Genomic DNA, 52,500 nt, shown 5'->3' on the forward strand with positions numbered 1-52,500 from the left:
AAATCCATGGTCATAGAGTACAGTACACATGCTCCGTAACACGAGGCATGAAAGCACCTGGCAATGGCAAACTCAGTGCGGCAGTTTCTACCTTGCTCAGGTGAAGATCTCCCTGCTGTGAAAAGGAGACTGGCTAACAATGCTAAGCCTCTCAGCTCACCTGCTGTCTTTAAGAGTGTATGTAGAAGTTCTGGGCCTAATTCTACTTTTTAAAAAAACTTTTTGGCTGTAGGCCCCTCAGATTATAAACACCTTTCAGACAGCTAGTGTCGGAATGTTTCTAGCTATCGCTAAGCTAGCAAGCTGTCTTCAGATTTACTTCTGTCAGCACACACACACACACACACACACACACACAGAAAGAAAAAAAGCAAATAGAGTGACTCAGATGTGCTCAGATCTAAATTCAAGCACACAATCATAATCCAAGATTTTCTGAAGAAATGCCAGGAACAGTCATTACTGTAGTTCAGAAGCACCCATTACCAGTGGACAGGGTATTGAACCGCGACAGTAGACATTCTCTGCATGTTCAAGCACATAAAACATAGAATATTTCTCTCTCTCTCTCTTTCTCTCTCACACACATACACACTCACACATTTCCACCCGGCTCCTTTTGGCACACACCTGTACAACGTGGTATCCCTCTCTGACTGGCAGTTGAGGGAGAACTTCCCGTCCATCCCCCCGCCACTGATGCCGCGGCCAGTGAGCATGGTGGCACAGCCCAGCGCCTACAGACAGACGGACGGACAGACGCGGGCCGGTGTGAAGCTGCCCAGCTGTGGCTTTCTTTTGGGAATCAGGCCACACTCTGTCTCTTTCCAACATTCAGAGTGTCTGGAAAGAAGGACAGACAAGAAACCTTCTGAGAACATGCACAGAGAAAAAAAGATCAGAGCATGTTTTCTACAAGCGACAAAAAAGGAACTCCAAGCACGAAATCGGAGGGTTGAAACAGCAGGGTGGAGAAATGCTGAAGAGAGAGCCGGCATTACCTCCTTTAATCGTTACTCTCTGTGGTTGCGGTCAGAGGCATTTCCAGAGGTGGAAGCCATCATCATATGAAAGTTATCATCTCTAGATGTCACCATCAAATCAAAGGCCTTTCCCCAACAACTGGGCTTTGTGAAGGCATTATTCCTCGCTCCCTCTCTCTCTCTTTCTCTCTCTCTCTCTCTCTCTCTCTCTCTCTCGTTGGAATAAAGGATAGAGTCAGATTTTGTGATGATGCCCTTTGGATAAAAATGGTCTAATGCTCCTGCAGCAGATTAACCTCAGACCCCGGATGAAGGAATGAAGGATGGAGGAATATTTCATCCCTCTGACAGAAGGGCTCCCTCCAGCACTTTAAAAAAGGAGGGCCAACGGGAAGTAGAGAAGGAACGACCGGGTTGGAGCTGGATACTGAAACATAACGACAGAAATCTCATTGGAAAAAATGTGTCCGAAAGTGTATCTCCATTAGGAAATAACAATACACATAGCTGGATTACATAGTTAACGTGCCAAACTATAATCTGTTGCAGTTATGGAACACCAATAATTATCAGATTATGAGTATTTTTAATATGGGAAAACAAAGTCACATTCTACCCTACAAAACAGGAAAAGCATGATAAGCAAGCCGACGTTTTCAAGAAGCACACCTCACTCAGCAGGAATAGTAAACAACAGCAAGTGATAGGAACTGCAGGGATTACAGGGAACAGGCTGCCTGCTAGACTGTGTAATCCCTTAGATAACATTATTGATTTTAAAATGCAATCACTGATGAAACATCTCAAAAGAAAGCTCTTTATCTTACACATCCTGATCAGCTTTCATTTAGCCTATGATGGGCTAAATATATTCACGCACAGTTAACATAACTGGTCACCACATATAATCACTATCATCATCTTCATCATCATGTTTTACTAACATAAAATTATTAATGTAACATAAAAAGTTGAAAGGACTGTGAACAGTGAAAGAGGAACAAGTGAGCGCGAGTGTGTGTGTGTGTGTGTGTGTGTGTGTGTGTGTGTGTGTGTGTGTGTGTGTATGAGAGAGAGAGAAAGAGCGATGAAATAAATAGTTGGATTCATAGTGAGGGACTGTCAGAGGGGAGAGGAAAGCCTCCAGCCAAAGCCAGTAATTGACTTTAGAGTAATGGTGAAGTTTATTGGCAGTGGGAAACAGTACGAGACACTTTGTGTGTGTGGGGGTGTGTCTGTAGTGCTTTAGAGAGATGCAAATGTAAGTTTATATGCAATCAATTTTGCTGTAGGCACCTTCTGGGCTGGACAAGGTGTGTGTGTGTGTGTGTGTGTGTTAGTATGTGGACTTTTTTATTCACAGGTGTGCATTCAGGCATTTAAATTGTATTGGATGGATGACACCCCCCACCCCCCAAGACTGACTGAAAGCCTCTTACAGCCTCTCCCTCTGGCACTGCAGTCTGCCAGCGGAAGTGGGATGGGAACAGCAGTGTGTGTGTGTGTGTGTGTGTGTGAGAGAGAGAGTTGGAGGGGGATGGGGGGCAAAATGCCAGAGAGAGCTGTGTAGCGTATTCTCCCAGGACTCCGCCGGTGTATTTCTGCATTTGAACTCTGTAATCCCCCACACACTGCACTTGGTAACTCAGGCCGGTCAGGCCAGCGCATTGCCCAGCAGGCTGACCCCTGCCTCCATACAGCACCTCTGTATAGCACAGTGCCCAGCAGGCTGACCCCTGCCTCCATACAGCACCTCTGTATAGCACAGTGCCCAGCAGGCTGACCCCTGCCTCCATACAGCACCTCTGTATAGCACAGTGCCCAGCAGGCTGACCCCTGCCTCCATACAGCACCTCTGTATAGCACAGTGCCCAGCTGGCTTTACACACAACGCACGCCAGCTTCCTGCAGCTCTTACCTCCATATATCCCAGCCTGTGCAGTAATTTGCCTTAAGAAACCCCATACTGCACCAGTACCCATCGCAGTACTGCATACAGTACTGTATGATCACACTGTAATGTTCAAAAGCAGAGCATGCTGGATGCACAGATCATTAATAACTGCGGTTATTTCAGCAGAGTGTAATGTAACTGTGCAGTGGTGCTATATTTAGACGTGTGGAGTGGGTGCAGTCCTGATGTCTCTGTGGTTGCTATTGGCCAGTTACCCGGGGAGATAGGAGAGCGGGTTGCCACGGAGTCAGCAAGAGTCATTGATTCGCTTATACTGAATGAATGCGGGCAGACACACACACACGCTCACTCGCTCTTTCTCTCTCACATACACACACACACACACACACACACACACACACAAACAATGTGCAGATTGTGGTGACCGTGAAGGTCTGGCAGTATTCTTAGCTGCTGCACAGATTGGAGACTGAAGAGATGATGGGAGCTGAACTTACAAAGTTCTCTGACATCTGGCTCCAGCTGTCTCTCTGTCTTACATCCTCTCTCTTCTCTCTTTCTCTCAGTTTGTCTTTCAGTCGTTCTTTATCCACCCAATTGTCTGTCCTTCTGTCTGTGTAGATAATGAGGGACATCTATGACCTCTACGCGCTGTGCGTTTGTGTGTGTGTATTTATATATATATATATATATTTAAAAAACTTCAAAATATTCAGTGAATATGAGGCCTATTTATATATATGAGCACTCCAGAATGGTGCAGGTATTGAAGATGGCGTGTGTAAGTCTTTGTAAGCTCTGGCTCTGAACTCTGTAAGTCCTCACCAAGTTTTAGATGTGCTGAGGAATAAGGACCCAGAGCCCACGAGCCTAGCGACTCTAACAAACCTTAATTAAACAGCATGCCTCTGATGTCCTCAAAGAAGTTCAATAAGTGTTTAAATCAGCAGAATTTTGATAGCCTACAATAAAAAAAGCTTTTCAGCTAAAATGTCAACTTTGCATACCGTTACCGACTTAGAAAAAAGATCATATTTCCAGATAAAACAGAATGTGTTTTTGTTGTTCACTAAGGGTGCTTTTCCAAGATAACATATCTTCAATACTTAGTGCTCTAAAGCACTAGAACCTCTGTGCTCATAGTTGCGTCCATGGAGGTGTCCTGTCCCCACACAGTGTCCATTTCCCACGCAGTGTCCAGTCTGAGGAGTCATCTAGAGCCCTCCAGAGTAAAGCTATTCCACCTGTCATGTGGACGGGAAGCTAAAGCTCAGAGTGCCTGGAAGGGGCTCTGTACCGTTCATTCTCTTTCTGTGGATGAATTCACAGATTTTGTAGTTATTTCTTTGCTTTTTGTTTTTTGGCAAAAGGACACAGCCACTCACATGCAGTTCTCCCAGTATGTGGTAATGTGTGGCATGAAAAGCAAACAGACTGAACTTTGAAATCAACATCGACGTTTGGATTAATGGGGCTGACACGCATGAAGGAATGTTGTATTTTCCTGTGCACTTAAAATGGAGACCACGGACCTCTTTTCTTTCTCAGTCTATTGCTTTTAAGTAATTATCCAGGGAGGGTGAACTGAGGTCATGAGTCATCTGTGGCGTAAGCAAGCGGAGCTGTTTTGCCGTAGCGAAGATCACAGACCCTGTTTTCTTAAAAGCAGCAACCTTGACTTAAATGCTCTCTGGCAGCATTAGCTAAAGCAGTTACAGTGACTAGTCACTGTATAAAGACACAGAGGCGCACACACACACACACTCACACAAAAGATGCCACATATTACTGTCTTTGTGGGGTATTTCCATTATTGTACTGTATTATGTGTATTAGTGGCACTAATTAATCCTATGCCTATACCATAACTTAACCATAACCATCACTTTACTAACTAAAATAAAGTCTTTGGGCTCTTATAGTTGTTCAAATAAAAATGTTCGTGTTTTCCATTTTGTCAAGGAGACATTTGGTCCGCACAAAGACATGAGCATATGCTTAGATACACACACAGATATGCCCCCCCACACGTACTCACTCTATATATACAGTAATGCATAATCAATGGATGAGTGTCCTTGCGGTTTAAAGTCATCTGTGTCTGGCCATGCAGCAGCCAGCCCCTGTCTTCGCTGAGAGCGCTGTGCTGCACTGAACAGACTTTCAGCCTGCAGACACAGAAACAGTGTGTATCTGCCTCTTCGCCAGGCTAAGCAGGCGCTGTGTGCTGCACTGCACTGCCGTAACATGCTTTGCCTCTTTCTGATAACAGTGCTTTTTTTGCAGGCTTTTGGTCATTTTGCACCACAACTCCTCCTCCTTTTCTTCGTCACCATTTCTTTTCTTCCATCGGCATCGGAACAGCCACGCCGAGCTGAGATGGGCTTGAAGGTCGTAAGTGGGCTGTACTTGTGTTCCTCGGTGGCGCAGTCGTCTTCGGTGAGAGGGCGTTTACTCTGGGTGGGTGCGTGTGTGTGTGTCAGGGACGGAGGGAGCAGCAGGGTTTGAAGCTCCGTTTAAAGATTAATGAAAAAGATCAAATGGACAGCATTGTGGAAAGAGAAAGGCCACGTGCTGGTACACAGGGACACACCTAACCGTGGAAATCATTCTTTCTTTTGTACTGATGATCACACAGTACAAATGCAAGTGTGTAAACAAACACATTGCCACAAACATTCACACGCCAAACACAAACACGGACATACAGACAGACAGACAGAGAGACACACATACAAACACATTGTCTCCCTCGTACACTCTCAGGTGAGAGTAAAAGAGTTGTAATGCACTGTGACAGGACAGGGCCAGTGGACATAGCACGGCCGAGACATCGTGCTCCAGGACAGACTGTGATGGGGAATTTCTCTACTTTACTGCAACAATGCACTCAGTTTCAGCCATAAAACTACTGCCTTTAAATTACACCCTCTCCACACACACACACACACACACACACACACTTCCCTGTGTACTGTACTACTGCTTTCTTTGTCACGGTTTGTCTGAGTTTGTACCTGCTCTTCAGATAGACTATGCACACATATAGGACCTGTTGTTGGGGGGGCAGAACAAAGCTTGAGATCTTTCAGTAGACTAACACACAGTAATGAGCAATGTACAATTTGTTATAGTTTGTTCAGACATTCCGATCTCTGTTTGCATAGGCAGATCAATGCCATTTCAACTTCTTCCTCTGTAACTCCCATGAGAGGTACAATGGCTCTACGTTAGAATACAGCTACAGCCTGAAGCTCTTTGTTTCCAATCTAATTGCATCCCCAAGCACCTATCAAAGACACAAAGTATCTCTCTCTCTCTCTCTCTCTCTCTCTCTCTCTCTCTCTCTGTCAAGAGTTTTCTCTATCAAGAATGAAGTTACACAATGTGAGTTTTAGTGTTAAGAGAACATTAAAAGATAGTCTCTTAAAACAATTTCTGTGTTTGTGTAAAACAATTTCTGTGCTTGTATGAGACTTCTTACTATTTTTGCACTGGTACTATCTTAGGTGTTTCATTCGTATGTAGACGATCTAGCAGAGTATAACAAATTTTAAAAGTAAAATTAGACTAAATAAGCTTGAGACTGTTCTTGGCGGTCCAGTAGATGGCGATGTGCAGTACGCGGACTGGCGTCTCCTACACACACCACACCACACGGCTTGACGTGCCATACCAAACAAGATGGCGGCTTACGTGACACAGAACCGGGTCGAGATGTTTTCTCGTCCCAACGATAAGTTTCCAAATTGGGAAAGCCAAGAAGTCAGCACTGGGGTGAGTCAACAAGGGGCGATTTCAATGCACGGTAACAGACCGCGGAGAGAAATCGTTTTAGTCACCACTATAAGATTTTGAGATCGTTCTGGCTAGCTAGCTTAAGCTAACCTAGCATAGCTAAGCTAACAGCACTCCACGTCACCAACAATAGGAATAACGGGAGTTTCTTAGCTAGCGTTAGCTAAGCGACCTAACGTGCGGCCTTCCGGATTTTCTGCATTTTGTGTATTTTCCTATAGCTAGTTACAGATTTTACATTTCGAATAGGCACAACCTATATTGGCAAATTATAGATGGGATCTCCGCTCTGTTTATTTTTAGCGAATATCTAAGTTAGTTAGTTAGCTAGCTAGCTAACCTAGCGTTTCTGTTACACGTACTCATCCCTAGCAGTTACGAAATGTCTGCAGATTTTGCTAACTGTAGCGAACGTTACCTCTTTCGCTGGCTAATAACCGATATGACGGATTTTGTATATACGAGTTAAGATATCTATAATATGGATGAATTATGTGTGTATGTCAGACAAGCAAACAGCAAATTGCAAGCGTAGATGATATGCCAGGCTAAAGAAACTGGAAGGAAAAAAAAAAAGCTAGCTACCTTTGATAGTTTGGCTCATGTATGTAATTATAGTTCAGAAAGACGCACACCACTGTCTCGCACTTAACAGTGCTTCGTATACGCAGCATCCTCAGACAGTACAGCTAGTTACCCGTTAACTAGCTGTACTGTCTCACCAGCTAGTTACCTGTTAACATATCAGACTCTCAATCTTCGTGTCTCTTTACGTGTGAAGGTCTGGCAGGTGGTCACAGAGATCTTGAGGCTGAACGTTAACCAACACTGATAGAATAACATCACTATTTACTATATCTTCACAGACTACCATTATGGCAGTGGAGTTTGATGATGGGGTGGTGATTGGTGCGGACTCCCGTACAACAACAGGGTATGATGTGACTTGGGTGTACAAGTTGTTAGTGCAAGTGCACGTTGTTCATGTCATAGTTTCAGTTGTCTAAAGTAGAATCTTACTGTTTGAAAGCATGAATATCTAAAGCAGCTCATAGCTATTAATAACTGCTGTGGTTATTTCAGAGCCTACATCGCTAATAGGGTTACGGATAAGCTTACCCCTATTCATGACCGCATCTTCTGCTGCCGATCTGGATCTGCAGCTGATACTCAGGCCGTTGCTGATGCTGTCAGCTACCAGCTCGGCTTTCACAGGTAAGACTACATCTCCCAGGGTGCATCAGTACTTCTGGAATTCATATGTTCTGGCAAATTAAATACAAAGATGACAGTAGGTTGTTGCTTGGTGGATTGTTTAGGAGTGGAAGGTAGTGTGTGTTATGGCGTGCGGTTGAAAGGGGTGGCGCTGTCTAAGATGTGATGCTTGTTTTCAGCATAAGCATGCGTCTTTTCACAGCTAAGGCTTGAGTTTGTGTTAAGGCACACAGAATCAGAGAGAATCAGTGCAGATTCATACTCATCCCCATCAGTATTTAATCAAAATGTTCAAGAACATCATCCACAGTGATGGAGATCATGCTGGCCTTGGAGATTTTCTTGGTCCCAGTGATTTTTTTTATTTTATTTTTTTCTTCCTGGGGATACACAGGTGGCAGACCTCTGAAATATTACAGGCACAATCCTGGTGCTTGTTAAGGGCCTCTTTGAGAAGGCCAGGAGATGGCTAAAGTCTCCAAGCATCTGTTAGTTAGGCTTCGTGCCCTGCTTCAGAATAGTTCTCTGAACAGATGTCTTTAGAGCCTTTAGCAACATCCAGAGTTCCTTCCACTCGAAACATGTTTGATTGCTGCTCCTCTGTTTTGGAGGAGGTGGCTATTGCAGGGCTATCTAAGGTGCTTTGAAAGCCTTCAGTGGAAGCTACATGGAACACTGGCAACATGGGACAACAATCAAGTCTTGGTTGATCACATAATTCACCAAATAATTTCCACCTGTGTATACTGTGTAGACCCTCCTTGTACCTCAGGCATTTCCTGCCTCTGTTTTGGTCAGTGCAGCAACCCCACATCCCCTGAGTACTGTACCTCTAGTCTTGTTGCCTGGCTTGAAAGGGTGGATCACTTAGGAAAATGATTGCAACATGACAGTAACCATTCTGTCACTGTGTATTTGTTGTATTTAGTGTGTCTTAGCACACTAGGCAGAAGTGCCGAGTGTCATTTTACTCCTTATGAACTGTGCCTTAATGATCTAATGATCTAGAGGTTATCACCTAAGTTTTTCTTTGTAGGTGTGCGCTGTCTCTTCAGTTTAGCAGGACTACTGGTAGTGCAAGGACTTTCCACTTTCAGACTTGCCTGACTTGGTTGGGAGCAGTCTCTGGACACCATTCACTCATTCATTCACTCATTCATTCTCTACCCTGGAAAAACAGTAATAATCATATTAACAATAATAATAGTCCAGTGTGCATTTTAAATGCTAATGGAAAACTTTGAACATGGAAGGTGAAGGTCTTTCAAGCTGAAGGTGTAAAGCACTGGGCCTTTTTTATCCTCATCTGAACAAAAACATGCTTTACCTGACGCTACGGTTTCCCTCTGTTACTTTGTCTCCTTTAGTCACCTTCTTTTGTTGTGGTAGGGGAGCGAGACAAGCAAAGCTGACTCAACCACAGCTGGGCCTTTAATGGGATTGTCATTTTTACTATAACTGACAAAAATAGAGGAACTTTCCACTCACCACCTGTTTCAACACCCTTTAAGAATTGGGAACACATGGTCATGCAAAACTAAGACATCCTACCAACAATATGGCCATGGAGAATTTGGTCCAGAAAAGCACTAGCTACAGTACGAACTCTGCAGGTTTCTACTGGTATGGTGCACAACTTTTTGTTGCATTATATATCTAAAATATAAATTGCCTAGATGTATGGAATATAAATTAGCTATAGTTTAGATCTGAGAGTCTAAGCATTGCTAACATGGTAAGGCTAGTGTGCAGTATCTCTTATCTGCTTTTTATTCCAGTACTTTCAGTGTTCCTTGGTCTTGTTTTTTATCAGCTGATGATTGGTGTGGCAGCAAGTCTGCATGTGCTCTCTTGCAGTAGCCTGCTAGACGACAGGACAGGGCCACCTTTAACGGCAAGCAGTTGTGACCAATTTTAATTACCAGCTGGTTTGCCTGGTCTCTTTCTCTGCTCTTCAGACACTCTGCCATGTCGCCGCTGCCACAGTGATACACATGGTGATGACCAGGGGTCTTGTGCAGCTGTTTGAGGTTTTGACGTCATTTCCTCATCTCAGCAAGACCAATGTTATCCTTAATAACACCTTGCCCCTGTGGTTTTCTCATCAGTCAAGATCCTTTCTGCTTTTGATATGATCTAACAGATTGCTCCTCTCATTGGGAGGCATTGGGTGGTGTTAGAAATGTCCAAGAGGGGAAACAGGAGTTGCCCATTCGTTTGTGTGAGCTGTAGTGTTGGTCTGCATTTTTCTTTATGCTGTTCTGGTGGTGTTAGTAAGACTTGTGCTCTCTCAATTTGCAAATCACCTTTGAAGAGAATATACAACAGATAACAACCTTGTTTCGGGCAAGATCACAATATAGATTTTCAGACATTTCGATCAAAAATATTGACATTTATTAAATATAAAATGGCAAGGTTATGCACAAGGTCATTCATTTAGTGCATTTTTTCTATTGCTGTTCTAAAAATAGAACAGTTACAGACCTGTTCTTTTTAAACTTTGACAAGGGCATTTGTTAGTGGAATGGTATGCAACCTTTTGTCAACAAACACTTGTGTGTTTATATTGCCATGATTAATGGAGAATGGATGTTGAAAATCTGCCCATTCTAAATGGTTTGTTTCTGTTTTGTTTTAACCTTGCTTCATGCAGACGTTCTTGAAGTATTCTGTAGAAACCGTTCTGGTGCTTAGCCGACAGACTCGATGCTTTTGTGGATTTTTGACGGAGAGTGGCGGATTACAGTCTGGTGGCACTGGATGGGTGCGGCCTCAAAGCCCGTTGTTGTCAGGTCTCAATGTGCTTTTAATACAGAACAAAAATGTGAATGTTGCTGACTAGAAAGGAAAGCCACAGGCATCAATGTCATTTGCATAATGCTGAGGGTCACCTACTACCTTCTATTCAGTAATCAAGGTAAGAGGAAGAGCAGCAGATATTTCTCACACTTAAATCTGGGACAGACTCCAAGATGTTTTTTGTCCCCTTTAGGTAAACACAGAGATGTATTTACATGGAGGCATGATTAACTGTCTGTCTCCCAGGCTGGCCCTGTGTGCTGTCAGCAAGTGTTTGGAGAAGGGTGCTCCCCAGGGCCTGTCTGAACCATTACAAACCCACAGATTAACCTGTACACACTACTGCTGCTGTTCCATATTGGAATACCAACTTGACACTAGCTTGAACAGGACAGGGAGGGCTGTTGTGGGCAAGGAGGTACAAAAAAGGCCATCATGGGGACAGGGACAGAATTGGACAATTAACGCAGGCAGTAACTGTCTGACACCACACAACGGGTACAGTCCGTGCAACACAATTAATCAGAGGTTAATTGGGCAAAATAGCCCCTTGCAAATTCACCTGGTCCTCTGCATAGCAAACTTAAACAGGGCTGGTCAGGGTGAGTGGGTGCCGGGAGCTAAAGACTTTCCATACACAGGTGGGGTGGGACGGGGCGGGAAGCATCTGAAAGAGAACCAGTACAGTTAGGCAACATAGCAGGAAGGCTGGGGCAGAGAAGTGACCTCAAAGTATTCTACACGGCTTAGGATACTGTAGATTATCCTGATTTTTTTTTTTTTTCGTGCAACAATATAGAGGCAGTCTTAGTCATTTAAGGGAAGGTTGGTAGCATTTGGCAGAGAGTTGTAATAATGAACGTAGGGACAAGCACTCCGTGCCAAACGAATAATGAAGGCAGGCTATTTGTCAAGTGACTGGGAGGGGGGGGCTAGTGAGCAGGCGTTGGTCCAAAGTTCTCTCTAATAGCAGAGAAGGGAAGTGGTTACATAAGGCAAGCTGTTATGTCTAAGATGACAGAGGCCAGGAAGTTTGTAAATATGCATATGCAATATGGTTTGGGGCATGGAGGACGTCTGTTTAGGCAATCCACAAAGGAAGATCCTGTTGGCAAGTGGGTATGTTGGGGAGTAGAAAGGGTGGTTATACAGACTGGCCAGAGTAGGGCTGTGATGGTGAGGATTTTCTTCCCCATCCTGTGGTTTGGCAGTTGGTAAAAGGACTATTCTATTTCTACGTCAAAAATGATCAAAACATCTCAGTACACCTTACTTTGACTTAATATGCCATGCCATCTGTTATATGTTCTGAAGATGTAAAAAAAAAATTTTTTTCAGGTCATGGTATTTTTGTCCGCTTTCAGAACAGCACAGGGAATATTTTAATTCCTTAAAATGCGGGCTGAAGATCAGGGGTCTAGTTGCTGATCTAATCCATATTAAAATTAGTTTTTTAGAAGGTGGGCCATGTATGTTCTTAACCAATTTTTTGCGCTTAAATTAGAAAACACACCTCCAACCTCTCTCTCTCTCCCTCCCTCCCTCCCTCCCTCCCTCCCTCCTACAGTATCGAGTTGGATGAGCCCCCATTGGTGCAGACAGCTGCCAATCTGTTTAAACAGATGTGCTACAGGTACAGGGAGGAACTGATGGCTGGCATCATCGTAGCAGGCTGGGACAAGCGAAGGGGTGGACAGGTGATTTACAGTTGCTCTTTTGTTTTCTAGTTGTGATGTCTTTAGCCCAAATAAATTGACATTAATTGCAGATCAGCTTATTCTGCAATACTGTAAAACAGGTTTCAATTTTTTTTAATTGCTGTCAGTAATCCAGGCTGTTACAACTATACAGTACTCATTAAAATCAAATGTGGTTGTGTTTTTAAACCTAATGATTCTTTATCCCTTCTTCCCATTGAACCTGGTGTTCCCTGGTACTTGGCTTCAGGTATACACTGTCCCTATGGGTGGGATGTTGGTGAGACAGCCTGTCTCAGTGGGAGGCTCAGGAAGTTCGTACATCTACGGCTTCATCGACTCCAACTACAGGTCGGGGATGTCCAAGGAGGAGTGTCTGCGCTTCACAGCCGAGGGTGGGTATGGCTCAAAGTGTGAAGCACGGCATCACCTGACCTTTGCAGCTACAGGACCGAATGGAAGTGTTTTAGAATTTCTGCTTAGTGTAAATACAGACTAATATCTTGTGGGGTTTTTTCTGTATATTACATACAAGCCTTATTACTGTGAATTCTGCAAACACTCACCTGTTCTTCCTGTTTCTCTCCTCATCTCCTTAGCCTTGGCCCTGGCTATGGAACGGGATGGCTCCTCTGGGGGTGTGGCCAGACTGGCAGCCATCACAGAGGCTGGGCTTGAGCGCACTGTCATTCTGGGGAACCAGCTACCCACGTTCTTCAGCGCCTAGAAGCGCAGCCCTCCTCGCCCCAGCACTATCACTACACCCCAGCGTGCTGCTGCACTTATGTCAATATTCACCACACACGGGAAGGCACGTGTCATACAAAACCGTTACTGCCTAATACTACTCCAGTGGTTTCCCAGCGCTGGGTATTCCACTCTCTGCACATTTGTGTTTTAGCTGCTCCGACACACCCGAGTCAGTTCATGTTGGGCTTGATAATTAATGGTTGAGTCGACTCAGGTGTGTTAGGGCAGGTACCAGACTGCAATATGTAGTACATGAGGCTAGGAGCCACTGAACTAAATGTAGCTTTCTGATCTTCCTTTTGAATGCTATTTGTGTCACTGAATAAAAGGATTAGGTTGGCAGTGCAGTAGTCACATTCACTTCTCCCTCCCTCCAAGACTGACATGAGAGAGACTTAAGAACCTAAGACTAAGGACACACCAAACCGACGGTGAAGGACTAACATGAACAGCAAGTGACTGATGATTGCCCTCCATCAGCTCACCATTGCTCCTTATGACCTGTGTGTATTTATACTCGAACACATCAGACTGACTACAGCCGATGAACACACTTAGATTCTGCGCCTGCCCAAAAGAAAAAAAGGAAATAACTCAAGAAAACCTCTGCTTCCTGAAAGTGCAGGGTTCTTATTCAGACTACTGAGTTCTGAGTCACTCCCATGCTTCCATAAAAATGTATGTAGTAATGTCATCATGACTAATGTTACACCTGTCCTCTAGGTAGTTAGCACAACAAAACTACTTTATGTGTAGCAAAGTATGTTAGCCTAAAACAAGCCACAGTGTGAAAGTCTATGCTGTCTCTTTGAGTACACTCAGCCAATCACTAAACTCCCTGATGGCTGACTGCCAATGCCGATTCAGCATGCACTGAGTATGGGTGATGGTTGGTCCTGACACTGTCCGACAGCTGAAAGTCAGGCCAGCATGTCCATAGCCTAAGACTATAGGGCAAAGGCACAGATCGTTAACAGCAGAAAACACTACCAATTAGTCAGGCAAGATAATATAGTGTTTTAATTGCCAAATGTTTTTTTCAGTTGCATGTCACTGCCACAAGAGCACTTGCATGTGACTAAAACAGCCACAAGTAAAAAAAAAAAAAAAAAAAAGGTTTTTACAATAAAACAAAGTAAATAAAGGGGTTTGTCTTTTTAGACTTTACTCATTAGTGACGTTCCCAATCTAAATTGGTCAATCACTACACCTATAAAGGGGAGAGACAGTTCAAACCTGTCTCAAAGGAATAGGAATACAGTGATGGTTAGACAAAAAAAAAAAAAAGAAACAGGAGAAAATAAGGACTTAACAATGATCGCCCTTTGGGTGTCATGTCCACATGCATGTCGAAATGACAGCACCATGGGCGCAGGTGCTCAGGAGCTGGTAACTCTTTGGTATCACTTTCAATGCTCTTCAGCAGACACAAGGTAGAATTATCAATGATATGCAGCAGCTGTTTCCAAATATACACATTTGGAAAGAAACGATCTTCTAAAATTACCACAATGCGCATGATAGCGAGGCACCAACAATCCCATCTGCAGGCCCCTTCTCTCCCATGTACAAACAGGGCCAATTATACACAGTAAACGTAACGCATGTAAACACAATCAATATACAATACGTGACGACAACATGTATAAAAAGTTCAGAAGGATTCCAGGCATATGAAGTTGTCCTAAGGCACGGAGTACAGCTCGACAGACGGAGTTGAGGTAAAGACTCCCAAAATGTGCAGCCCGAAAACATGATTCTCAGGTGCCCAAATGGACAAAGCCACACGGGCGCTTTGCTGGTATAAAATCACAGTCTGAGTCATTGCACTAAAAGAGTTCCTGTGTAAAATATCCTCGCGAGAAACCAGAGTGCAAACTGCTTCAAGCTCACTGCGCTCTCAACACTCACACCTTGGTGCTAAGAGACTGCATTGGTGTGAAAAGCACGTGTAGAGTATGTGTGTGTGTTTCCCCAGGGTAATATGAGGTGCATTACATCAAACAATAATAGCTTCCAGCATATTTCAGATAATACTGGATGTGTTTGGGGATGGTTGAAGTGGCTACCATGAGCCTTTTTTGACCATCCTGACACATTCCAGTTTCCTACAAAGTGTCACCACTGCACAAGCAGTCAAAGTCAAAAACATCTAAACTTTCCAATTAACTTCATCAGACCCTCCATTCCACTTTCATTGCCATTGGTTGCCATCTCAGTCAAAAGAGCCAATCAGGTTTCCATAGGTGTGGTGTGCTCCTCTTGGGTGAGTGGGGTATTAGGGCTGGATCCTGAAGCCTTTTGGGTCTTCTCAGTGGGGCTGGGCTGACGGTGGGGGGGCAGATAATAACCTGGTTGTTGGCTATGCTGTTTGTGGAACCCCTGTTTGCCCTGCTGCTGGTTCAGGTGCTGGTTCTGTTGGCAGTGGTTGTCTTCTTGCCCTGAGCTTGAGTTTGGACTGCACCAAATATACCTTTCCCTCCCATGATTTTGCTCCACTTGGCCCATTCCGCCATCTTTCCAGTCAGCGTTCACGTTTGGCTCGTGCTGTACATACCCGTCAAATGGATTCCGTCCTCGGTTCCGTGATCGCTGCCGGTTACCACGGTTGCTGTGGCCTCTGTTGCCATGATTGCGGCGTTGCTGGTGGTGGCTGTTGGCCCATTGGCCCTTGTTCAAAGGTGGGGACTGAAAGGTGTGCACGGAGCCCCCGTCAAAGGAAGAAGAATCCTTCCCATCCTGCGTGTCCGCACCTTCCCTCTGATTGGCCGAAGGACCCCAGTGGAAGCCCCTGTGCTGGGGGTTGCCCTTAAAAGGGAATAGCAGCTTTCTCTCCAGGGGGGGCAGGAAGCGACCCGTCCCTGGAAGGAACAGGCCGTTGGAGTTACGCGTGGACGGCTGCGTGGAGAAGTTGTTCTGAAGGCGCCCTGTGCCAGCGCTGAATGGGTTTTGAGGGCGTCCCGCTGGAGGGGTGTAGGGGGTGCTGTCGGACTGGGAGCCCATGTCCCGGCGGCGCTTAGGGTCTTGGAACTTGTCAGGGTACTGCCACCTGTGGCGACCTCGACGATACCCAGAGTCGTCCTCACCATACCAACTACTTTGGCCCACCACATCTTCGCCTCTAGCTCCGCTCACGTCTGCCATGGAGTCGTCTTCATCTCCCTGAATAAGGCAATAGCAACCATGACGACACGCTTCCACGGCAGTAACACAGTCAGTATATACCTAAAATATATGCATATATATACAATATGTCACACACAGGCACGCACACATATGCAAGCTGTACCTGCAGTCCTACTGGAAACACTTTCTCCATCTTCGCCATGCGGCCTCTGAGTGCCCTGATCTCCTCATCCTTCATGTTGTTCTGGATCTTCACCTCCTGTAAAATGTCCGTCAGCTTGTCGATGTGCGCTTTCAGCTCACCCATATCCGCTCTCCCTCCCACCGTGACCTTCTCCCTCCCTCCTGCCGTAGGCGGGGCCTCTTTGTCGTCCGGCTCCGCCCTCCTTTCTCGGTCGCCCTCGTCGTCGCCGATGCCCACCGTGTTGCACACATCCCTGGCCACGCTGCGCCAGCTGTCCCGCTCCTGCGGGTCACGCAGCCCATACGTCCTGCACAGGTCCTTCATCCGCACGATGGCCAGAGCCTCAATCTCCTGCCGCGTGTGCCGGAAGTCTCCCAGTGCCACCTGGAGTAGACAAGAAGGAACGAGAATGGAAAGAGAAGAGTAAAAGATGAAGGAGCAAAAAAATGAAGGAAAAGATTTGGTGTTTAAATTGCCCTTGCAGCTGTTTTTGGTATCACAGTTTAAGATTCAACTCCATGCCACATCAGCTAACTTACAAGAACTCCAACTACTGTTAAGACAAGAAGTATCTGCTAAATGCCATATTCAGATCTGTTTTAGCTCCTCATTCACCCGACATAGATCACTGGGTATGGCAGAGGTCTCCATGGCCTGGCCAAAGTGTTTTGGAAGCTGGAACAAACAAAACACTTGAAACAGGTGGTGGGGTGGGGTGTTAGGAAGACAGGGCGGAGTGGTGGGGTGTTGGAATGAAGGGGCGGAGTGGTGGGGTGGGGTGAAGAGGTGGGGTGTTGGGATGATGGGGCAGAGTGGTGGGGTGAAGGGGTGGGGTGTTGGGATGATGGGGCGGGGCAGGGTTGGCCTACCTCGTAGCAGATCTCTTTGATGGCCTGTGTGCGGAGGTCGTCCAAGCTGGGGTGAGGTTTGGCTCCGAGGCCTGCAGGAAGACGCCGTCGCTGTGGGATCTGATAGACACGCAGAGGCTCCCGGCGCTTCCCGCTGCTCGGCAAACCGCACTTCTTCACTATAGACTGCACCTGAAACCCCCCCCCACACACACACACACAAACACAGGCATTTACACTCCTGTCTTTGTGATGTATTACAAATGACGTAAAAGGAATAAAATAAAAGTGTTTTCCCCTCAGAGGAACCAGTCAAATGTCCCTAAATATTGCATTTTCAGATGTTGTTATCTCACACTGTTACTCACGAGGACAGATCACTTTTGATCACTGTACATGCCTACAGAACGAAAAATCAATCAGACAGAAAAGAAAAGGTTAGATCCCATTAGGGGATGCAGGTGCAACAGTGAGAGGGAGGGGGCAGGAACAAGCAGGGAGTATGATTTTATTAGTAGTCCATCGCCTCTGACACATTTTCAGAAAGAAGTTTGTTTTTTTTTTGTTTTTTTAATACTGAGCTCCATGGATGTTGTAATATACCTACAGGCTAGAATAGAGAACCATCCCACTCCCACACCTGATAATGAAAACCCCAAACGCAGCCACTGACCCAGCGATCCATTTATCCTGTTACTAATGCCCCAATTTCAGCCAAGACTGGGTTAGGGCAAACGCCACACATTTATTCTAAATGTGCCAGGGTCTAGAAAAATGACAGAATAAATGAATGAAAGTGTTTTGCAATTTTCGAGCTTTACCTGGACAAAGGAAATCTGTGCATGTGTGTATATGTGTGTTTATGTTTTATAGCGCACACCTGGACAGAGAACCTTGACTAACCAAGTGGTGTGTGTGTGTGTGAGTGCGCGAGTGCAGTTCTAATGTTGTTGTAAAACTACACTGTGACCTCCAGCACGGAATGAGAAGAATGTGCCCAGTACTGACAGTCATGAATTAAGAGTAGCGCGGCTGTTAAAGCAAGGCCTCGGTCTGCTCTCCACACACGCGGGCAGCTGAAACAGAATCAGACTTCCTGCAGCGATGCTAATGTCCCTGCCTGGGTTTGGGAAGGATGGTTTCAGGATGGTTTCAGTGCCATCACCCATCGCTGGCTGCATTAGCGTGTGCTGGGCGGAGCGAGTGAACTCCACCGGGCCTTTACCCCGGGCCTCTGCTAACACACGGCCGGCGCCAGCTGAGTCAGCCATAGTTATTAAGGGGAGAAAAGCCAGCTGACTGACCGCCCATGACATAGAATACACACACGCACACAAACGATCTGAGTCAAGCATTGCATCACATAAGTGAAAACTCAAGGTGAAAAGGAACATTATGTAAGCACGCAGGCTTAGGCAAGGTATGTGAAGCACGGTCAACACTGGATGTTACAGCATTTGAACAAAAACAGAGAATTTGATCTCATATACCATAGATTTTTGTATACTTTTCCATGACTTGTCATATCACCCAACCGTAATTAAAGTGTAAAAGGTTTTATTGTGGGGGATCTATATAAATTACTGCTTGCTGAGTGAGTTTACACAAACCTGTCTGTATGTGTATATGAGTTTTTGTATGTATGCATGTGTATGTGTGTGTGTGTGTGTGTGTGAGAGAGAGAGACCTTGTTGGCTGGTAGTTTCTCTCGGAGGGAAGTGATGAGCCTCCAACTCTCCTCACAGGAACGTTTATCAGAGTCATCACCACTGTCAGAGTCTGCATACTGGAGTCAGACAGGGAGCGAGAGCGAGAGAGAGGGATGGCAGGAAAGTGGGGAGCAGAGGGAGGAGACATTGCACACACATCAGAGGTCAGAAGTGTTCCCACCATCAACATTATTCAAATCTGAGTCTACGCTATTAAAAGCATGAGTCACGCTACACTGAGACATGCGGACAGATAGTTGAGAAAGCTTGTAGGTGTGTGTGTGTGTGTGTGTGTGTGTGTGTGTGTGCGAGAAGTGACCTCATCTTTCTCCTCCTCACCAGTCTCTGCTGTTCCAGCAGCTGGTCAGCCTCTTCTTTCTCCTTGCGATACTGATTTTCCAAATCTTGCAGCCTGATACACAAAATGTGTGTTGGTATGAGAACGTGTCTGAGATTGTGTGTGTGTGACTGTGTGTGTACCCACGTCAGAATCAAAGTGCAGCTTTGACACTACGGTTACTGAAATTAATGTAATTTTGTACTGTTTATTCTTAATAAAGACCATAAGAAAAATTACGACACACACAACACACATGTACACAAGTACCAGATACACAAGCTCCTCTCATTCTCACCTTCTCTCCATCTCCTGTTTGATGTCGATGCCTTGCTTCTCAAGCAACTCTTTCTGTGCATAGCTCCAGTCCACCGGCTCCCCCTGCTGGTCCTGGGCTGCGTTGCGCTCCCTCTCCAGCCGCGCCTGCTCGGGGTGGTTAAAACGGAACACGTGGTTCTTCCCCATCACAATGCGGTTACCTGGAAAACACACAAACACGCACACACACAAACACAAAACACATAAGAAGGGCTGAAGGATTGTGTTTGCCAGTGTATGGGTTGAAAGAACGATGCTGGAGTTGATCTGTCTTCTTATACATGCAGTATTTTTGATATCTCTATATCATCTACCCAGGAGGAACCAGTTCAATCGCTGGTTTCCGATTAATAAAATGAGCTGAATAAAAAAACAACAACAAACAAACAAAAAAAATCACTAAACTTAAGTACAGGAATTCCCTGGACTCGACAGAACGAAAACTGCTTTGCATAAACATTCATATTTGCATAAATGATTATGCATAATGCAAAAACTTTGACTGTGCCACAGGAGAACAGTAAGGCCTACATGGAGTCAAGATGCTAACACAAACATCCCTGCTCATTACTCTTTCACAGCAAACACAGAACGTACGTGAGTAACATTCACATTCAGAAACCTCTCCTCCAGCACCCGGCTGACACTCGTACCCAGAGTGACTTACTGAGCACTACGTGAAAACAAGATGGATTTGAAGACACTCAAGCCTGTCACCATAACTATGCAGAAGCACACAGATAACAATAATGCAGCGTGGTGTTATGTTTCCCTAGACAAAATGTGTGTGTGTGTATGTGTGTGTCTGTGTGTGTGAGTGAGTGAGTGAGTGTGTGTGTGTGTGAGTGTGTGTGTGTGAGTGATGGTCTGGCACCTTGTTTGAGCACGACGCCTTCTGTGATCTGCTTCCCATTGACATACGTCTCTGCTCCGACTAGCGGCTCCAGAGTGACGACCACTGCATACAGAGATGATGAAGACTGCTGTCGTTTATTATCAGTACTAATAACACTATTGCTCCTAATGAGAAAGTCAGTTTTTCTCACCCTCTCCATTGTCCTCTACTTCACTACAGAAAACACAGTGCAGCTCCTTTATAAACTGACCACTTAGTCGAATATCTACATCCTCCTGTCCAACCCTGCAGCACACACACACACGTTTGAATACAGTTAGAAGGGAAAAGACATCTCGTAACATTCTTTCTCTCCCTCTCACACACACACACACACACACACACACACACAAGCGCACGCACACATGCACGCACACACACTCACACACTCACACAGGGTATTTCAGAACCAGGTGTCTGTACCTAGTTATTCCGTCTTTAATGTAATACAGTAGGCACTCAGACATTAGAGGGTCTTCATTCAAATTCACCAGATGGGGAGTCTGAAACACACACACACACACACACACTCTCAAATGTCAAAACACCAGTTTGTAAATGTAGAGTTAATAAATCTTCATTTACAGGCTAAAGACAGAGTCAGACTTTTTTGGGGGAGAACACTCCGACGGTGCCGCCATCTTCTCTTATAGACACCCCCATCTCTGCCAGCAGGGACTCTCTGATAACACACACGCATACAATGTTAAACAGTGTGTATGACTGCACACACACACACACACACACACACACACACACACACACAGTGTGTACGATGTATTCATTGGAGCTTATGTAAAAGTGTACGAGCCCGTGCGCGTGTGTCTCTCACCTCTCCTGCCGGATGGCTTCAGTCTTGTGCAGTTTTTCCTCCCACGTCTCATTCATCTCAGCAATGATCTTCTCAGTCTCCTGAAAGTGAGACAAAAGAGAGATATGAGTGAGAGAGAGAGATAGAGAGAGATAGAGAGAGACAGACAGATCAGAGCTGCTGATCGGAGCTTGAACCTTTAATTATTCAAGTTCAGTACAGGACCAATTAAAAACAAAAACATCTCTCATAATGCAGTGTTTGTGGATACATTTCCCACATTAACGAAAACAACACCCTGCAAGTTCACCAAAGACTGACAGCGTTTGGCCCATGGGCTCGGACTGATGAAGGAAATCTGCTTCAAGTTGACGAGCTCCACACGTATTGGTTTGGACTATATTCCCTCAGTGGCTACTCTAATTGCATATGAGGGCAATAGATGGCCCAGCTACAATGTGAAACACCCCCCTGCAGGCTCATCTATACCTTTACCCATAAACACGATTCCCTTTATTCTCACTAGCACTGCAATATTTTCTCATGTTTGAAAATACTGTTGTTTACATGATCATGCATCATGGTCTCGCTTTGGTCTCGCTCACGTAGTCTTCGACGTGGGTCCAGGGTGTGGCATTTGGAATGTGTGACTTTCAAACCTGTGTTTTGAAAGTCCAGATTTCATAAGTGATATGTACCTGCGCAGGGCATGTGTGCGTCTGTGTGTACGTGAGTATTTTCAGTATAATATGCTCTCCACTGCCTCTTTGTTGGTGGGTTGATGTGTGTATACAGTATGTATGTGTGTGTGTGTGTGTGTGTGTGTGTGTGTGTGTGTGTGTGTGTGTGTGTTATACCTTCAGTCTCTCCACTGCCTCCTCTTTGCTGATGGGGTTCTTTGGGCTGCTTGGACCCAAGTCTTCCATTGGAGTATCACTAACAATCTGGGGCTCAGGAAGAAGGGGATGCTGGGATACACCTGGACCTCCAAGCACAGACATGAGCACTTATATAAACACAGTGCAACTGTTTTCCTACAACTGTTAGTAATTATTGTTAGTTTTTATTACTAACGTTATTACTATGTTTATTATCAATATAATTGTATTTCAGTTGTTCATATAATTGTTACTACTCAGACTTGTTTTCACATCTCAATTGAGAATCACTAAAGTTAATATTGAATTGATTCTGATTGAATGTTGTGTGTGCATGATTGTATAAATGTTTAATAACCTATACTGTATAACCTGTGTGGCTGTGTGACAGTGTGAACAGTATACACTGTGTGTGTGTGTATACGAGTGTGTGCAGTATACACTGTATAAGTGTGTTTGAGTGTGCTTAGAAGTGCATAAAATGTGCACAGTACACACACACACACACACACACACACACACACAATGTACAATTTTAAATTACTTTGAATATACAGTGTACACTGTGTGTGCGTTTTACCTTTACCAGTGTACACTGTTGTGTGTGTGTACAGTTTACACACTGTGTGTTTGTTTTACCTGTAGCAATAATAAGCTCACTGAGGCCCTGTGAGAGCAGCAGTTCTTTGAGGCGTTTCACTTCCTCTTTCAGCTCTCGAACCAGTCGAGCATTGGGATCTTCATTAATGACGGCATTACAGCGAATCTGCTTTGCACGGTCTGCGTACCTGAAACACACGCACACACACCCACACCAGATGGGAAGTGAAAGATTCACACAACCAGCGATTTAGGTGTGTGTGTGTGTGTGTGTGTGTGTGTGTGTGTGTGTGTATGTGAGAGACAGAATGAAAGTGTTTCTACCTGAGTGTACTAAGCGTTTCCTCATAGTTGATGTCTGCTGGGCTCAGGGCAGCAATCATGGCTGTGCGTGAATTCCCACCTTAAACAGACCAACCAACCCAAACAGATAAAGATACAGAAACACACACACACACGCACACGCACACACCTCTTCCTCCCTCTCTGTCTTGTCACACACACACACACACACACACACTCTTACCCAGGTTCTCTCTCAGTAGCCAGGTCAGTACAGAGTCTCTGTAGGGAATGAAGTCAGACTTCCTTTTCTTGGTGCTTTGCTGGTGATCAAGACAGAAACACAGGCGAGTAAAACACATTAATAAACCAGCAAACAAACCAACAAACACCTGTTCATGCTAATAATCAGCAGCATTAGACAAATGTCTTCTTCATTTACTGGCACTAGTGTGTGTGTTTCTCTCACCATGTCTGCCAGTGCTGAGATGACTTTACCCAGTGTTGTCAAAGACTTGTTTATATTGGCACCTTCCTACAATTCGTACACCAGAAATGACTCAAAAAACGTAACGAACAAACACACATTGCTAGACAATAGAGTGCAATAATAAACAACCACTGAAAGATAATGTGATTTCAGTTCCAATCAGACAGCCATTACAACATTCCTTACCTTTAGCCTCATTCCCTTTGCTCCGGAAGAATCTGCTCTTTCACTTCCTGCCAGGTCAACCAGGCTGATCTTGCTCACCTGAAGAATATGGAGAGAGTCAAAACAGGGTCAATGACATCATCACTCATAGCATCATAACTATAATTAACTGTTCGGAGATCTGATTGGCCATTTGCATCCTAAACTAGTGCTATGGTTACAGCAGACGTTGTCCTGAAACAGTACTCCTGCTCTGAAAGGGTAGATAAGAGCGGAACTCTGGGTTTGGAATGAGAGAGCTAAATATTCATTCCTTTATGTCTTGGGACCAAGATGAGCAAACCATGACACTGAGGATTAGACAGGCTGTCCTCCCTGTGTTACAGACTCTATCAGCAATGAGGTTTAGACAGGCCGTCCTGCCTGTGCTATAGACTCTATGTCTCTCAAATTGTTAGCTGTGGGTAATTGTGTAATTCAACACCATGAACTCCATGAAACTTTACAGTAATGAATAAATAGGATTAATCCACTGTAAACAAGTTGATTATTGCTGCTTTGATAGGCACAGACGTGCATGTAGGCTATTATGAGGACACGCCCACACCCACACCCACACCCCTGCACCTTCTCTGTGTCCAGGTTAGTCATCTGGTCATGACGGTGCTGGGTGAAGAGGATGGTGAACACTGCATGAGAGCGACTGCTGGTCTCATTCATATTTGTAGCAGCTACTGTCCTGTGAAAGAGAGAACAGAGGGAGTGGGAAAAACCAACATGGAGGAGGGGAGAGAAAGACCATCAATACCTGGCTGTTTGAAATACACACCGAATAAACACACGTTTGTCTTCTGTATGTTCAGTAAATAAGGATCTGAAAACAGCCTATGGCTGTCCTGTCATGTTCATGCTATACTGTCAAATACAACTAGAACGTACAGCACATAAGACTCTGAATATGACCCAAGGGCATCTCTCTCTCTCTCTCTCTCTCTCTCTCTCTCTCTCTCTCTCTCTCTCTCTCTCTCTCTCTCTCTCTCTCTCACACACACACACACACACACACACACACAAAAAGCAAACACACAGGGTACACACATGTGCATACATAGCGTAAATAAGCAACCAAGAGTACCGAAACCCTTCTGAGTTACTTTAGGATTGGTGTTTATAGGGTGACCATTTATAATAACATACTGGGAACACAATTATTTCAACAATGTTATTTAACACCATGTTTTTTTAAGTTAAACGTTTATTTAAATACAGCTGCACAACAGAGTAAATGGCCCTATTTTAAATGTTAATGTTACAATAATCTTTACATTCCAGAGAGCATTTTAGAGGCAGCCCAACAACCTAAGACAGAGTGTTGCTGGACTATATTGGAACATACTGGTTTAGACAGATACCTGGCCTTGTTTCCACAGTCCATTAGATCGGCAATGTCGCTGTAGTCGGTGACAGCCATCTTGGACAGGTCTTCTACGTACGGGCCCATGATGGGGTGTTCTCGGACCCGCAGGGGCCCTCTGCACTTGGGATTCAGCAGATCCCTCACACGCTCACAGTAGATCTCCATGTATGAGACCTAAATGAAGAGAGGCATAGCAGCACTGACACACAGCTCTCACAACACTGACACACTCCCAGCACTGACACAGCTCTCACAACACTGACACACTCCCAGCACTGACACAGCTCTCACAACACTGACACACTCCCAGCACTGACACACAGCTCTCACAACGCTGACACACTCCCAGCACTGACAAACAGCTCTCACAACACTGACACACTCCCAGCACTGACACAGCGCACACACACTCCCAGCACTGACACAGCTCTCACAACACCGACGCACTCCCAGCGCTGACACACAGCTCTCACAACGCTGACGCACTCCCAGCACTGACACAGCTCTCACAACACTGACACACTCCCAGCACTGACACACAGCTCTCACAACACTGACGCACTCCCAGCACTGACACACAGCTCTCACAACACTGACACACTCCCAGCACTGACAGCTCTCACAACACTGACACACTCCCAGCACTGACACAGCTCTCACAACACTGACACACTCCCAGCACTGAAACACAGCTCTCACAACACTGACGCACTCCCAGCACTGACACACAGCTCTCACAACACTGACACACTCCCAGCACTGACAGCTCTCACAACACTGACACACTCTCAGCATAGACAGACAGCTCTCACAACGCTGACACACTCCCAGCACTGACACACAGCTCTCACAACACTGACACACTCCCAGCACTGACACACAGCTCTCACAACACTGACACACTCCCAGCACTGACACAGCTCTCACAACACTGACACACTCCCAGCACTGACACAGCTCTCACAACACTGACACACTCCCAGCACTGACACAGCTCTCACAACACTGACACACTCCCAGCACCAACACACAGCTCTCACAACACTGACACACTCCCAGCACTGACACACAGCCAGCACAACACTGACACACTCCCAGCACTGACACAGCTCTCACAACACTGACACTCCCAGCACTGACACAGCTCTCACAACACTGACACACTCCCAGCACCGACACACAGCTCTCACAACAGTGACACACTCCCAGCACCGACACACAGCTCTCACAACACTGACACACTCCCAGCACCGACACACAGCTCTCACAACACTGACACACTCCCAGCAGACACACAGCTCTCACAACACTGACGCACTCCCAGCACTGACACACAGCTCTCACAACACTGACACACTCCCAGCACAGACAGACAGCTCTCACAACGCTGACACACTCCCAGCACTGACACACAGCTCTCACAACACTGACACACTCCCAGCACTGACACAGCTCTCAACGCTGACACACTCCCAGCACTGACACACAGCTCTCACAACACTGACACACTTCCAGCACTGACACAGCTCTCACAACGCTGACACACTCCCAGCACTGACACAGCTCTCACAACACTGACACACTCCCAGCACTGACACACAGCTCTCACAACACTGACACACTCCCAGCACTGACACACAGCTCTCACAACGCTGACACACTCCCAGCACTGACACACAACTCTCACAACACCAACACACTCCCAGCACTGACACACAACTCTCAACACCAATACACTCCCAGCACTGAAACACAACTCTCACAACACCAACACGCTCACAGCACGGACACAGACTTTAGGCAGGCTGAATGTTGGTTTAGTCTGTGAGATTTATATACATTCTCTAATACTTCAAACGTTGTCATGAAGATGTGGGGTTTCAGAACAGGCAGTGATATCACTGTTATCACAGCTCAAAAATGCAAAAATGATTAGAGTGGCCTTTTAAAGACACGGATTTAATGTTTAAAAAGAAGCAAGCAAGGATGTGTTTTTGTAAACAACCTCAGTTTGCCATGCCGTGCCCCACCTGTTAGTTGGCCTGATGAAAACATGCCACTTAACAAGAACAGGTTACATGCTGTGAGCACCAACAATGACAGTGTGTTGACACTCTTTCAGAACGCAGACACAATAAAAACTTGTAACAACAGTAACCAAACACACACACACGGACACACACACAGCCTTACCTCCACAGAGAAGGACAGGTCGGGGTCAGTATTTTCTGCAGTTCGTCTGAACAAGTCTTCACAAAGCTAGGAGAATGTACGTACACACACACACACACACACACACACACACACACACACAAAAAACCCACACTCCATGAGCTCACGGCTAAAGGTCTTACACACAGTAATGTGCAGAACACTAACAGCTGAACCTCGCAGTGTAAACACAACCTCAACCCGAGCCCAGGTTTTTGCTTTGCGCTCGTTGCTGATTAATCATTAGAATAAATAATGAATAAATTGTTTAATTAAAGGAAAACAAACAAACAGAACAGCAGACCAGGGGGTATTCTTCAAGACAGATTTAACTTATTTCATTGGGACATTTTTTTCAACCACTAGAGAACTCAAGACAAAAAGCAGCACTGTGACACAGGAGTAAATCGAGGTAAGAGGCATTTTTAACCAGACACTCACACCTTCTGTTTTCCAGTCACGGGAGGAATTCTGATTTGGGAATCACACAGCAGGGTGTGTGCTTGTGCAGTCACTGCACTAAGTGAGTGTGTTTAATCTGGGCCTTGGAAGGGAGACAACTAGCAGAAGGGTGAATTTAAGAGGATTTAGACTATGTCAGTTTGGCAGCCTTGCAACATACAAAACTTCATTCCTTTTATGATGAATAAAACAGATAAGTGAGCCATTTGTAGTTATTGGCTATACTGGTCTGCATCCATAATATTTTGTATGTTTGAATACAAACATTCTTTTATTCAGACTATCGTATGTTATTGGTATTCCTCAGTCTAATAAAGTGTATTTATCATATTCAACTGAAGACTACTGCCTTTATCATTTTAATTGTGAAAGTGAAAATTGCGAAACCCTCTTTCCTTAGTTGTACATTATTCTGAATTATACTACATTACCTACAACCCCCACAGTAAGTACATTATCATTTCAATGTATTTCATTGGGACATTTTTTTCAACCACTAGAGAACTCGAGACAAAAATCAGCACTGTGACACAGGAGTAAATCGAGGTAATCCCCCTGGTGCTCACCGTCACATCTACAATGAACGGTGCAGTAATTGTCTTCATTACACCATAATGGTCAATTGTCTTCAAATATTCTGTTCCACCTTAAATCTCAATTTTCGTTTTCCACCTATATAAGATGGCATGTAAAATATAAATAACAAGCCAACTTCGGCTCCAGGATCTTTATTTTCACTGGAAGAAAAAAATACAAGCTGTGCTTCAAGTGTCTGGCATCTAAAAGCATGCTGTTTGCAGCGTTTTGGCTAAATGGTGCTACTGCTGCAGTTCCTTCTGACTTTTCCATAGAATTAAAAGCCTATGGACCGCCCATAACATGAACAGGAACTTCTGCTATGCTGTGTTTGAATGAGGGGAGCAGGGATTGGAAGATCTGGAATTTAAATGATTCAAACTGTTTATTTTACGTTATTAATGTAACATATGAAAACTTCAATTTAATTTACTTTTATTTGTTGGCTACATTTATTTCTAGAAAGCTTTTCAAGGGCTCCAAGCACACATGTAGCAAAAAAATTTGAATTTCCATATGCAACTTTCTATTATATTAGTCCAATATCATAATATATAATACAGCTGTTAACAGATTGTATATGGGCCTCCTGAGTGGCGCAGTGCTATAAGCGCTACCCCGTCATTGGCTGAGCACTGCTTTGATCTGTGAGCATAACTAGCCTTGCTCTATGTGCTCTATCTCCTAACACAGTGCCAACCCATTCTGGGGGTTCTGCTTGCCAGCACTCTTTCCCAAGTGTGTTGAACTGTCCAGTGGTGGTGGTGTGACGACTTACAATACAACACGACTTGGATGCCACCAACATTAGGGGCAAAAACTTGGGTAAGATCACCCACTCAAGAGTTCTCTTGGCTGGAAAAATTGCGACTTGTAAAAGCAACTTTCCACAACATTATTATTGCAGTATTGCAAATGCGGTTTACAAGCAATATGTGGCACAGCCCTGGGAGGCTTGTTTCTCTCAGCTATGTCACCTGTGGTATGATTCCCTGCTGGTTGGGCTCCTGCTTGCCCATCATGGTGTAGGACTTGCCGGCTCCGGTCTGGCCGTAAGCGAAGATGCACACGTTGTAGCCCTCGAAGGCATGCAGCAGCATCTCCTCTCCGATGTCCAGGTAGACCTGCCTCTGGGAGGTGAAGGATGGGTCCTCCTCCTAGGGTGCAGGAAGTGAGGTCATCATGCATGTTTAAAGCTGCTAACTGATCTAGCCCCGAAGGAGTCCACCTCCTCCCTTCACTCGCAACCTTCCTCCAATGCCCCCCCTCTCCAAACACTTGTCCACTTACGTGCTCAGTCTACCCGTCCACGTCTCCTGAATGGTTATTTCAGGCAAACAAATCTGAACTTTTTAGCTGCTCACTTCACAGCCTAGGTCAATCACAGAGACTAAAGGCAGCTCAGGTGAAGTGTTCTTTAACAAAATTTATTAATGATGTTACAGTTTCATCCAGCTTTAAAAGTTATTCCAGAAATACACTTGCATTCTTCATGGAATATTCTTCTAAGTGTTCTTTTTTCTCATGTTTGCCCTTTTCTACCAGTGTTGGTCCTCTAGCTAACGAATGCTATGCAGCTGGGATGGTGAGGGCGACACACGTCGCCAGCAGACACATCCTTTTGGCACAGGAGAGCGCCAACCACCGGCTCCTCCACCTTCCTGTTAGCATGCGAGAACACAGGACTGTATGTGTTCTGACAAGTTCAATAAAGCTCAAGTGGCTTTTACAGAATACGGAGTTGCAATCCAACTATGAGAGGGATTCACATTTTGAAACTTCTTTGAATTGTTGTTGCCAGATTTAAACTCCAATGGCAAATACTCGAGTGACATAATTTCCTTGTCAACTGACGTGTATGTGTGGCCTATATACAGTTTAATATGACATTGCAAGTGGAATTCATAATTTATAACGGGGGCAGGATCATACAAATCCTCGAAAGTGGCTAGTGATATTCTTGATATGGAAAATGACAGCAGCATGGGAGATTTTTCTCCAACTGATTCTCCACTTTGGGTCAGCAGGTGACATCTTGCGAATGTTTGAGCCTGTGGCAAGAGCAGACAGTTCATCTGGCTAAAGTCACCACAAATCCAAGGGATAACATGTAACGGAATGGTACATGCTAATCTTATCTAGTTTATTTAGCTAATAGGTGCTAATGTTAAATGCTGATGTATATTGGTGTGTATGTAGCTGTTGAAAATGTAATGTCTTATGTGCATTTTAATAAATTAATGTACCACGTAACTTTGCTATAAGCTTTCATTCCATGATCGTTTGCCAAATAAATGCATGTGAATCGTGCTCGTGGGTTTTACTTTGCCATAACATGTCAGACACCAAGGACAAAATATAGTGTAATAAAATAGATCAGACATTCGTATATATTAAACAAACGAACTTGGTACAGCATGACATAAGCATGCAAGAAAACGTCCCTCAGAAAACTCATCTACTGACATTGCGATCAAATTTACTAATAATTGCAATATTTATACCTTTAAGCACTTAAAAAAAAACAAAAAAACATCTGTCAAAATTTTCTAGTTTCCTGAAAAGACATGAAATATCACAGTGTAGTGTGGAAGGTCTTGGGAATTATTTTCTTATGTTAGTATGAATAAATGGCATGTAATAATAACTAATCTGTAGAGGATGCTATATTCCAGTAAATAAAAGTACTAGTTTCTTGAGTATTTAAAATTTTCATTGACTGTGAACACAGACTAGTACAGTTCTACTGAATGGTGGTCCTGTGTCGTACCGTGCTGTGTGACCAATATGAGTAGTCAAAAGTGAAGCTCTTGGGAGTATCTTTGGGCTGCTTGGGGTTGGCAATGCCTGTAATACAAACACCACAAAATAAACCAGTAGAAAAAACAATTAAAAAAAAAAAAAAATTTAGTTTTGTTTCTTAAACATTGACAATATAATGAAACCTTTGGAAGAACATTGAGTAGGGGGAGGGTGATTTGTTAAAAATGATTTTTTTATGCTTCATGCATAACTCAATAGCAGTTCTTTGCCAGATTTTTAAAAATATGCTCTCACATATCAGTGTAACAAAGGCACACACTACTCCGTGTTGACTAGGCCAATACCCAGCCACACACACAGGCTTCCCTTCAGCTCATGCCAGAGCTCTTAACATGGCAAACACTCCAGTAGAGCAACACTTCCTCTCCATAGAGATCCCTTTCACAGCCTATAGAATAGCTCTCTCTTAGTGGGCCTCTCACTCACTCTCTCTCTCCTTCCCTCGCTATGACTTCCGTGAGGGTGACCTTTTTTGGCTCTGATCTGAGACCAGTTTTGCACTGAGCTTATGATGGTGAGCTGTTGGGGTTTGGGCGAAGACAGCTGGACCTGGGTCAGTGCGTCAGTGGGAGAGTTTTGAGGAAAGGCGGGGGAGGAGGAGGCTCTCTGAAGAATGAACCGCTGCTGGGTAACAATAGGGAGGTCCGGGCCTTGGGCTCACATGCAGACCTGTGTTTGTACTGGAGAGAGAACAAGCCAAACAGACTGCCAGCCCAGCAGATTTTTTACATAGAAAGCGGGGGACAACTGGAGAGAGAGAGAGAGAGAGAGAGAGAGAGAGAGAGAGAGAGAGAGAGAGAGAGAGTGGTGAAAGAGAGGAAGGGTGGGAAAGGGATCGGGAAAGCTGAGTAACAAAAAGAGCAGTGGAAATGTGAGAAGGGAAGACAGGAGAGAGAAAGAGAGAGAAAGGGGGGACGGTTAAGACTGGAAGAAAGGTGGAAATGCCGTGTAAGAGGGAGAGAATGTGCGGTCTGGAGTGTAGCGCTAAGAAAGACCAGCTAGCATAGGAATTCCATGATCACTGCCAACCAGGATCATGTTGCCAACAACACTGCAATTTCAAAAACCAGTGATAACACAGTGCAGAGTAAAGCTAACACGACTAGCACCACTGGCTTTCAATACCAATGCTAACACAACATGACCAGCTATGCAGTTTCTGTACCTGTGAAAACAAAGCCCGGATCAAAGCTAACATGGCCAGCCTTGAAATTTCAATACCAATGCTAACAGGACACACCGATGGTAAAGTGGCTAGCAATGAGTTTTACTGTCAGTGGGGCCGAAAGAAGAAAGCAAACATACGGTTGTGTGTGTGTTCTTCTTTACATGGCCTTGGGGTGTGGTCTAGTGTTTAGTGAGGTGTAGCAAAAAGCCAGTAACAGGTAGTTATTTAAAATAAAAACGTTTAAAGAAATGCAAAAATAAACAACAATCAACGAGCAGAAAAAACGAGTGGGAAATGCAAAGCAGATGAATTTAGAAAGTAAGTAAGCAAATAAATAAACAAACATGTAGCACAGGACCTCCCTGCTGGGGCCTGAAGTACAGGCCTCAGCCCCTGGGAGTGTGGGAGCCTGGACTAGGGACTGTTAGAAGCAGCTCGGAAGTAAACAAGAACGCCAGTGCAGATTTACATTTCAGTAGCTCCAAATGCAAGTCAGTCAAAAAAAATGAGAAAGTATAATTGATTTCAGGCAAAACAGTATGTACGGTGCTGCCTATTTAGTCACTCATAATTGGAAAATTATGCAACATACAAACAGCACAAAAACACAAACAGTGTATCTGCTATTTACAGTTTGAGCAAGCTGATCTGATTTGTAAGTGTGTGTGTAACTTACAGGTGGACTTGTCCTGCATCTGTATCACACACTTGGCTCCACAGTTTGTCTCGCGGTTGTTGAAGGGCCGCACGCGGACTGCCACCTTCACTGAAGACGAGGCCATGATAACTGCTGACCAATCGCCTGTAAGCACCTGTGAGAAGGGAGGTTTGATTACCCTGACCCTTACAACAAACAACAATGTGTTAGTCATACTAAATAAACAAACAACAGATATTCGGAACCAAATTTCAATTTCATGTTGTAAATCTGTCCCATCTGATTTTGTATTGAAAGTCTCACTATTCATGTCCAATCCATCCAGATATATGTAAATATCGGTGTCGTCACGGTTAATCCCTCCCAACTTCCATGTTCCATGTTTTCCCTGTCGTGTGTATTTTAGTTCCATGCCTTAGTTTCATTTTCTCCGCCACGCGGTTGATTGCTTACATCTGTCCCTTTTCTACCTTGTTAAGTTAATGTATTTAAACCATGTCTAATTCCTTGTGTTTTGGCTGTTCATTGTGTTAATGTGGTTGTACTGAATGTATATCAGACTATCTGTTAACCTAAATCTGCCTGCATGTATGCAAGTCGTGTCTATTTTCTCTAGCCTGTATGTTAATTCTCGCCTTCGTCTCCTCAAGCCTGTGTGTTTAGTCCTTCATATATCCTAGCCCTTGTCTAGTTTAATTATGTATTCTACAACTCTCCGTGTTGGTATTATGACCCTGGACTACCCTAACGACTACGACTCTGGAATTGCCCATAATAAATCTCGCGCTTCTCTGCACACGCGTCCGCCTCCTTACCGCTCACCGTTACAGGTGTGCATTTTGTTTGGGTTTTATGTTATTGATAACATATCATATACACTTATAATCTTATTGCTAACATCGTATATTTACACTTTTATCAGGATGGGCTGGTGGGATTTTAAATAACACTATCAGAACTGACAGATTGTTTAACCTCTGTTCAAAGAGTAAAGCACAGAGGCCAAGAAGGCGGGACGTGATTGTAACGGGTTTACTTTGCTGCTGCCTGCTTTTCTCCTGGCAGTTTTCCCACACCTTTGTGAGGGCAGATCATTTCCCATATGGTGCGCACAGATCCACAGGCGTGGTGTACGTGGGTGTATGCAGGAGACCGGGGTGTGAGAGTCTGAGTGTGGAACAGGTGTTTCCTTCAGCATGATAACAGTGTGGCAGGCTGCCAAAACACACTCCAATGCAGGACGGACTAAATTATCCCATAATTACAGCAGACACAGAACACCACACACACAACCACAGGGGAAAAATCACCATCCTACAGTTATAACTTGGTCACAAAAGAAAATGTTCCTTTTAATCACAACATTGGCCTTAATGACGTAGGTGTAATGCATGCTGGAGACAATGGGGACATGTCCCCACCATTTTCTGAAATGGCAGATTTTGTCCCCATCACTTTTTAAAAATGTACCCAGAAAACATTAGTTTTCTCATTTATTCACTAATGATAAACAATAAAATATTTATTTTAGTCAATGAAATTAAATGTTTTATGTTCTACTCTTAATGTCAGAAACAGAAATTGTTGCTTGTACGTTGTCTCACGATGCCAAGATCACAAACACAGCGCAGCAATTTGTGACACAAAACTAATTACTTTTTAAAAAAATATGCAAGGCCAATCCATGGCGATAGGCTTCACCAACGTGGCCATAAACGTTTTCGTGAACGTCTTCCTTTCAGCCTCTGCAGTTTTCTTTGCAGTGAAGGGAACGTGGATTTTAGGGGCAACACGGGGTCCGCATTCTTGTCCCCAGCACTTTTCATAGCAAAGCTACACCTGTGCTCAATAAGCACAATATACTCCTGGGAAGACGTGTGCACGTTCAGTTTCTCCGCATTGTTACTAACTAACTATAAGCACACAATAACTATGAAACCGAGCCGTGGGTCCAATTTGTCATGCCACATGACTGACATTCGAATGCTTCCCTTCACTTGTTTGCAGACGAAGGGTCTGGTGAGATGAGGAGTGACTGATTAATCTCAGACATTTCTGCTATCTAGGCACACAGCCAACAGCTGTTTCTGGTGAATGCTGTGTGTGCCCTCTGGTGCAGGGAGCGTATGATCTTACAGATGTATACCACTTTCCAGGGGAGCTCAAGAATCTCAACTGATCAATTGTTAAGCTGGTATTTTTTTTAGCTGACATTTATCTGACCCAGGAGATAAAAACATTTATGGTGTTTTTAACTTGTTCTTCTTTTGGTGAAATGTGGAAGTCTGGAAGCATGCTTATAAGCCATGCATTGGAGCTTTCTGATTACTTCTTTGTGTGCTGGTGGTTTTATGTATTGTGTGTAAATAGGGCTGTTGGTTTTATGTATTGTGTGTAAATAGGGCACATGTAATGGTGACTATCTCAAAGGATCAAGGTCCCTCCAGCTGAGGCTCTACCAAAGGGTTCCTGCTGAAATGTTTAACAGATCTGGCTCTGAATAATGCTCCACTAAATAAATGAGTAACAAGATCAGAGAGCGTAGTGGGGACCCTTAAGCCTCACATAACAGGGCAGCCAAGATAGTGTTTTCTTCTAAATCACGCAACGCGATCGACGCATGATGAAAAGCCTCATCGATCCTCTTTGAGTCGAAGACAGTGACTGCCTCGTTGGAGTCCAAGTCAGCTGTCCTTCGCTACTTCGGACATCAGACTGATACCACTCCTCTTTGTCTCTTACAGGCAATGTTCAAGCACATGCACCAGAATTAACACATGCCTGTGTATTTCAGGCATTGCCAGTCTGGTATGAAAGAACAGTATGGGCTAGGCTGGGACATGCCTTAAGGGACTGTGAGTAACTTCTGACTCTGTGGGTGTGCGAGGGGGTGGGTGTGTGCTATATTAAAAGCTAAGGTGCAGACAAACTACGTGGAACAACGTGCAAAGTTCCCAACCCCTTTCCATGCACTCATCGGGCGCATGTCTTTGCAAATGAACGTAGATTTTAGTGATTTCCTCCTGTTTTCCAGCAGGCGGAGCACGCATTACAGCATCCGACGTGCAAAATAATTTAAACTAGGACCATCAACATGGCAAGCTGGAGAACAAGCCGTGAGAGCAGGCAGACACAGAGAGCCCTCAGAGGTAGGGGGTTAGCAGAGATCCTCTTGCACACAGCTTGTAAACTGGCCGTCTCCTGTCTAGTTTCTCCACTAAAAAACAAAGAACCCAAAAAACTGCTACACCGTCCTCGTCAAACGCTTCAAAGCTGCCAGCACTTCAGCTATGTAACTAATCTCTTCCCCTGCCATGTGTTTTTCAGTGTCTGATGGCTCAACTGTTAGAAATACTGAACATAGCTTGCTAAATTACTACGTTTCAGGCACACTCAGTATTTAGACCCTCAAATCTACATTCATTATACCCAAATGTGGGGATTTTCAATAACATTTGACTGTTACTTGAATTTTGATTTGTAATTTTTGACAGCTCTACCACACTGGCACAAATAAACAAAGACACACGCACGCATGCGCGCGCGCACCCATCTCTTACGGACCCAGCCAACATAACACACATAGCTGGCATGACAGACATACTGCTGCTAGTTTCAAAACACACTCTGGTTTGCACAAGCACATCAGGTGCCTGGGGGTCTACTTCTTTTATTCACACTGTTCTCTTTGCTCCCACTCTCCATCACCAACACAGTCCCTCCGTCTTCTTAACTCCCTCTTCCTAAATCACTCTTGCTTTCCATCACGGTCTCTCACTCTAATGTTCACCTGTGATAACCCATTACATTTCTTTCTTTGTCACTCCAGTGAGATTACACAACATAATGTGAAAGGTGTTTCTAGTAATGAATGAAACATATGAGCAGCCTCATAAATATCATTTAGGCTAAGTAATTTTGATCATCATCATCGTTATAAATCAACCCCAATCATGCCAGCCTTTACTGCTTAATACTTTGATAAGATACACTACATGGGCAAAAGTATTTGGTCACCTGACTACTCATTCATGGCATCTGCCAGGCACTCTTATCCAGACTGACTTACATATTTGCATGTGCTCCCTGGGAATCAAACCCATGACCTTGGCATTACTAACACTAAGATCTACCTGCCAAGCTACAGAAACATCATGCCCCTTTGACCTTGTCATTTCAAAACCATGGGAATTAATACAGAGTTGGCACACCCTTTGTGCTATAACATCATCCACTCTTCTGGGAACACTTTGCACAAGATTTTTGAGCATGTCTGTAGGAATCTGTGCCCATTCAGTGAAAAGATCATTTGTAAGGTCAAGCACTGATTTTGGTTGACAAAGCCTGGGTTGTTCCATTTCATCTCACAAATGTTAAAAGAGCTTGGTGTAGGCCACTGGAGTTCTTCCACACCAAACATGTCAAACCATGTCTTTATGGACTGTGCACAGGGGCACAGTCATGCTGGCACACGGAAAGGACTTCCCCAACATAAAGCCCCAAAGCTGGAAGCAAATAATTGTATAAAATGCCTTTGCATGCTGTACCATTAACCTGATCCTTCATTGGAACACTGGAACTTTACCCAAACCCTGAAAAACCATTATCCCTCCTCCACCAAACTTTATTGTTGGTACTATGCATTCTGCTAGATATCATTCTCCTGGCATCTGCCAAACCCAGATTCATTCCACAGACTCCCAAATAGTGAAGCATGATTCAACCCAGATTCCAATACTCCAGAAACGCATTTCATGAAGCTTGTAGTGCAATTTCTCAACAGTTTGAAACTTTGAAGAGAGTGAAGCAACAGAGGATGGGCAATTTTTAACCCACTGCTCACTCCAGCCCTCCGCTGGCCAACCTTTGTGAGTGTGAATGGTCTCCCCCTTCATGGTGGAGTTGGTGCTTCCACTCCACAGAAATACCACTTACAGTTGACTGTACATATATAACAGGGCAGAAGTTTCACACACTAACTAGGGGCAATGGTGGCATCCTATGACAGTGCCATGTCTAAAGCCACTGAGAGCTTCAGTACAACCCACTCTACTGTCAAGGCTTGTCTATGGAGATCACATGGCTGTATGCGCCATTTTACACACCTACCAAAGAGAGTTGCTAAAACACCTGAACTCAATAATTAGGAGGGGTGTCCACAAACCTTTGTCCATAGAGGGCATTTCTCAAACAATGGCTGTCTGACTAACTTTGGGTTTACCGCCAGTAAACAATTTAAACATGCCTCTTTTATCATCTGAAGGCATAGTTTGACTAAGAAGCTAACAGCAAAAAATGAAGAAAAAAAAAAGAATAAATGCCAACAAGAGTTAGCATAACCAAGGATTCATATCCTTCTTGTTTCTATTGATCCTTAGCTATTTCAGCACTGTCCTATTACTTAGTTCTAGTACATCACTAATACATTATTTACACAGATACACCATGTAATCAGACATCTCCATTGTCTCAGGAAGTTCTGTTGATCAGTGAAGTCCCAGCATTTTGCAACCTTTCACAACCTTAGCTCAGATTTTAACACTGCATAGCTACCTGTGGGTGAGGATCTAGTTGCAACTTTACATTCAACACCATTATTCTCTACTGCATCTGTATCATTTTAAGCGTTTGTTAAAACACTTTGGCAATTTGTGTGTCACAAATGCAATTTTTCAAAGTAACTCTCAAATATGCTTTTGCTCAATACAGTATGTATGTGTACAATATACAAATTTGAAATAAAACCTCCGCTGCTTTGTTTTACTTAAAAACATTTCTTCTATGCTACTAAAGAACACATGGGAGGAAGAACTCCACTTTTAACAAAGCTGTGCTACGTAAGAAAATTCTAAAGGAATGTGCTGTTTATATTTAAAATCAAAAACACCTGATGTAATTCTCTCCTTAAATACCTTCACCCAGTCTCAAGGGCAGAAGAAAACATGCTTCTGACATTATGTATCTTTCTGAACAAAAGAACATGTGTACTCAAAAATTAATCAAATCGTTCACACATTAAAAAGCTATGCACCTACTTTTAAGAGATTGTTCACTAAAAAAAAAATAAATCAAACAAAAAGAAAACCGACAAGGGCACTGAGGGAATAGAACTGACTCATGCATATGACCAGGCCTAAACTCACATCACACACTTAAACGGTTCTCTCCAGAGCGGCAGAGTTGGCTGGCTGCCGGGAATTTAAATGTCGGTCACATTTTAGTGATGGGGTGGAAAACAAAGGAGTGTCTGGATTGTAAATCAAAACCAGCAGCACTGCATGCATGGCCACAGAAATATGTCTCCCTCCATGGGTCCAGTATCAAAAAGCTTGTGCGTAACATGCCCAATGCCATAACTGTAAAACACCTCTGGCTTTACAGGCAAATATCCAACAAAACATGCTGTTATTCATGAAGTATCTTAAGTGCACTTAATACACCAGTGAGCACCTCTGGCTAGTTGCCAAACTGCATGTATGCCTCAAGTCCCAACAAATATTCCTGTAGCAAGAACACAAAAGTGCCAGGAGCAGTCAACAAGCCTGAGAAACACCAGAACAGCATGTGGGAAAAGGGGAGGAGAATAAGATTCATTATAGAGAGACATATGTTTAGGGAAAAACAGAGAAAAGGAATTTAGAGCAGAGGGAGAAGAAAGATAGTATCACCACACATTCCTGTGCGAGTGTCAGAATTGCATGTCTGTCATCATGACGCTCCTGCCCTGTAATAAGTCCCAAAGACAGGACTTCACAGTTCACACACTCCATATGCACTCTGTGTGCTGGGTGACCATTCTTTTGCAAAAATGCCTTAGGCCAGACAAAGGTATGACCAGGGCACCCGACATAGCCAATAAGAACTGCCCAACCCACGATCTGTTCCGATTGGGAAATGATATTTGAAGGACAACGAAGACGACTGACAAGACAAACACAATCACTAGTCAAACGTACTCTGGCCTTCTATGGTCATGTCCATTTGACCAATATGACGAAACTCTCTTTGCCATATTTATCTGTTCTTCAGACAGTTGCATCAGAGTGAAAGGAAAAAGACTCAACAGGTTTCCAGGGTAAATAAGCCCGGCTATCTGATGAAGAATTCAACATGCCGCCGGTCAGCTGATTCAGAAGCCCACGAGTCTTAAAATTGTTAAAGATTAATGTTTTCGATTCTGATTATATGAGGTAAACAACGCGTATACTTGGAACATCATCGATACACGCTGAGAAACTGCATTTTCCCCCCTCAGAAGCGTTTCATTGTGTTTAGTATGATGGTGGGGTGAGGGTTGGGGAGGGGACCGGCTACTCACCGCTTTTACGGGACGGTTAGCCTAGCTAGCTAACTCGCGCCCGGCCACAGGGGTCAGAAAAGGGGCTTCAACAGAGGTTTAGCAAAGCATACAATTATGGGCAGAAATGTCTCACTACTGCTGAAACTAAAAATCAAGCCGTTTTAGTCGTCAACACCTGTTTGCATGAACAGCCGGCTGCTGGATCACACACTAGGTTACATACGAAAGAGAAGGGTTGGGTGGAAAGTTCTCGGTTTAGTTCGATCGTACAATTCACAACGTGCCACAAATCCAAAATAAAAGTGACAGAAATATTAGATTCCCCGCGTTATTTCCTTCGATGTGAAAAAAAAAGTTTCTTCCCAAATAAACTTGAAGTCGTCAAGCGGTCGTACTATCCCAAATCACTCCACACCTAACGTTAAATAAAAAGGAAAAACAAAAAAACAAAAACACGCACATAATCCAGCCGGAGCGGATTCTTCGCGATCGCTCTCACCACACGAGCCCAGTTAAGATGATAATTCACCCGAATCTGTCGCAACAGCGGAACCCGGTGAATGGATCGCGCCAAGTTAGTGAAAATAAAACTTGAGTGGAAAAAGTCGCCGGTGCCCTCGGCCCTCGCGTGCGGCCCCGTCACCCCGATAGATCCCGCCTCTCTCCGCGCTCACGGGACAGCGCGCGGCCGGTCATTTCCAGAATGACGCCGGAACTCGGCCGCTGAAAGCAGGTTTTAGAGCGACAGCGGATTCCGTGAATAGACTCGTGCGCCACCCCCGGTAACCTGCTCTAAAAAAAGAACAGACAATACATTAGCCTAACTAAACGTAAAAGGCGCTTTCTAATGCAGTTGATGTTCATACGCTTTATCGGGGGGGGGGGGATTGACATTTGAAAAAGTGAAATAAGATGAGTTAATACTAGCCAATTAAATAAGATGAGTTAAGGCTAGCCAATTAGGTAAGATGAGTTAACGCTAGCAAATTAACCACACAATAAAAGACAAAAATAAAACAAACTTAAAAGCATCGTAAACCTCCACGTGCTAGTGGCGTATCTCGTAGCTTACGGAGATCGCGCGCCAAGTCGATTTATTTTAAACAGATTTTATTGTCTAGCTAGTTAGCTAACCTAGGTACCTAAAAGCAGAAAAGTAACAGAAGTAAGTTCAGCCAGCTACAAACTAGCTAATTACGTCCAGCTTTAGATAGGTTAGTGGTCTTGTTATAGCCTGTGGACAATAAGCATTAAAGCAGTAATATGCTAGCGTTAGATAGTTAGCTAGATATTTATCTCCTGAGGCATTACTTGCTAACCCTCAGCTAAGATATTTTGGCCAAGATAACTACTTGTTAGTTTACCTAGATAGCCAAGTACATATTTTTCTTGTAGGAAAACAGCATATTGGCCTAAAATCTAACTTAACCGCAATGTGGCAGCAGTGTTCCACTTACGGAGCCCAGACCGAACCATATGAAAGTGGGGCATATGACCCATTTCGCTATTTTGCAAAGTAAGTCCTTTTTTCATTTTTCCCATTTTGGAGGAATAAGATAGCATACATCAGTGAAGTGCCGATCAATAAAGATGTTAAGCTTCATTTGTGAATATCTTGCTCCCTCTACAGACGGTCACGGGACGTGCACCGTCAAAATGACGCATGTCTCTCCCTCCCTTCGGCTATTCCACGCCACTCACCACTCAGCCAGTATGATGATTGTTTTTGGGACAGAATTCTCCACCGTCCTGGGTAGACTTTCTACTAGTAGTCGTAATACCTTCACAAAGCTTGATATAACGTTTATGAGCACAACTAAGTTTACAGAACATACTGTAAACATACTGAACATACTGTAGCCTATTTTGTCCCACTGTCTATAATTAGCAATAACTCAAATATTAACATACGAGGATAAACAAACAAATATTAAATTCCTCTCAGTACTTTTGTCTAATTAGTTTAAGTTTTTGAAAGGCTAAAAATGTCAGCAAATGTGTCCTTTTGTCAGGGGGGAATTGTTAGGCTATGATCCATCCTGTGCCAGTTCAATAAACACGCTCTGCAGTGCCTCTGCTGATCTGGTCAGGTCACTCTTCTTTTTTCATTTGTATTACTTTAAATAGATCATTTAGATCACTCTGATTGATACAGGAGATAATGTAACTTTAAAGTGAGGCTATGTGTATAGAGAATAGAGAAACTATTTTAGGTGCAGGTCCTGAATGTGCTGCTGACAACCTGGCCAGGTGTGTGACCGTAAAGGAGAAAGGAGAGCAGGCTTTCGTTTGGAGAAGCTGCCCTCCCCGGCGGAGTTGATGGGTAGGAGGAGGACGAAGAGAGGAGGAAGAACACAGAGGGGAGACACGGCACAGCGACAGGCATCAGTCACACAGCACATAGGAGACCTGAAGAGGAAACAGAGCTTCATAGACCAGTGAGAGAGAGAGAGAGAGAGAGAGAGAGAGAGAGAGAGAGAGGCAACAAGAGAATTAAAGCAATTGTTGGAGAGAGGGAGAGGTGGAGGGAGGAACGGAGGGAAAGAGGAAAAGATGGAAGGAGAAAGAAGGAAGCAGAGATGGAAAACAGAAGTAGAATGAGACAAAGAAATAAGAGTCCAGAGGCAGGCATGGTCCCTGCTGGTGCTGTGTTAAAGAGCTCTGTAGATGAGTCCAGTCAAGTCACAGTCCAGGCCAAGACCTACAGAGGACAGGGATGGGGGTCAGCATGCAACTGGGTCAAGTGGCCAAGTCATGACTGAGGCCAAAAAAAAAGATCAATTAAAAATCAATAGCTGCAGTTTAACTCGAACAACTTAATCATTTGCTTCTAGAAATTCTGCATTTCTTTTATGACAAGGATGAAGTATTCTGTGCTATTTTTAAATTTTTGTAAAAGTTGAGTCCTCTGTATTCAAGACCATGTTCTAAAATGTACTCAAGTGCATGAGAAGACAGAGGCGATTAATATGTGGTCTTGAGATTGGCCTTTATTACTACAGCTCCACTCTCCATGCTACAGGATGAAGGAAAATAAGTGGTGGGGCTCAACTGCTGTGTCCAGACCAGAGAAGAGCGACCTCCCGGAGCAAAGCGAGCTAACTGACGCTGGGTTTGCCATCCCCGCACCCAACCCAGGACTAAGGCCTTCTCCTAGTCTGCAGGTGCTCCATAGCCCTCTACACCCAAGTGCCAGCCTGATCAACCAAGAGGTATAATGTCCGTTTGTCCAAAAAAAAAAAAAAGTTCACCTATTTGCTCTATTTGGTCTGGGTTTTTTTTAACGAGGCTGTCTCATTTTATTTTTTTAAAAGGTTATAATTTATTTTTTGCATAAAATTATTCCAGTTTTTAATTAAAAAATCTGTTATTTTACATGATCAAGCACCCTCATGGTGGTTGTAAGGACGTGTTAGTCCTTGCTCCTGGCGCGAATCCGATGATGTCGTTCGTCTTCTCGGGAACAGCTTACAGAAGAGCCTAAATGAAGCGAGAAAACCCTGCCCTGTCCGACACTGAGTTCTTGGGAATTCACTGAATTCTTGGGAATTCTCTGTAATATTGAGGAGTAGAAGTTATTATGGTTATTCACTTTAAATTGTTGAATTTATCAACATTCTTAAGCGTTTTAATATTCAGAAACATCATTTTTATTCGTCTTTGCGCTGCAAGAAGTTACCTGACCTGTAAAGAGCCATTTTTACTTGATTTAGTCTGTGGAAAGTTTTAATACCATAGTTATACATTTAACTATCCAGTTTAGGCTTATTGGCCTTAAATGGTCATAGTTTTTCTTTACAGTTATTGGTGTTGATTGTATATTTGTTTGGTTGTGTTTACAGCCAAGATGCTGAGTTTTATGATAGATAGCTGTCTACTGGTAAAAATACACTGCAATTTTAAGATTTGAAGTCCCTTAAAAATAGTTACATCCGATTTGATTTTTTTTTAAATGCAAAATTAAAAAAGCTCCTTTGGTTTCAAGTGAATTCAGTGACTCATTTTATGTTGTACCATTGAAATGTTTTTGTCTATTTATTTGCTTGCTTATCGTAGTTTATTTTCATAATACATTTGGGGGGGGGGGGTGCAAAAAGATTAAATGCGGCGTGTTTTTGTTTCCTTCAGTTGCTTCAATGCTTGAAACGAACGCACGCTAATAGACAGGGGTTGTCTCTACGGCACATTATCATACGTGCATCTATCATTTGACGTGCATTTGGATATTTGGTCAAACGATTGGCCAAATGGTGACTAACTGAAACATTCCACTCCCACGCGAAAGTGAAACTGAGCAGTCTGGGGGGGCGAAAAAAAAAAATAAGAACCGCAATTTCTAAGAAACCAGTCAACTGCCACATAATTTCCACACCGCGCCTTTTAGCAGTAATACACGCTACCAAAGCACTATAAATATCTAAGTAGTGCTCATTTGTTTTGATAAGCACATGCGAGAATGCAGAAGTCACTGATCTTGTGCACCGTTATCATTTCGCTCGCCTGTGTCTGCGTCGCTGTCCTGGCCGTGCAGTGGCGTCGCATTCAGACGCTGCGACTCGAGCTGTTGAACCTGGAGCAGCACGTCATGTCTTTGACAGGCTCGTGCGGGGAGCGCGGGACCTATCCGTACACTACCGCCTGCTGCGGGGTAGGTAAGTGAATATCTTTCTGACTGACTGCTACTGCGGAGTATGGACTTGCTGAATTTGGTTATCCGGAATTCACAGTGTTTTGCGCCGTAAAAGATCATTTTCTACCGAAACATAAAGAGTATTAAAGCAACGTTCAAGCAATCTGAAAATTGTCTCTAAATCTTTAATTCCTTAAAGAAGCTGCGGTTAACGAGGCCCCGGTCTTTCAGCAGGAAATTACCCAATATTCAAGGTTCTCGGACTTTTAAAAATGACTTCAGAATGCCTATTTGACTTTGGCTGTTAGTTTCGTTGGCATTTACAATATTTTCATTTTCACTTACAGAAATATTACATGCAAAATATAATTTAAAAACAACCATATATGCGCATCTCTCTGTATGTGCCCGTCAGGTTTCCTTGACCCACCCTTTGAGAAACAGCAGAAAGAAAAGAGGTGCGTCATCAAAACAGAATCCAAGAAGGAAGAGACAGAGTGAGTCACTTCACTCTTTACAAAGCCATAAGTAGGGCAGTTAGTTTAATTTAAGAACAATGTTAGATACATTAACAGCTTATCTATCTATCTATCTATCTATCTATCTATCTATCTATCTATCTATCTATCTATCTATCTATCTATCTATCTATCTATCTATCTATCTATCTATCTATCTATCTATCTATCTATCTATCTATCTATCTATCTATCTACAGAATAATGCAGGTAGTAATTCCAGTAAACTGGAGTAAAGACAAGGTAGAAGCAAAAAAATGATAGTGTAGTTCTAAGATTTCCAAAGAAACTATATTTTAGACACTATATTTTAGACAGGGTTCCTATCAGAAACAGGTTTCACATTGATTCACAATTGATAAAAGACCCTTGGGTTGTAATAATGGTTTATTATTTCTGTTATTATAGCCATGATCAAATATAAAATTCACCCTTTTATCTTCTTCTTCTTCTTCTCTCTCCCACTCACCCATACACACAAACAACCATGAATACATCCTCTCATCCCCTCTGCCTCTGTCACACTGAACACATGTGACAGCAGAGCAGCGTACCTTTGTGCACCTGGTCCCTGCCTCTATTCATTCCTACGGTAGGCAGCTCTGACTTGCTCTCACCTGCATCTGCGCCCGTCGTCTTTAAGCTGGGCTCGCTTTTTTCATATCAGCCACCGCGTTCTTCTCTTTCCATGACGGTGTTTCGTTTGCTGGCCTGCTACTCAGACGAGCGTGATTTGACGGTCCTTACTTGGGCTCTTGGGCAGAGCTACGGGGCGGGGTTGCAGTTATCGGGGGAAACCATCACTGTGGTGAACAATGGCACTTACTTTATCTACAGTCAGGTAAGCATGACCTGATTGCCGGGGAGCGCCCACAAAGGCCGCCTACTCACCTGCGCATGCAAAATGTAACCTCACCTGTGCACTTCATCGGCTCCAGGTGCTGTATAAAGACACCACCTGGGTCATGGGTCATGTGATCACCAAGCGGATAAACGGGGCTGAAACCAAACTGATGAAATGTCTGAAGAGCATGCCCAGGAACGTCAGTCTCCCTCTCAACTCCTGCTACACTGCAGGTGAAGGCCTCTTCTTTATCCCGTTCCATTTAGAGAGATTCAGTGACATTGAAGACTCACAGAGCACTTGGTGACAAACGTAAAGCTCACAGGTTTGGTCCTATGCTGCCTGCTGTCAGTTCAGTGTCCTCAAACTGAGCAGCTCTGCCAGGTCTAGACCTGTAGCTGGCAAAAGAGAGAGCTGACTCAGCTAATTACCAAAAAAAAAACCAAATCCAATCCAGCTGTTCAGCTGGTTTTAGCAAGAAACAAGACTTGCGGGGTCACTCCAAGTTCAGAATGGACAAGGACCAGGATCCCGCAATGATTTAAATGATTTATATTATTGTGTTAATTACTTTGGATTGTTAGTGTTAAAATTCATGGTCTGTTAGTGTTGCTGTGAATGATGTTAGTGAGAGAACCTTAAACATGTTTGCCGATAAACAGTAAGAAACTAGAGAACATTGTTTCCTGCCAATCAGTTTCTTAGGAAAAGTCCACAATGAGAGATGTGTGTGTTTCTCTTTCAGGCGCTCACTTCCTGGAGTCAGGATCAGTTCTAGAACTTTCCGTCCCACGCAAATCTGCTGACCTTATCCTGTCTGCTCAGGCCACATTTATGGGAATCTTTAGTATCTGACGTTTTGTTGTCATAGGTGTGCATTTTCTGTTGGGCTTTCTAGTGTCACACCAACACACAGACACACACACACACACACACACACACACACACACACACACACACACACACACACACTCATATTTTATTTTTTCCAGACATAAATATATACAACGTTTTTGTGGCAAAAGGAAATCACAAAAGTTGCTGTTTTTGTGAGGGCATATGGGATGATGCATGTACACAAACCTGTACCTGGAGGGTGCGTTGCTATTAATTTTTCTACATTTATGAGGTCAATTGTATGTTGTATTGCTTGCTGTTATCATTCATTTAACAAATTAATAATCTTTTTGAGCATCAGGTCATATAATAAGGATAGTTTAAGGTATACTGTGGCCAAATAAGATTAAACTACAAAACCTTAGTTATATTTATTTTGGTAATATTTGGACAGAATTTGGTAATTTTAATAATACAGTGTTGCATTTATCAAAAGCACTATAGCCTGTTTCTTTACCAAACATAGTTTACACAAAAGGTACTTCAAAGCAAACTGGAGAGTTAGTTGTTTGTTTGTTTTTGTTGTTGTTGTTTGTTTTTTGAGACCAACTAACCAAGGTTGCATGGTTCACTACAGGCAGAAAGCTTTCTCACTGCTAGAGAAATGATGGGGAGAGAATGGATGACAAGGCATTGATTCTTTTTTTGTTGTTGTGAGAAAATATTCTTAGACTCTGTCTTAGAGGCTTATCATGAGCATCACTTCCATGGAGATAACCAAGCACCCTATGGGCAAGAGTGTGTGCTAAAAGCTGTAGATGGAAAATAAATTGGTACGATGATTAGAGCCAGAGAAACAAACAACCAACAACAATATGCATGACAAAATAATCTAATTCATACTACATAAATATATAGCTAATACACAAATAAATAAATAAATAAATAAATGAGTGAGTGAATGAATGAATGAACGAACTGAGAAAAAGGTGTGGTGCTGTACCCAAACTTAGCCTTTGTATAATTCTGTGTTAATGCAGTCAGATCCGTATGGGATAGCTGTAGGCATTATGCTTAATCCTGTCCCAGCACAGCCAGATCTGTATGTTTATCTGTATGTTTTATGCCTAATTCTTTTTCAATGCATTCAGATCCACATGTTTTAAGTTGTTCCATTGAAGGCTTGTACGTGCAGGATTGTATATCAAATTTAAACAGTCGGGCCTAATTGGTCAAAACTGACATTGTCCCTTTCTTCAAAATAGTTCAGGAGCTGGGTCCAAGTTATTACACAATGGACCTTCTCAGAGCTGCAGGGTACTGAAAGACTCTTCCTTCATTAGCTTTAAAGCCATTTAAGACGTTATGAAGAATAAATTGGAACTAAGATGGAGACATCCTTGTCAGTGATCAACCAGAATAAATGAGGGAAGCTTTTGCAGAGATCTGAGGCAACAGGGAACTTTCCCACACAGTGTTCAACCTTTGTTCTGTTTGCACTAAACAGAAGTGTTTGGGATGTTTGACTTGAACTGATGGAATTCTGATGGAGTAATGTGTGTTCTGATTAACTGCTTGTTTTGGGAAGAGTTGTAGAAGGGGGGTTAATTGCTTGCGTCTGAGCTTTCAGACAGAGACCTGTTCCCCCCATCTGGGTAAATGTGATTTTTTTGTATTAAACCGTCGAGAATGGAGACTTGGCTTTTTCCTTTTCATTGATCTATAATACCTTTACTAACTGTTGAGTTACTTTCAAGTAAATATAATGGGATATCATGAAATTCACTTTGTCCAAGCTGGTGGAGTGTTATGGAGTACATGCTATCTGCAGGTGTTTCTGTTCGCCTGTTTCTGCAGGGCCGCTTGCGTTCCAGCGCGTGAAGCGTTGCATGATCAGTATTTACCAACGATGTCCACCAGGTGGCAGAGCGACATCGGTTCACTCGCACATACTCTCACCAGTAATGACACGGACGATATCTTATCCAAACTTTGAATGGTCTTGTACACAAAAGATTGAACTGTAAACAACACACGGGTCCGGAACATTAACAGTACCGTACACAGGTCTGAGGACACCAGAGATGATAAGATGGTTATCTGGGCACGTAGTGTGTGTTTCAACAAGAATGACAAGAAAGCAAGAACACTTGGATGTTACAGCATGACAAATGTTACAGACACAATTAAGACCAGCAGGTGCGCAGAGCAGAGTACAACCCTCAATTTAACAGCAGTGGGGATTTCCTTTGTGAGAGAAAGAGAAAGAGAGAAGGAGATGCAAAATAAATGTGCCATGAGACCATTTTATGTTCTGGTGCATACGAACCCTTTCTTTTAAACAGCTTTGTGTTGGGTGGTCTTGCATGGTATTGTAATAGGCAACTTTAACACTATAAATTAGGCTCAGTGCCTGTGGAGGTTAATAATATTAAAATTACAAGCATTCAAAATCAATCAGCATTTAAAAACAGGCTCACATTCTACTTTATTTCACTGTCAGTATTTAGCCACATAATTAAAACATGACTACTCCAACAAAATAAATTAAAGAGAAACAAAAGGTCCCATGTTTCTTAATTTTTGACAGCAAGCATTTTAACAGTCCTGAGCCAAACCCCTGAAATCACCTCTTATCCAACAGATAAGTCTGAGAGAGTCTGGGAGGTGACGCCATCGCTTTGAGGGTATGCTGCTGCCACAGCCCCTCCACAGATTCCCGAGTCCTAATCAGTGTGCATTGTTTCGTCCCGGCTTTTCCCATCATCTCCCACTTGAACCCGGGTGACCAGCAGTAGATTTGTAACTAGGGTCGGCCCCTGGGTCATTAGTTACGCCGTGAGACGTCTGTCGGTGCAGCGCTTGGCCAAAGCCTTGGCTTCAAACACACAAGACCCTTCCAGTCACTCTGCAGTGATTCATTAGGGGGTAAAGGAGACCAGAATGGTGAAAGGTGAAAGCTGTTTTCTCAGGCAGGGAATAATATGATTCTGTAACAGACTACCTTGCCCTCCGGTGTGACGTCATGAAGCGGAATTCACCAGTCCAGACTTGGGGCCTCTAAATATAACTGCCCTGCCCGGTTCTTCCTGCCCTCCCAAACGTGCCCGAGCCAGTGATAGTCCAGTTCACATGATGGAGCCCTTCAATAGCTGTATCAGGTAAGTTGGGAAATGAGAGCATGAGGAAACAGCCCCCCACCCCACACACACACACACACACACACACACACACAGACACACACGCACACGCACCCACACACACACACACACACACACACACACACACAGACATGCTGGCGAACTGCAGGAAACTGTATGTCATCGGCAGAGTGTGTGTGCACGTGTGTGTGTGCCTGCATGCTAGTGGCAGGGTTCACTGGCACTCATTACTAGTGCAGTTACAGTAGCTTTGGCTCAACAGCTCTCCAAGGTCAGGAAAACCAGCATACACAGGATTTAAAAAGAGACGCCGAGGGGAACAGTGCAATATGGAAGAGAGACAGGCGTCTTCCTCCTATTCAGCACCACAGTGCTGTGAGGTGACCTTTATTGTGACAGGGTCACTCGGGTGCTTCACAATGCTATAACAAGAACTTCGACCAAGCAGTTCTGCTAGGAGGGGTCTGTCTTACTCTCTCTTTATCTCTCTCTCTTACTTACAGACAGACACACACACACACAGAGACACACACACACACACACACACACACCCACTCCCCCACAGCAGAGCTGTTTGCCATTACTCACGTGAGAGAGAATTAAAGGTGACTGGTGAGACAGATACAAGGGGCAACAACACTCCAGCCAACACTTTTTTAGGTCATTCCTTTCCAACAGAAAACACTTTGTCTCCTTAGGAAAACAAAATCATTCATTGCCCCCATCGCTCAAGGCACGCCCCGAGGCTCAGTTCATAGCCCCCTCCTTTTTATTATCTATGTGCTATGGATTGGAGCAGTTAACCATCATCATGGACTTAGCTTTCATGTATTGACAGCATATCTCTGATCTCCAACTCTGGATAAATGAGAGTTTTCTTAAATTAAACAGATAAAACTGAAATTATCTCCCAAGTCTCCATATCATCTGGTTTTGGAGTTGCCATAGTTGGTGTGAGTGTTAAACCTACTCAGGTTGTTAGAAACTGTGGAATCCTTCTTGATTCTACACTTTCTCTACAGTCCCATATCTCATCTCACAAAATGTTTTCGTCATTTCCGTAATATTGCCTGTCTTACTCTATTCTCAGTATTCACGATGCTAAAACTCCAGTCCATGCCTTCATCAGCTCAACTACTGACTACTGCAGTGGTGGCTCAGTGGTGAAGGTGACCAGTACTCAGAAGGTTGCCAGTTCAAGCCCTATCCCTGCTAAATTGCCCCTGTTGGCTCCCTGAGCAAGACCCTTAATTGCTCAAGTTGTACTCTGTCATAATTAGAAGTTGTTTTGGATAGATGTGTCAGCTAAATAGTGTAATTACCTTTTTATAGTTCTTCCTGCTCAATATCTGAGTTCAATACATTCTAAACTCCGCTGCTAGAGTACTAACACACACACAAAGAGATCTGCTGACGTTGCTCCCGGTCTTAATCACTTACACCGGTTCCCAGACTCTCCCCATATTAAATATCAAACCCTCTCTCACACTCTGTGCTTGGCATCATCCTGCTCCTGCTTCTCTTTCTGAACTCCTTCATCTTTATAACCCTTCTCACTCTCATAGATCTTCTGGCAGTAATCTGCGCAGTGTGCCTGTTCCAGGCTTTCCTCTATGGATCGTGGATGTCCTTGGAGGATTGTGGCAGGGCACTTAGTGCTGTGGTACTGAAGCTGGAATGCCCTCGGTCTCTCCGGGACTGTTCTACTGTTACATCTTTCCAATGTCGACTAAAGATTTCCCCTTTCACTCAACGCTATTCTACCTGCACTCTCCTTCACTAACCCTCACCCTCCCCACCAAGTTCTTTGTGCAGAAATCTTGGGAATGAGAAAGGCACTGTATAAATATAACAAACAAACAAGCAAACAAATAAATAAATATTGTGTGTGTGTGTGTGCGCGTGAAAGAGAGTGCGTGGGAGAGTGTGTGGGAGAGAGTGTGTGGCCCAGCTGAACCTGCACAGGTTTGTGTTTGTGAAGAAACATCTTAGATGAGGGGCTGAGGTAAACCTATTTTACATATATACATTATTCATTGGTTCCTTTTTGTTCTTTTTTTTAAACTTCTGTTTTTGGTTGGAATCTGCATGA

General features: G+C 43.8%; 3 protein-coding genes across 6 annotated transcripts; 2 read left to right on the forward strand and 1 right to left on the reverse strand.

Annotated features, from left to right (window-relative positions):
- The first annotated feature begins 6,550 nt into the window (after positions 1-6,550).
- Positions 6,551-13,502, forward strand: LOC113592042 (proteasome subunit beta type-6-like). Its single transcript, XM_027032779.2, has 6 exons — positions 6,551-6,675; positions 7,563-7,630; positions 7,780-7,911; positions 12,281-12,410; positions 12,661-12,805; positions 13,010-13,502. The coding sequence occupies exons 1-6, from the start codon at positions 6,583-6,585 to the stop codon at positions 13,135-13,137; spliced, it is 696 nt and encodes a 231-aa protein (XP_026888580.1). The 5' UTR covers positions 6,551-6,582; the 3' UTR covers positions 13,138-13,502.
- A 651-nt stretch (positions 13,503-14,153) lies between these two features.
- On the reverse strand, positions 14,154-41,179 carry kif1c (kinesin family member 1C). Of its 3 annotated transcripts, XM_027032777.2 has the most exons (25): positions 40,594-41,179; positions 40,437-40,501; positions 33,137-33,272; positions 31,240-31,316; positions 29,447-29,626; positions 27,414-27,479; positions 25,216-25,394; positions 24,431-24,542; positions 23,825-23,902; positions 23,618-23,683; positions 23,393-23,471; positions 23,191-23,269; positions 22,906-23,054; positions 22,246-22,373; positions 21,410-21,489; positions 21,184-21,259; positions 21,001-21,080; positions 20,729-20,823; positions 20,557-20,640; positions 19,663-19,843; positions 19,367-19,439; positions 19,006-19,104; positions 17,340-17,510; positions 16,450-16,854; positions 14,154-16,322 (listed from the first exon to the last, which is right to left on the reverse strand). In XM_027032777.2, the coding sequence occupies exons 3-25, from the start codon at positions 33,240-33,242 to the stop codon at positions 15,393-15,395; spliced, it is 3,573 nt and encodes a 1,190-aa protein (XP_026888578.2). In that variant the 5' UTR covers positions 33,243-33,272; positions 40,437-40,501; positions 40,594-41,179; the 3' UTR covers positions 14,154-15,392. The 3 variants fall into 3 exon arrangements, with proteins under 3 accessions (XP_026888578.2, XP_035382785.1, XP_026888579.2); XM_035526892.1 differs by lacking the exon at positions 40,437-40,501 and having other exon boundaries at positions 40,879-41,179; XM_027032778.2 differs by having other exon boundaries at positions 22,246-22,367; positions 40,437-41,179.
- A 3,604-nt stretch (positions 41,180-44,783) lies between these two features.
- Positions 44,784-48,941, forward strand: tnfsf13 (TNF superfamily member 13). Of its 2 annotated transcripts, none has more exons than XM_027032781.2 (6): positions 44,784-45,066; positions 45,464-45,545; positions 46,108-46,158; positions 46,289-46,407; positions 46,505-46,643; positions 47,156-48,941. In XM_027032781.2, exons 1-6 carry the CDS (start codon positions 44,875-44,877, stop codon positions 47,263-47,265), a joined length of 693 nt encoding a protein of 230 aa, XP_026888582.2. In that variant the 5' UTR covers positions 44,784-44,874; the 3' UTR covers positions 47,266-48,941. The 2 variants fall into 2 exon arrangements, with proteins under 2 accessions (XP_026888582.2, XP_026888583.2); XM_027032782.2 differs by having other exon boundaries at positions 46,111-46,158.
- The last annotated feature ends 3,559 nt before the right edge of the window (positions 48,942-52,500 follow it).

This window comes from Electrophorus electricus, chromosome 6, assembly GCF_013358815.1.
Source record: "Electrophorus electricus isolate fEleEle1 chromosome 6, fEleEle1.pri, whole genome shotgun sequence".
In the NCBI taxonomy this organism is placed as follows: Eukaryota; Metazoa; Chordata; class Actinopteri; order Gymnotiformes; family Gymnotidae; genus Electrophorus; species Electrophorus electricus.

Excerpts from the sequence above, each read along its gene's own strand:
- LOC113592042 (XM_027032779.2), top strand. The coding sequence starts at position 6,583 with ATGGCGGCTTACGTGACACAGAACCGGGTCGAGATGTTTTCTCGTCCC. Across the intron at positions 7,912-12,280 it reads TACCAGCTCGGCTTTCACAG|TATCGAGTTGGATGAGCCCC; the intron begins GTAAGACTACAT and ends TCCCTCCTACAG. Across the intron at positions 12,411-12,660 it reads ACAAGCGAAGGGGTGGACAG|GTATACACTGTCCCTATGGG; the intron begins GTGATTTACAGT and ends ACTTGGCTTCAG.
- kif1c (XM_035526892.1), bottom strand. The coding sequence starts at position 33,242 with ATGGCCTCGTCTTCAGTGAAGGTGGCAGTCCGCGTGCGGCCCTTCAAC. Across the intron at positions 23,903-24,430 it reads CTAACCTGGACACAGAGAAG|GTGAGCAAGATCAGCCTGGT; the intron begins GTGCAGGGGTGT and ends CATATTCTTCAG. Across the intron at positions 23,055-23,190 it reads GAAACGCTTAGTACACTCAG|GTACGCAGACCGTGCAAAGC; the intron begins GTAGAAACACTT and ends CGTGTGTTTCAG.
- tnfsf13 (XM_027032781.2), top strand. The coding sequence starts at position 44,875 with ATGCAGAAGTCACTGATCTTGTGCACCGTTATCATTTCGCTCGCCTGT. Across the intron at positions 45,546-46,107 it reads TCCAAGAAGGAAGAGACAGA|CAGAGCAGCGTACCTTTGTG; the intron begins GTGAGTCACTTC and ends CACATGTGACAG. Across the intron at positions 46,644-47,155 it reads CAACTCCTGCTACACTGCAG|GCGCTCACTTCCTGGAGTCA; the intron begins GTGAAGGCCTCT and ends TTTCTCTTTCAG.